Below are 71,107 nucleotides of genomic sequence, written 5' to 3'. Positions count from 1 at the left end.
GTGATGATGGCCTCTAAAGTCTCTTCAATTTACTGTGCAGCAAGAAACAAACTGAAAAACTCTGATCTAAGTTTTTAAACTCTGCTCATCACCTGAACCCTTGGAACTTGCTAAAATCAAGTGCTGACTAAAAGCAAGCATTGTTTATGGGTTAAAAATTCTACCAGGTTCCACCCTAAACTTCATTCAGTAATCCAAACCCAAAACTGTTATTAGCTAACATTTCAGCTGTGTTCACTGGGAATTGCAGTCTATTTTGCAAGAACTCCTAAACAAGTTTAATGTGTGATTGGTAAAGCAGCAGCCACATTATCTTACACTGTTTTAAGTGCCTAAAAACATCCAAAGCATTTTTTTAAATAATTACATTTATTTACTATGTGTGTATAAGCGTGTGTGTAGGTGCACAAACGCCGTGGCACACATGTGGAGGTCAGAAGACAACCTGCAAGAATCCGCTCTTCCCCTCTGCCACTCAGGTCCTGGGGACTGAACTCAGGCTCTCAGGCTTGGCAGCAAGCGCCCTCACTGACTGAGCCCCGCTACCATCCATCTTTCAATGCAGTTTTGAGAGAGAGGAAAACGTGTTACTTTAAAGCAAAGCATTATAATCACAATATCCTTGTACATTGAAGTTTGGTACCACACACGCAAAGAAATGTGTTTGAAAATATGCTATCTGCAAGTGGGTGGGCGGCCACCCCTGTAGTACCAGCACTTGAGAGTCCAAAGCAAGAGGACCAACTGTTCAAGGCCAGCCTAGGCTATTTAGTGAGACCCTATCTCAAAAATTAGCAACAGAATCGAGGAAAGAGGAAACCGGCATTTGGATGGCAGCGCGTGAGGAAAGGAGCAGTGCTGGCCCTGGGAGACTGCAGCTCTGTCTGGGGTCTTTCAAAGAGGAGGGCACTGCTGCCGAGGCACGATGAAGGGAAATAATAACACCTACACAAAAATATACAGTAACGTTTAACTCACAGTTCCCAGACCTGATTGCATCTAGCTCTAAAGAACAGATTAAAAAATTAGATACTCCTTATTTGTGACATTTAGTTCCCAAAGCACCAAGGCCAAAGAGAGTGCCCCCTCTTAGTTAAGTACCACTTGCCTGTGGCAGACAGAATTCTGCATGACATCATAGAAAAGTCAAGCAAATAAAATGACAGAAGAAGCAAACCCCAGTCACAGTGCTTTAGAAAATATAATCATTGGTGATCTTCAGGGAAGGCATGGCCTCATTCACATTCTGGTCCAGACGATGGTACTCCACTGTTTTGGAACATAGGCCATCACGCCACTTCCTGCTTTGAACTAGGAGGAAAATCTGAAATAAAACAAAGCAATTAGACACGCCGAAGAGAAAACGTATCTGGTAACATTTATGTAAAGTGCAGGATCTTGTTTAGGCCTGGGGACACAGAAGCTTATCACAGTAATAAAGGACAGTGGGTGGGGGTGGAGACCAGGAGTCTACTTGCCCCACAGTATTAGCACACTCAGCTCAGGTCAGTTAACAAGGGACTCCAGTGATCTGTCTGCTGCTTTCTGTCACTGGGTCACCAACACTCAGAGTTGGAAGACATTCTGAAATTAACTGGTCCATTTTGTCATTTCTCAGGTAAAAAAATTAGGAAGAGGAAGACAGACAGCTTGAGTCACAAGGCAAGTCACAAGAACCAAGATCTCAAGAGCACCACACATTGAGGAAGCTGGGCTTGAGTTCCTTTAGAATTCTGAAAGGCTCGACGACTTAGTAACATTAAGTGACACCCCACCCCAGCCCCGCTGCCCCGTTAGCTTATGCCTAGGTTATTAGGTTACTCCTTTAACCCAGGAAAGCAATTCTAACAGAAATAGTCATCATGGTGCTACCTCTGAACCAAAACTTGGAATCATCTAACTGTCCAATAGGAACAGAGCACAATCAATTATGCAAATATTAAACCATATTTTTAAATAATATGTTATGGTGCCAAAGTGGACGGCAGAAAGCTCATGAGACCTCAGCTCTACACAAAGAAATACAGGCAACTAAGATATGTTAAGAGCTGTAAAGAACATAGCAACTGGTTATCCAATAAACAGCTCTGAAAACATACACAAGCCAGGCAGTGGCACACCTTTAATCCCAGCACTGGGGAGGCAAAGGCAGGCGGATCTCTGTGAGTTCAAGTCCAGCCTGGTCTACAGAGTGAGTTCCAGGGCAGCCAGGACTACACAGAGAAACCCTGTCTCAAGAAAGAAAAAAGAAATTACATCATGTGTGTATATTTGTGGACCGGAAATACACTAAAATTTACTTTAATGCTCTGAGTAGCAGCTTAAATTTTTTCCCCCTAAAGTCTTCAGATTTCTGAATTCTCTACATTAAATGTATTGTTCTGGGAGTTTGTTTACAGCCAGATCCATTTATTTATTTATCTCACTTACTTACTTATTGCCAGATCCCTTGGAGCTGGAGTTATAGGTTATGAACTACCTTGTGGGTGCTGGGTTAGGCACTTGAAACCCAGTCCTCTGCAAAAGCAGCCAGTGCTCTTAATCACTGAGCCATCTCTCCAATCCCCAGATGTTTATTTTTGAGACACGGTTTCATACAGTCTAGTTTGGCCTTGAAGACTAGTGATCCACCTGTCTCTACCTCCCAAGTATCCAGATGCCAAGACTAAAAGCATGTATCACCACACTGGCTATACATCAAGACCTTCTGTCCCTCTCCCTTTTTCTTTTTCTTTTTTGAGGCAGGGTCTTAAATATATATCCCAAGCTATCCTGACCCTCAATATTCAATCAAAAATGACAATGAATAACCTTGAATCTCAGACCCCCTGAATTCCCCTGGAGTTACAGAAGTGTGTTACCATGTGCAAGTTTATGCGGTGCTGGGTATGAGCCCAGGACATCATATATGCTAGAAAGTACTCTACAAGTGGAGCCACAACCCCAGCCCAATCTTTATACACCCAGAAAATAATGGTACTGTAAAATCTCCAAGTCAATGCATAATAAATTAAAGGGAGTATTAAGTTAATATTCTTGCTCCACAAATGCAAGACAGGTGTAATGGCACATGCCTTTGACTCCAGCACTTAGTGGACAGAGACAGGTGGATCTCTACGAGTTCAAAGCCAGTCTGATCTACATAGTGAGTTCCTGACAGCCAGGGCTATATAGTAAGATCCTGTCTGAAAAATAACTTGCTAGACTTTGGTTTCATTCATTATGGGGGGAAAAAAAATCAAGCCATTTCCTAGAAGCACATGTAGCATTATTCCTAATTTGTCTAGTGTACCAGACTCCTAACTTTCTTAGGAACGGTAACAGTTTATCACCTGTTTATCACCGCTTCCAGCCTGACTGAAAGACTCTACACGGGTATGCCTGAGACCTGAAGCCTTACAACTCACCTTCCTTTTGTTGTGATACGCAACATACACAACAGCTGCACAGAAAGCGAAGATGAGGAGGTGAAAGAAGAAATGGCTGTCCTCTCGGTTTGGGGGCGGGAGCTTCACCACCTTCACCGAGTCCTCGAACAGCTGGAAGCGCCTGTCCGCTTTGCTCAGCTCGAGGTTTAGATTATCATCAGGCTCCTCGTCCCGGGGGTTGGTGGTCCAGTCATAGTCAGGCTCTCCGTAGTCACTATTGTCCAGAGTGTCTTTGACTGTGGATGGGGAACTGTTGAGGGCCAGAAGATCCTCCTCCTCCATGCTGGGATCTTCATTGTTATCAGCCTCGTCCTGGGACACAGAAGGGGAAGCAGAGGGGGTGGGTGCCACAGAGGTGCCTCCATTTTTCTCTGTACTGGCTGGGGGAGGAACAGTGGTGCTGATCTGGGAAATAGAAGGTTCGGTGTTGTTTCCAGCTGTCAGCACAGCTGGAGGAGAAACAGTGGGGTCGTGTGGAGTGTCCTCTGGAGTATCTGAAAAACAAAAGCACCCCGACATTGCCAACCTTTTCTTCACCAAGAGAAAACAGTATTTATCAAATTTTTCAGTAAGCATTTCTCTTGAGTATAATAAATTCCTGCAGCTTTCCCTTAAGATCTAGTAAGTCTCAATGACCAGCATTCAATTACATTTCTTCTTGGGCAATTAATCTCAGGTAACAATCGCTTTGCTCAGTAACACCTTGAACTAGTAAGGGACCCACTGCGGCGGCACAGCCTGCTACCCAAAGAGCAAGTAAGCATCTGATTTCAGGTCAGGCGAAGTCAGCAGGACCCCAGCCCACCCCTACTGTTTCCCTTTACCAAAGACTGGACTCCAGTCAGCCTTGTCCAGGCTCCACCTCATCCCCATAGCAGAAAGGGAGGAGGCTAATCCTGGGTCAAGTGGTCACAAAAATCAATTGCCACACACACAAAATCTGGAACTAAGTACACTATAGAACAAGTACTTAGAAACTGCCTTTGCTAAAAATCACTGACCCCTCGAGTAGAGCTCTGGTTAAAAGCCTTCCCTTTTCTGTGTCCTGCTTCCCTCTGCAGGTTGGTAGGGCAAGCACTCAAGGACGTGTCTGTGAGTCTGGCATCCCCCTTCAAGGCTGCAAGCAGAGAAATAAGCCGCTGCTCTAACCCTGCAGGCCCCCGATCTACGAAGAGCAGCCCCTCCAAGGACAAAGCAGGGACCCACCAGGGAAATGACGCATCCTGAAACAGAAGTGTATCATCCCCCAAGACCTACCACAATCCCTCAAGCAATAGGAACTTCCGACCACCCTGCAGAACCAAACCAGAGACGAGGATCCCAGACTATCCCCTGCCCAACATGCTCAGTTATTCACAATCTGCCCTCCCTGCGCCTCGCATAACCTTCAAAGTTCATGTCAGGATCCTAAAAACAGGACTTAGGGGTCACTGAACCCCTTTCCCAGTCTCTCTCTCTCCTCAGTGTGGCCACATTAATTCCCTGCTCTTCACCATTCCTTGACTCTAATTTGCACATTGGGGAGAGGTGGCAGAGCTAGTTCATTGGGGCTGCCAGAGCCCAGGCTTTTCCTCTAAAAATTCTTGTTTCAAGCGTATAACCAGTACAGAAAGCTACAAACAAGCTGCAGACTCTTCGAAAATAAAAAATTACAAAACACCAAAATTCTAAGGGACAGGAACCAGAAACTCGAACTTGCAAGCTAAGTGACAACGGCCTGTTTTAAAGACTGGGAAGGCAGTCTCCGAATGGAAATGAAGCCAAATGCTTGCACAACCTCCCAGCCTGGGCCTCTACTTCCTCAGGAAGGTCTGCTGAGGTGCAGCTAGGACTTTCACAGAAGTAACTCCACACAGTACAAAGGCCCACTGAAGGACAGTCTAGAGGAAAGCTGTTGAAGAAGCTGAACAGTGCTCCAATCTGTACCCGAATGTAGCCTCTCCTGAAGTACTTGGGGGCCACCTATCGCTCTTCAAACAGGCACACCCTGTTATGTGTGATCTAAACCTTCAGTCTATAAAAACAAGCCACAGGCCTTCACAAACACACCCATGGACAGAAAACAACTGTTCGTATAAATACTGTCTCATTTTAGCAGCACAGCTGACATCTACTTTGTACATAAAGAAGGGAGCAGCGTCTTAAGAGGACAGAAGACTCCTAGAAAAATACGTCCTAACCCCCCCCAAAAAAAAATCGTTTAAAAAGATAGTAGAATTAGGATGTAGCCTAGTATATGGGGCACTAAGTTTGATCCCTAGCACCAGAAAAATAAATAAATATTAAAAGATAGTAAATTAGAGCCCAGGAATAGCAACACACACACACACACACACACACACACACACACACACACACACACACGTACGATGCGGGCAAAGGGGCAGTGGAGGCGGGAGGCTCCAGAGTTCAAGGCCACCCTTAGTCTACCAGCTAGAGGGCACCCTGGCTATGAGACCCTGTCTCCAAACCAAACAAATCAGTCTTCCTCTGGGAAACTTTTTGGAGAGTCTCTAAAGACCTGAGCCAGAGGGGCAGGACAGAAACCCTCCAATGGGCCCTCCAGATCTCTCCTCATGCTTCTCTGTTGATGAACCGGAAACCTGATTCCCTTCTAAACATGCTGGCCCTGCAGCCCTTCCACTCCACAGCTGGTTTCTCTCCCACACCCCTGCACAGACTGGAGAGGGGTGCAGACCTCCACCACACACTATTTTCCCATTCTTCTCCAGAAGTGTCTGGCTTGGGGGCACACATCTCCCCTATCACCAACTCCTAGAAGGCTCCCACATTCTAAGACTTTCGCTCCTAACTGCAGGGTTCTCACTCAGAGAAGAGCTCCTATCTGAATTTCAAAATCCATGACCTCTCTTCTGCTGAGTCAGCCCAACCTCCACCATTACCAAACCCGCGGGCCCCCCCCCCCCCCCGCCCCAACTGCAGCATGCTGCTTCCTGGAATGCTCGCCTAGCTTTCGGACTCATTTGCTGGTCTTCTCAATCCATTAAGACTCACACCCATCCTCACTTTGTCAGCCCCAGGTGGCCTCTACCAAATCTTGCTGAAGAATTCTCTTCTCTTTATCAATGTTCAATGCTGCGGCCAAGAACTCTAATCCCTCTTGTACCCGTGTCCAGTTGCCTTCCCGCTCACACACTGTCTCACTCATCTGGCAAGGGCTACATCAAACCCTCTATTTCCACAGCTGGAAACAGACAAACTGTTTTCCTTTCATCCGAAATCCCGTGTGGCTATACTGTCCGTTTTCCTCCCTACTTCCTGAAGCATCCTCAGATTTCCAACACCTTCTCTGGTACCCACGCCCTTTCTTTTCAAAGCCCTGGTGACCTCACTGCCTGACTTCTCTCAGAAAAACGATCATCAGAAGAGAACTTCCACAAACCACCAGAACTCTGCCCACTCCACCCCCACAGGTAAGCCGCCTCCTTTGCCACACACTCCTCCTCTGTGATGCCCACCTCAGCGAAGGGAGGGCAACAACGATGCACCAGGCAGCCACAGACGGAACCCCTGAAATAACGGGCAGTAAGCCCTGCCTCCTTCCGAGTCTTCTCAGCTTCTCTATGCCAGCAACAGAAAGTAAGAATGGACTTGGCTGTGTGAGGCAAGGTCCTGCGTTCAAACCCCACCCAGACAGAACTGAGGAGGAGGATGTGGGGAAGTGGCTGTTTATTCCAAGCTGCAAGGCAGACATGATGTTTACAGTCCATCAGTGGAGTCCACACACTACCAAGCCAGATGAACCTAGTTTTCACATCTTACACAAAAATTAACTAAACATAAGTCATGTAAAATATAAAATATTAAAGGATAAAACTAGAAAAAGACAAAGGAGAAAAATCTTTGAAATATGGAGCTGGGAAAAAAGAGTTCTTAAATTTTACCCAAAAAGTAAACACATAAAAGGGAAAAAAACTGGTAACAGCTATTCTTCAAAAGACAAAATTTTTGCTCTGTCAAAGAGCCCCACAAGATAAAAAGACAACTATTTGCAAGTCCCATATCCAACAAAGTATGTGTTCCTAAAATAAAGAACTCTCAAAATTCAAAAGTGAAGGACATAAACAACCCAACTAGAACAAAAGTCATGGTGGAAACAGAAAGGGGAGCCTAAGTTCCCTCTGACTTCCATTTGCACTACAACATACCAACCTCACCACCACCACCACCACCACCACCACCACCACACCACCACACACACACAAATAAATCAACGCCCATACCTACAGCAAGCACAATGCCTAGTCCAAGCCACCATCCTCTAAGCTTTGCAAATGTTCTGCCTGCTTCCATCCCAACCCTACTGTCCACATTCCACACAGCAGCCTGTCATCCTGTAGAAACTTACATGAGGTCATTCCTCTACTTAAAACTACCTTTAGCAGCCGAGCGCATGCCTTTAATCCCAGCACTTGGGAGGCAGAGGCAGGCGGATCTCTGTGAGTTCGAGGCCAGCCTGGTCTACAGAGCGAGTTCCAGGACAGGCACCAAAACAACACAGAGAAACCCTGTTTGGGGAGGGGGGGGACAATGACGACTTCCTTTAGCAGGCTGGAGAGATGGCTCAGAGTTTAAGATGACACACTGCTTTCCAGAGGACCAGATTTCTGTTCCCAACACCCATACTGGGAGGCTCACAACCATCTGCAACTCAACAATGCTCTGGCCTCCATTGGCACTCACCACCACATACCCACAGACACAGACAGGCAGGCAGACAGGAAGGCAGAGAGACTGACACAGGCACACAATTTTTTAAAAAACCTTCAGGCTCCCTTTTCTTGAAAAAGCCTTAGTAACTGTCTACAAGATCCGATTTGAGGGGCAGAGAAGTGGCTCAGCATGCAGACAGTCTGTCCTTTGGAACCCACAGGGCGGAAAGCAAGAACTGACTCCCTGTCCTACACACACACACACACACACACACACACACACACACACAGCATGTCCTACACACACACACACACACACACACACACACCACACACACACACACACACGAACACACAACACACACACACACACACACACAAACACGCACAAAGTAAGTAAGTGTAAAGCAACAATCTTAAAAAAAAAAAAATGCGGTTGGGGATTTAGCTCAGTGGTAGAGTGCTTGCCTAGCAAGCGCAAGGCCCTGGGTTTGGTCCTCAGCTCTGGGGGGAAAAAAAGAGTTATAGGACTGGAGAGATGGCCAGAGGTTAAGAACACTGGCTGTTCTTCCAGAGGTCCTGAGTTCAATTCCCAGCACCCATATGGTGGCTCACAACCATCTGTAATGAGATCTGGCTCCCTCTTCTGGCCTGCAGGGATACATGCAAACAGAACACTGTATACATAATAAATAAATAGATCTTAAAAAAGAAAACTATTGGACCTCTCGAAACTGAGAAGCTTTTGCAGGGCAAAAGACACAGTCAATAAGACAAAAAGACAGCCAACAGAATGGGAAAAGATCTTCACCAACCCCACATCTGACAGAGGATTGATCTCCACAATATATAAAGAACTCAAGAAACTAGACATCAAAGTACTGAACAATCCAATTAAAAAATGGGCTAAAGAGCTAAACAGAGAATTCACAAAACAAGAACTACAAATGGCTGAAAGACATTTAAAGAAATGCTCAACATCCTTAATCATCAGAGAAATGCAAATCAAAACCACTCTGAGATACCACCTTACACCTGTTAGAATGGCTACGATCAAAAACACCAATGACAACCAATGTTGGAGAGGATGTGGAGCAAAGGGAACACTCCTCCACTGTTGGTGGGAATGTAAACTTGTACAACCACTGTGGAAATCAGTATGGCGGTTTCTCAGAAAATTAGGAATCGAACTACCTCAAGACCCAGCTATCCCACTCTTGGGCATATACCAAGGAATGCTGATTCACACCATAAAGATACATGCTCAGCTATGTTCATAGCAGCACTATTTGTAATAGCCAGAACCTGGAAACAACCTAGATGCCCATCAACGGAAGAATGGATGAAAAAAATGTGGTACATATACACAATGGAGTACTACTCAGCAGAGAAAAACAATGAAAGCATGAAATTTGCAGGCAAATGGATGGAACTAGAAAAAATCATCCTGAGTGAGGTAACCCAAACCCAGAAAGACAGTTATGGTATGTACTCACTCATAGGTGGATTCTAGATATAAAATAAAGAACAATCAGACCACAACCCATAGAACCATAGAGGCTATATACATAGCATGGAGGTCCCTAGGACGACTGTGGCTTATAATAAATTACAGTTTTACTCAATTATTGAAAAAAAATAGCCAAATGAATGGAAACACATGAACTATGAACCAAAGGCTGAGGGGCCCCCAGCTGGATCAGGCCCTCTGAATAGGTGAGACAGTTGATTGGCTTGATCAGTTTGGGAGGCTACTAGGCAGTGGGACCAAGTCCTGTGCTCATGGCATGAGTTAGCTGTTTGAAACCTGGAGCTTATGCAGGGACACTTGGCTCAGTCTGGGAGGAAGGGACTGGACCTCCCTGGACTGAGTCTACCAGGTTGATCGCAGTCCTCGGGGGAGGACTTGTCCTGGAGGAGGTGGGAATGGAGGGTAGGCTGGGGGTAAGGGGAGGGGTGGGAGGGGGGAGAATAGGGGAACCCATGGCTGATACGTAGAACTGAATGGTATTGTAAAATAATATATATATAAAGAAAAGAAAACTATCTTCCCTTTGACCACTTCCTAATCTCCCTAACTGCTCCCCATACTATCTACCTCAAAGGTCACAGCATTCAGTGAATGAACATTAATTGTACTCGCGTCCAACCTAATTTCATCACAATGCACAATGCACCCTAGAGAGCATCTCTACACCCACTGTGCCTCTTCAAAGGCCCTTCCCTCAATCCCAGCCAGGCAAAATCCCTCCTCATTGATGAATGCCTATACCTAGGCACCAAGTAAGTCATGAAATAAAAATGTGGAAGAAACATACAAGTATAGCACAGGAAAATAAGCTAAGACTTTATCTGAAACATCTGATGCAAAGATGAGTTGATCCAGACAAATGGAAAGAGAAATCAGAACAACTTAAGTCAGACAGCTCCCACGTAACAGCCTTCATGTCTGAGCTTTAGAAACACAGGTATCACTGAGACCGCTAAATGTTCCTTCCGGACCCTTTCCAAATCGGTACTGCCTCTAAGTTTAAAGGTAACAGGTAGAGGATGGGTGTGTGTGTGTGTGTGTGTGTGTGTGTGTGTGTGTGTATGTGTGTCACAAACTTAGGTGCAGTACCCACAGAGGCCAGAGGGGTCACGTTACTCCTAAAGCTGGAGACTGTTGCTTTAGATGATTAAATAATCAAGACAACTATGTCTGCATCCACCTGGGAAATCCTCTTTACATCCTACCAAAGATAAAAGAGTCCAGGAAACGCCAGTCTTTCCCCACAGACTCCAAAACCCTCCAGGGAGGACAGTCAGTTGCCTGTCTTCAGTGTTGCTGAGGAAACAGTGTATGCAATCTAGCACTGTAATAAAGTGATTGGCTGGGCAGTTGCCCTTGGCAAAGAAGAAAATTATCCGGCTATTTTTCATCCAAAAAATAAAAACAAAAAAATAAAGATTTGTGGAGAGAATGGTTGCACCTTGGAAGGATTGAAAAATATGATTACTCAACAAGATGATGTTTTAATCAAGTTCTTAACTAGGTTTTTCAAACTAAATCTCTGCCATAGTTTACAGATTTCATTTCCAATAAAGGCTTTACTATCCTGATTTATGTTGTAACATTTGCAAGAAAGGAAATTCTGTCTCAAATACTACCGATCCATTAGAATGAAGGTGTTCTCAGCGCAAGGAGGGGTACCACTAACTGACAAAGACTCTCCTTTGTTCCTAAACTCCGCTCCACCTCCCAAGACCCTCAGCAGTCCAGAGCCCCTGGACTCCGCCTCTGTACCAAAAGCACCAGAACTTCCCGGACCTCAGAGATGGAACTTCCAAACAGCTCCCCCTTCTTCCACTCTGAAATAATCAGTTTAGTCCGGACCCTGGGTCACTGTCCCTATCTTTATCTCTGACCTCACCTTTTCCAGGGCAAAACAAAAACTTGTCTAGCCTTGCTTGTCCCCCGCAACCTCAAGCCTCTCTCTAGACATCACTCTCCCCAACCCCGGCCATCACTCCAGCCTGTCTCCCATCCAATCAGCAAGAAAGACCTCCGAACTCCCCACTCTCAGGCATTCTAAGGACCCCCTACCCCCACCCCACCCCGAGCGCCCTTCCCCCGAGCGTCTTCTTCGAGACTCCGTCCACGCCACGGCCACCTCCCGTCCCCGCCCACCCACTCGGGCCCCGGAATCTCACGATCCCACTTCTCAGGCCTGGGAGATCGCACGGGAGCGCTTCCGACGCCGGGGCCCAGCTCCGGCCCCGGGAACCCGGCCGGTGGGGACCGCCGTGAGTCGGCGGCGCTCGGTCCCGGTCGAGTCCGGCCCCGTCCCTCGCCGCCACCCCGAGTCCATTACCAAAGCACAAGACCGGCGCGAGCAGCAACGCCAGCACCAGCGACCGCGCCAGCACGCCGAGGCCCCGGGCACCCGGCCCGGGAAGCAGCTTCTCTCGCGCAGCCCCGCTCATTCTGCCCAGGGCGGCGGCGGCCATAACGGACTCGGCCCCGAGCCTGCGCTGTTGCTAGGGTCTGCGTGGTGACGTCAGGTACGCGTCGGAAGGCGCGCGCCCCCGAAGCCGCTACGTCCCGACGTGATGACGCCGCATCCCAAAGCTGGAGGGAGCCGGGAAAGTTAACTCGGAATTGCAGAGGGGAGCTGAGAAAGGTGAATGGGAGCGGGGTTATTTTCATCTGTCGTCGTCTTCGTCGTCCTCAAGATTTATTTTAGGACCGGAGAGGTGGCTCATCTGTTAAGAGAACTAGCTGATCCTCCAGGGAACCTGGGTTCTATCCCCAGCACCCACGTGACGGCGTGCAACTGGTGCAGAGACACACAGACAAAACACCTAGACACTTAAATAAGTTTTTTAACGATTATATGTATGGGGTTGGAGAGATGGTTCAGCTGTTGAGAGCACTTGCTACTCTTGCAGAGAACTGGGTTCTCAGCACCCAGGTTAGGCAGCTCACAACTGCCTCTAACTCCAGCTCCAAGGGATCTGACCCCCTCTTTTGGCCTCGGCAGGTACTATGCTCTAGGGTGAACATAAATGTAGGCAACCATTCCTAAACTAAAAATAAATCTTATTTTGTTTGTTTGCTTTTTCAAGACAGGGTTTCTCTGTGTCACAGGTTTTCTCATTTTTTCATGCGCCATCTGTTATGAACCTTAGATGTCAACACAGTCTTGTACACATCGAATGAAGCGATCTCATTGGTGGAGACCATGCAGGTTATTGTATGAAAAACTATATAATTGCATGAACCCATAAAGCACTGCAGTTACATTGTATTTTGGTCATTTGAATAGTCTTCCATCTTCAAGTTCCTGGCGCTTTTAGAAATGCACTTTCTCAGAAAAAGGAGGAAAGCCAGCGAAACTGATGCATTTCCAGAAATGTTTAATGATAATTTATCAGATATTCCTAGTAAGATCGAAGATGTGGATGACTGTTTTGAGGATTATGGAGACAATGCTACTGACAGTGAAATTTTTTAGATCTTTAAGTATTGTATGTTGGGAGTGGGTGGAGGTTCACGCGGGTCCATGGAAAGAAGTGCAGAGGCACCTCCGGGATGATTTTTTTAGCCTCTCCCAGCTGCAGGAGGGATTCATCTCTATGGTCTGGTCGGCTGTCGCTGAGTAAAGGGCCCTTTAAGCTATACAGTTCACATCTTTAGCTAGTCAATTTCTATACCAAAACTTTTTATCTGAGCCTCCCCCCCCCCAGGGACAATGCCAAATGCAAATTCTCAGGAAAGAATACCACAGTGCTCTGGGTTGTTCTTAAACTCAGTTTGCATAGGCTTTGATCCCCTAGGAAAATTCTCAGATAAGATTTCAAACAGAAGGTGCATAGACAGGGGGAAGCAATCACAAAAGGCAGATCAAAGCTAGGTGCTAACACTCCAGAGTCAAATCCGCTGTAGCTGTGGGAATTCTCCCACCATGTAAAGAAGTGCTTTCTTTTTTTCTTTTTCTTTCTTGCCCAGGCTGGCCTCAAACTCGTGATCCTCCTGCTTCCACCTCCTTCAGCAAACCCTACCGGCATGCGCCACCAGTACGCCACCACGACCGGTGGTGGCAATGCTTTCGAGAGATTCCCACACCGACAAAGCTCCTGATAACTGTTGATCTGAAGTTGGCACACCTACAAATGTTTGAAGGTCATGCTGGGGTCACTACATTTCCGTCTCAGTGTGACTCTGTACCCTCGGTGACCAATCTCTTTTTTTGGTGATGAATTGTTTGAGATGTGCAAAGAGCTGCCCAACGATCACAGTCAAACCGAAATGAAATGCAAAACGCCATCTAGAACACTAAAGTGGTCTCTGGCTACACAGAAGGACATCAAATAATTCCTCAGCCTGATTATTCTGATGGGCCAAACAAGAAAAGATAGCTTGAGAGACTATTGATCAACAGATCCTTTGATATGTACCCCTATATTTCCACAGACATTGAGTTGCCACAGATTTGAGCAAATATGGACATTCTGGCATTTCAATGATAACGCCAAATGGCCAGTTGTTCAGGGAGACTTTTCAAGATCTACCCTGTGCTGGATTATTTCCTGCATAAATTTCAAACAATACACAAACCAAAGCAACAGTTGTCTTTGGATGAGTGAATGATTCCATGGAGGACATTTAAAATTTCACATGTACAACCCAGCAAAAACAAGAAAATACAGCTTATTTGTTCAGATGGTGTGTGAGATTAGCAGCAGCTCTATCTGCAATATAGAGATATGCACTGCTGAGCAAAGAACTCGCCGGAAACTGTTCTTTCAGTCTTTGGACCCTATCTTGGCATACAGCATGATATTAATTAAAGGATAATTAATTATAATGCTACATCTACTGCTGAATTGCTGCTACAGAACAAAACTAGAGTCTGGGCCTATTAGGGAGAGTAGGGGTTTACCTCCAAATCTGAAAATGAAAATATCAAGAATGAAGAAAGGTAACATAATATTTTCCAGAAAAGGTGATATTCTTTTCCTAGTAAATTTGTTTGGTCCCTCTTCATAGAGGAAAATGTCTTACGCAGTACCATAAGTTAAATAAAAATACTAGGCACTTAATTGTTTAATTGTTTTTATAAATAAAAATGTCATAATTATTGAAAATAACACCTAAAATGCATTATAATCTATAATTATGATGATTTAAATAATGTGCAGTCTGCCCAAAAGCATGCCGTCCTTGGTGTATCTTAGAAATTTCTATGCAATATGCAATGTGTTAAAGGCATGTGCCACCACGCCAAGCAAAAATGAATGTTAAAATTATGTGTAAGTGCAGGTGCCTTCAGACGCCAGAAGAGGGTGTCAGAACCCCTGGAGTTGGAGTTAGAGCTGGAGTGAGCGTGGTTGTGAGCCACCCCATGTGGATGCTAAACACCGCACTCTGGTCCTCTGCAAGAGCAACAAGTGCTCTTAACTGCTGAATAATTTCTCCAGCACCCTTTAGTTTTTGCTTTTTGAAACAAGATCTCATGTAGACCAGGCTGGCCTCGAAATCCCTTTATACCCAAGGATGACCTTGAACTCCTGCACCTCCACCTCCCAGATGCTGGAATTAAGGGCATGAGCCATTTACTCTGGTTTATCCTTTAGTGTTTCATCAGGTATTTAACACTTGCCCATACTCAAGGGTGCATCAAAAAATAAGCAAAGCAAATTTGAGCCAGCTTTTGCGGGACTTGCTTTCTTGTGAGGGGCACTGTAAGAATGGATATTATTTAACAGGGCGATTGTGTGAGGAAAGAAAAGCAAGAAAGCTGCCCAGAAGTCAGAATAAAACCGCCTCAATTGAGAACAGCCTCAGTGTTTCCAAAAGTAGACTCCTGTCATTTTTTACATTTTGGAAAACAAAACCCTCAGTATATGAAAATGTAAATTCAGAAAGTTTGCCTAGGGCCCTGGTACAGAGTCTGTGTCTGTGGATATATCATGGACTGTTTCCTAAGTAAGCAGCTATAGGTTCCAATTCCTATGCGTTCCATTTCACTAATTTCCGGGGAAATCAGTGTAGCTTAGAGCTGCCATTTATTGTACCCAGTTTCACTGCCGTCTCGTCGATTTCCTCCCCGGAGAGCTGAGCTGCCTCTCCAGGGTAGAGGAGGGCCTGTGTTCTCCCAAATCAGATGTATTTGGCCCCAGGACAGCTCAAAAACACAGACTCTGTGTTAAGAAAACTAAGAAGTCATTCATCTTGATTCAGACTGCTGCAAGCCCACGTACATGGAATGGTGCCCAAACCATCCAGGTTAGCACGCAAAGGTACTGTCCTTCCAAGTCTCCCAAGCTTTGCTTTCTGCTGGTCCAGAAAATACCAGTGTTCAAGAGAATAAGCTCAATCCTACCTTCTGCCTGTTTGCAAATAGTTTTCAATTGATCGATTTCTGTGATGCCCCGTCCTCCTCTCTAATCTGCCGTGTGCTTTTGTCCTCAGTGACAGATCAGCTGGATTCATTTTTTGTTGTTGGTTTGGTTTGGGTTTCTTCATGAATTTTACTGTGTAGCCCTGGCTGTCCTGCCTCTGACTCCTGAGTGCTGGGATAAAAGGCGTGTGCCGCCACCGCCCCGGCTTCAGATTTATTTTTAAGTATGTGTATGTGTCTTGTCTTATGGGATTTATGCATGTGAGTAGTGTCATCAGAGACTGAATGGGAAAAAAAAAAAGATAAAAAGGAAGGGACATGACTGCTCCTAGGCATGGTAGAGGAGAAAGTTTATTGTAGCTAAAAGGAAGAGCATAGCCAGAGGCAGAGACATCTGGGAGAGTCCTGAGTGTAAGCAAGCAGACTGAGCTGGCCATGTGAGGAGAGGGGGAGGGGAGAGGGAAGGGAGAGAGGGTGACCAGGTGCAGCAGCCAGGAGGGCAAAGGTAACCTAAGAGGTTAGGTAAGCTAAGAGGGAGAAGGTGGCCAAAATGGCTGGATTATATAGGGAGGGGCCTGTGGGGGAAGGCAGCCCAGCTCCTGTAACAGGTAAGAACTGAGGACTTCAGGATGCTGGGAGAACCTAGCCAGGTCCACTTTGATATGTCCCAGGAGTTGAGACTTAACAGACTAGAAGATGGCATCAGATCCCTTGTGACTGGAGTTACAGACAGTTGTGAGCCGCCATGTGGGTGCTGGGAACCAATCCCAGGTTCTCTGCAAGAACAGCCAGGGTTCTAACTGCTGAGCCATGTAACCCCATCTAAATTCTTTTAATTAATGAGATATTATGAACTCAAGGCATTTTGCAGTGATATTCCATCCAACACACTGCATACTGTAGGCAGACATTCAATAAGTAACTGGGAAATTAAATCACCATCATACTCAGGGGGCCTTCTCTACACTTCACAACATTTAATACTATGCTTGGCCCTTGACTAAATGGACCCAGAAACCACCTTGTTCAGAGCAAAGTCTCTGGACAGATTCTAAACGTTCACTTTTAAGAAATAGCTGCCACTGGGCAATGGTAGTGCATGCCTTTAATCCCAGCACTTGGAAGACAGATCATGAATTTGCCTTTTCTCCTCACAATCCTCAGATCTAACAGTCTCGCTATGTATCTTTTTGCCTCAGTCTCCAAGGTGCAGGGATACGTCACCACACCCAACCACAAGTACTTTTTTTTTTTAATATTTATTTACCTGTGTGTGTGTGTGTGTGTGTTACATATATGTGGGTACCTAAGGACACCAGAAGAGGGAGTCAGATACCCCAAACCCAGAGCTACAGATAATTGTGAGCAGCTTCAGGTCCACTACAGGAACAGGAAGCACTCTTAACCCCTGAGCCATCTCTCTAGGCTTCTGAGTGTTCTTGTAGGCCATCAGGTTATTGGTGATTTGTTAGACACCAAGAGCAAAAACCCTATCAATGCACAAAATGCAAAGGAACAAAGCACAAACCTAAACCGACGCCCGGGCCATTCATATTTTTCTCAACAAAAGCAACAAGAGACTGAGGTTTCAATATTTTATTCAAGTTTTATTTTAAGTGATGTTAATTACAGCATTTGAAGGGGAGGAGCTAATTCCACACAAAATGGAAGACTCTATAATGTACCCATTAAACTGCTAAATAGAGTGGTGAGACTCTAACGGAGGTCACTTTAGATCCCTAGTGTTGTCATGGTGTGACTGCAGTCACCTGCACAGCTTAAAGCTGGAGATCCCGGAAGCTGTTTCAGACTCTGGTGCAATGGCAAAAAAAGAGAGAGAGAGAGAGAAAGAGGAAGAAAGAGAAAACCACACCACAAGGAAGAATTAAGTCCTGAATGACTGGCTCCATCACGCCCACCCTCTCCACCCTAAAATGGCACAAAAGAAATAGCTAACCAGAAGGGTACTTTTGGTGTAAAACAGGTAACTGATGGGCTAGGATGGGAAGAGGGCACGGAGATCTGTCTAAAACAGTCCCTTTCACACAGGTGTGTGCATGCTTCTCAGCAGCTAGGATTGGGACACCAATGCTCAGGAAGTCACAATTTCATCTGTGGACTCTACAGACTGACAAAGGACCCGCACATCCCCAGCTTCCACCTGGGGCCTGACATCTTTAGAGGGGCTCCTCCCCAACCCACGTCTACAGCTAAAAGGACCCTTTCAGGATTGGGTTTTTGCTGTACCTCTGAAATGGTAAACACCTTAAAGCCGAGTCATCCTTAGCCTGGAGATCTAATGTGGTATTTATCAATTCTCGCATCCCCAACATACAACATTAAAAGGTACACTAAATTCTGAAGGTAGCTATACTGCAAAATAGTTTAAAATTAACGATTGTACAATATTCATTTATGCTTGAAATTCCAGTCCTAGACCAAGCTTGTGGCCACCCGCATTGACGTTCTTGCCATCCAGCAGAGCCGACAGGGTCAGTTTGATACCTGCAGGAGGGTGAGAGACATGGGTGTGGGGAGGGAGGGGGGATAGTTGGAGGAAGAAAAGGGAAAGAGAGAGACACAGGAAAGAGAAGAGAGGTTAATACCAAAGTCAGAATTTGTTCCAGAACAATCAGCAGTGGCCAAACGAGGCAACCCTTCAGGATGCATTGTGCAATACAAGCTGGCCTGCTGGTATCCTCAGATGAAGACAGGCAACGGCCATGACTGGTACACAGAGCAGAAACCCGGCTGGAACATCCACCTTCCTTCCCCCTCAGGTCTCCCCCGTCACAGTGAGCATTTGACCTCTGGTAGCACACAGTAAGCTGCTTGAGCAATACCACCTTGGAGGAAACCCTATCCTGTATCAGGCTCACATTCACCTCCATAATGTGTATGCACCCATGCTCACACACACACAAACAATACACTCCCCCCACACACCCCACCCCCACCCCGCCCTCCTGGGACTTACTTGTAATTTTAGATCGAATGGGCTCTTTTTCCTGGGAAGAACTTGATTCTCACATCACATAATCAGCCTCGGAGGGCTCAAAAGTGGGATTAGCCCCTGGAGCCCTCACACGACAGTGAGTGGCTGGGACAACTATGCAAAGTAGAGGCGCTAACCACCATTCCTATGCCCTTGTCTTTCCATAGTGAGGGTGACCGACAGGCTAAATTTGACAGCCTGGAAGTAACAAGTATCACACCCCAGGAAAAGGATGGAAGAAAATAACCAGAGACATACCATGATATTTACAGACACTTTCCTTCTGGCTTTCTATTTCTCACTCTTTTTCTCTTTTGACAATGACCCCACAACTCCTTTATAAACATTCAACTATAAAAGTTTATATACACTCATGTATACTGTCCCTCAGAAATCAGCAGAACATAACCATTTTTTTTTTTTAAGACAGAGAACCAGCTTCACACACGGGCAACACATACCTGGCTTTAGGGTCTGAGTGTACCCTAAGCCGATCAGGCTAGAGTTGTTCACTTTGGCCTGAAAGAAAAAAGATAAGCCCAAGTGAAAACAGTGCCCCACAACCCTGGGGAAAAAAATATCCCATGTGTCTACCTCCAAAATACTACCTTCTTCCTCAGATCCCAGCTATCAGAACCACATTGTAGCTGCCCATGGCCATCTCATAATACTCAGCATGAAATGTGTCCAATGCAGGTACATGTGCTTTCCTGCTCCTGTGAACTCCCAAGGACAGAGCAAGGAGAATACGGCTCTTGGCAGGCCATGTGCCTTTTAACCATTCCTTTATGCTCCCAACATCGCAACAAAGGAGGCCCCTGGTCCTTTAGTTTTACATGCATGGCTGATGTTGAGGGAGCCAAGTCCTGTTCCCAGGTCAGGAGGCTTAAAACAGTCTGTGAGTTACACCAACCAGCAGAAACATTCTGCACCATGACACCACCTCATTCCACCCTGCAAGGGCGGCCACCTGTAGTGTGACAAGAGAAGCCAGCTCAGCTGGGTTCACAACAAAACCTATGCAGCTCGGGGCCCCTGACCAGTGCCATGGGTAGGCAAGACACGATGCTCACTGACCAACTACCTGGTTTTGTCTTTTCAGAGAGATGCTCTCACTACGTAGCCCAAGGTTGCCTTTGAACTCTTGCTACACCATAGCCAAGAAAGACCTTGAACTTCTGATCCTTCTGCCTGCTGTTTCTGCTGTGCTGGGGATCAAGCACCAGGCTTTCCGTATGCCAAGCAAGCACTCGACCAACTGAGCTACAGCCCTGGCCTTGTTTTGGTTTGCTTTTTTCCCTGGTAATATGGCTTACGCCCAGGCCCTGGCATGTGTATACTCTACCACTAGTATACATCATCCTGACCATTGATAACCTGGATGTGGACCATAGGGACTGGGAACAAAATGAAAATGAATGAGAATAAAACATTTAAGGGAAGTTCCCCTTACAGTTTGCATGATGGGACAGGAACGGGTTAAAGAAAGTGGCTTAATAGCCTAGCAGTCTGCTCAAAACCAGGTCTGGGAACGTACTTCCTCTGTGCTGTGTGCCTTTAAGGAAGTTACCCAATTGACCTCCATAAGCATTCAGTTCCAAAATAAAAATACCGATGATTTAAGAACCATAGTGGTGGGCTGGAGAGATGGCTCAGAGGATAAGAGCACTGCCTGTTCTTCCAGAGGTTCTGAGTTCAGTTCCCAGCAACCACATGGTGGCTCACAACCATTTACAATGAGATCTGGCTCCCTCTTCTGGCCTGCAGACAGAACACTCACTGTATACATAATAAATAAATCTTTAAAAAAAAAAAAAAAGAACCATAGTGGTGCATGATGCCTTTAATTCCAGTACTCAGAAGGCAGAGGCAAGTGGATCTCTGAGTTCGAGGCCAGCCCAGTCTATAGAATGTTTCAGGACAGCCAGGGGTCAGGGCTACATACAAAAACCCTGTTGCAAAAAAACAAAAAACAAAAAACCTGAAGGTCAATTGTGGTGGCACATGACTTTAATCCCAGCACTGGAGAGGCAGAGGCACATGGAACTTTGTGAAGTCTATACAGAGAATTCCTAGCCAGCCAGGGACACATAGTGAGACTGTGCCCCTACCCACCCACTCCCCAAAAAAAAGAAACAAAGAAAAATTTTTAAGTATCTGTCTCAAGTGGGATTAAGCGCAAGAATGCCCAGTGAGAACCTCTAAGCGGAAGCACAGGAATTCTCTCATGCTCAGGGTGGTTCATGGGTACCCACCGAAAAGCAGGCATCAGGGTCGACCTGATACTTGGCCGCTATTCCAAAGCGAGTGTTACTGTTTCCTGCTGTCCAGGCGAGATTAACAGCGGTCTCCAACTTCTTGTTCACCTTCTGATAAATGGAGCCGCCAAACTCTGTCCCATCGTTCCTGCAAGTAAGCACAGCAGCAGATGTCCAGCTGTCCGAGGACCAGGGCTGGACCCAGGCAGAGTCACCAGTACCAAAGCCATATGGAGAACCAATTTCACAAACCGAGGACTGAGATACAGAAAGCCAGGACAGAGCGGGACTAACACCGGAGTCTCGAAGTTTCAGAAGATAAAACATCTCACTAATCTCTGGGAACTCTCAAGGGCACCCCAGACAACTACCAGAACGGCACAAAACCTCAAATTTGTTTCCAAACTTTAAAAATGGAGGCAGATAGGGCAGAGATGGCTCAGTGGTTGAGTACTTGCTGCTTTCCCAAAGGTCCTGAGTTCACAAACCTACATCAGGCAGCTCACAACTGCCCATAACTCCATCTCTAGAGACGCCGACACCCTCTTCTGGTCACCATGGACGCCCACGCACACATGTGACATACACTCACACAGATACACATACACACACACACACACACACACACACACACACACACACACACACACACACGTGAATAAAAACAAACTGGTTTCTTTAAAAACGGAAGCAGAAACTAGAAAAATGGGATTCTGCAGAGCTTTCTGCTTTCCACTGTTTGTGTCTTTACTTTTGTAAGTGATTCTGTCAGAGATGGTTGGAGGGAAGCCAAGGAGAAAAGGCATGGCCAAAAGGGTCAGGAAAGCTCAGGCCGCACATTCCTTGGAAGGCAAGGGCTATGGTTTGGATGTGGAGGAAGAGAACTCGCTGCAAGTTATTCTCTAACCTCTACATGTACACGGAGACATAGGTGTTGATACACACACACAGAGAAATAAATGCTTTAATTATTATCTATGGAATTAGTGTTTGTTTAGAGCAATACCATTACTGGTCTGAATAAGATGTTACTTCTGTAGCGTCCTCTAGTGGAAAGAACAAGTTAGTGCTTCATGGAACCAACCCATACAAAATTACTTTTTTTTTTCTTTTTATATGTATGGGGTGGGGGTGGGGTGAGGTGGGTGCAGAGGCCAAAAGAGAGAGTATTGGATCCCCTAGAGTTTCAGGTGGTTGTAACCCGTGCAAAACAAGAGTGCTGGGAACCAACCTTGTATCCTCTCCTAGAGCAGCAAGTGCTCTTTTCTGACCAGCTTCCCTCTAGCCCCAAAGAAGATTATTTTTATGGTTGAAATTTTGATTCCCTCACATCATCAATGTCCTTCAACCTCCAAGTCCAGTGACAGACGAGCTCCAACCTGCCCATCACCCCAACATCCAGCAGTCAGTAAACAGTTAACCCTATCAACAGAGAGAAAAATCCTATGCATTCCTGATTATCCACCATGGGATGGGACACAAAAATGCTAACAGGCCCTTTGGCTCACCTCACCCAAATGACTGAAAACTGATCTCAGGGGGAAAAAATGAAAAGCAACCACCCTAGCCAATCCATGACACCCCTGTGGCATTCTCAACGAGACTGGCCCCCAATTGAATACTTAGTCCTCAGTTGGTGGAACTGTTTGGGAAGGATTAGGAGGTGTGTCACTGAGGGTGGGCTTTGAGGCTCCAGGACCCCCACCATTCCCACCGCTCGCTCTTTCTCTCGGCCTCTTGGTTGTGGATCAAGATGTGAGCTCTCAGCTGGTTTGCCTCTGTGCTATACCATCATGGACTCTAAACACTTTCTTTGACAAGCTGCTTTGGTCATGGTGTTTTGTCACAGCACTAGAAACATAACGAAGACAACCCTCCCCCCCCCACCCCCCACCACCCACCCACACTTACACATTAGTATGAAGCTGGAATTCGTCCGTCTTGTAGCCAACGGCAAAGTTGCTCTGGGTCACTCGGGACTTCGCGGTCTCAAAATTCATCTGGTAGCCAGCCAGCCAACCCTCATAGCCAAGCACCAGAGCGCCACGGATCGAGGGTCCGGCGATGTCAAAGTCCACATCACAGCCCAGGTTGATATGCTCCCTCTTGTACCCTGTCTTGATTTTAGCATTTTTTTTCCTAAAAGAAAAAGAAATGTATTAAAGCCAAGCTAAGTCACATTGACCCAATCCTGCTAAGGACTGTGTAAAAACACTGTTGTTGTTTGGTCCCAGTTTGAGGAGGGAGGGAAAAGAGGCGAGGTCGGTGACCAGTTGACCCTGCTTGCTGAACCACAAGCAGGACACAACTTCTCCTGAGCTCAAATCTAGTCTGCAAAAGACTACATCAACACTGTGTTGCGCACGCCATGTGAAGAGACCAGAAAGTGAGCGCCAACCTTGCTCCTTTTCCGGCCTCTCCCTGTGCCTAACCCCACACCCTACACTGGCATCTATCAGGCATGTGTGTTGTTTTCTAAACCTACAGGAGAGGTGCATGTCACAAAGCTACCCAAGCAGCAATTTGAGGGAGATGGTCATCTTTGTGGCTCACCCAGTAAGTGGCAAAAAAAAAAAAAAAAAAAAGAAAGAAACAGCAGATCCCTGCAGCTGGAGAGGAGACCCGGGAGTTAGAAGCGCTCATACAGAAGACTGCGATTCGGTTTCTAACACCCACACTGGCAACTCACAACTGTCTGCAACTCCAGTTCCTGGTGATCTGACACCTGTTCTGGCCTCTGCAGGTACCTGCGTCTATGTGGTGCACACACACACACACACACACACACACACACACACACACACACACACAAACACACACACATAATAATAATCTTTTCCCTGCTTAGTGAATACAGTAGGAGAGCTTTTACTGCCATAGTCTTGAGACACCACTGAGTTCACAACAGAGAGTCCTGGCAGTCCTGATGTCAGGCCCAGTGATGCCAGATTCTTCGCATCTAAGAGCGGGTAGTTCAGTGTCTGTCAACTGTTTTTCAAGACCCCCAGTGTCCCTCAGTAAGGGTAGATGAGTCATAACTTTTATCCAAAGCAAACCCCAGAGAATAAAAGAGCATCTTTGTGGGCTGGGCAGATAGCTCAGTGGATAAAGTGCTTGCCAGACAAGCTTAAAGATCCAAGCTCAAGTCCCCAGAACCCAGTAAATGCTGTATGCATAGCAAAAGTATCTGTAATCCCAGTAAATCTCTCTGGGGAGATGGGACGGAGAGACAGGAAGCTCACCGAAGCCTGCTAGCCTGGCATATATAGCAGTGAACAGAAAAAAATCCCGGAGAGGTGGCTCAGTGGTTAAGAGCACTGGCTACTCTTCCAGAGGACCTGGGTTCAATTCCCAGCAACCACATGGTAGCCCATACCTGCCTATAACTACAGTTCCAGGGGATACAACACCCTCACACAGACATACATGCAGGCAAAACTCCAATGCACATAAAATAAAAGTAAATAAATCATTAAAAAAAGAAGACAGAATCCTGCCTCGAGAAGGTGGAAGAGGAGAGCAACCTGAAGCCATTCTCTGACCTCCACGGGTACTCTGTGGCAGCTGTGCACATACCATGTACACACAAATACAGTAAAAGTTTTGAAGATCAAATCTATCGGATAAAGTGAAACTATTATCACATGCTTGCAAAAGGGATCATTCCCTGGCCAATGGCTTTCTCAGCCTAGACCACAGAAACCAGGTCTGGTCAGAGTGCCGAGGACCACACAGACCTGCCTGCTCCTGCCCCTATGCACAGTGAGATTAAAGCATGCACACCATGGGCTCTGGACCTGTTCCCTCCCCAGAGGCCCTGCTGTTTCTTGGGAAATGGCCAGCTACAGATCCAGGGCAGGAAACATACCAAGGAAGCCTGAAGCAGCTTTCCAAGCTATCAGAGATGACCAGGAACTGGGCAAATGGATCTAATTGCTAAAATAAGAAGGTTCTCACCCAGGGGCTTCCAAGATGGGAAAATGCGAGCATTGGTAAGAGCAGTATTGGCAATAAACTAAAATATATCAAAAGATGTTTAGTTTAGGGCCAGTAGTACAGCTTAGGGTAGTGGCATTTGCTGCCAAGCCTAATGACCTCAGTTTGGTCCCCAGGACCCACATGATGGAAGGAGAGAACCAACTCCCAAGGCTGAGGCAAGAGGATCATACTTGGAAGCCAGCCTGGGCTACACAGTCAGACCCTGCCTCAATACAACATGAGTGGCACACACCTGGGCATGGAGGTAGGAGGATCAGGAGTTAGAAGCCAGCCAGCCTCAGTTACATAGAAACTCAACGCAAGATTGGGCTACATGAGACCCTCTCTCAAAAGACAAAACCAACGAAAAGCTGCTATTAACCACAAAGTACAGTACCTGTGGCAGAGCCTCTGACCAACCGTGTGCACCACCCACACCAGTTTGCACAGTGCCCCCACTCACTGTCTCACGGGATTCTAGCTAGGGGTCCAAGCATCCAAAGAAAAAGGACAGAGCTACAGCCAGAGTGACTCAGCCATCCCCAGGTCTCTGCTCCTCACACAGCTAGGGAGGTTTCCTTTCTCAAATGTCACTGGGATTTTTTTTTTTAAGCTACTTAAGTGGTGGTGCTAATTTGACAAGCACTCAAGAGAGACATGAGACACACTAATGGGTAGCAAGCAGGCTTCATCTGTGAAAAGCAACACTCGGGGGGTGGGGGGGTGGGGGGGTACTAATCCCTAAATGGGGTCTGCAGCCCCACCTAGCTGAGGCCCACATCTGGCTAAGGGTGGCCAGTGCTTTCCAGGCATCAGCAGAGCTTTGGAAAGCCAGTGTGCATTTCCAATCCGTCAAGAGCCATCAAAGCTCAACTACCCAGCATACCTAGCGCCTCCAGCAAACCCGAGAAACACCCTACCCAATAGGAGGAGCCCAGGCCCCCGAGGAGGAATGGCTGGCAGCGGAACTAGGGGAGAAAGAGCCTGAAGATGAACCTCGTCCAACTTCTAAAACAAGAAACACAGATGAGCTCAAAGCAAGAGGAGCTCCCCAAAGCCAACACATGTCAACCTGAAGGAGCTCCAAAGTGTCACAACTGAGACAACCTGAGCCACGACATAAACGATGCAGGTGACTATAACTGACAGAATAAATGTCCAAGAGTCTATCCTAACATAAACACTGATGAGGGGCTGGCAAGATGGCTCAGCAGGTAGAGGGATTGTAGCCAAACCTGATGACCTGAGCCGAATCCCTGGGACTAGCATGGAGAAAGGAGAAAACCAAACCCAGCAAGTTGTTCTCGAACGTCCACATGCACACTGTGGTGTACACACACACAAGAACAAATGTGTGTGTGTGTGTATATATGTGTAGGGTTTTTTGTTGTTGTTGTTGTTTTGTCTTGTTTTTAATACTAAAGTGCTGGAGAGATGGTTCAGCAGTCAAGAGCACTGGGTACTCTTGCAGAAGACATGTGTTTCATCCCCACATGGTGGCTCACAACCATCTGTAATCCCAGTTCCAGGGAATCCAATGCCTTCTTCTAACCCCGATAGGCACCAGGCACACACACAATGCACACACATACACGTAAGCAAAATACTCCTGCACATAAAGATAGATACAGCGAAATAAAATTTAAAACAAAGGTAAAACTGGTTAAGTGAGTGGGGGACTAGGACAGACCTTCCCTATGGTAAAACCCCGTGAGTGAGAAAGGAATGATGGGAATAACTACCAAAAATAATGGCGGAGGAAAGGATGTGAAGGATGTGACTCAAAGCATGATGAGAAAGAACATTTGCAGCCTTAGTGTCTCCCGCTGGATATCTACTGAGAACAAAGCTAGAGAGTAGCAGCTTTCCGGGGGAGAGACCCAGCAAATGCCACGTTAGCCACGCAATCAAGGTCTGTATCACCAGTCAAGATATGTGATAGAGGTCTTCCTGACGGCATGCCCATGGACACGATGAGGTGCCGCTTCTTCAGCTGCCAAAAACTATACAACCTGAATGTAATCAGGAGACATTAGCAGACCAACCCAAGTAAAAGGTCATTTTGCCAAGAACTCCCAGCCATTCTTCAAAACCGTCCAGGTCACAAGAGAAAAGGATGGAGAGCGTGTTCCAGGAAGAGACCACAGAGGAGACCTGACAGTTTGATGCCATGGAGGATCCGGAACTGGATCCCGAGCCAGGAAGAAGATGTCAGTCAGCAGGGCAACAGTTAACAGTGTGGTACCAACATTCACTCGCTGGCGCTGATCTGTGTTCCAGCCACAATTGCTTAATGACAGGGACACAGTCTGAAAATTGCATCACTGGGTCATTTGGTCATTAAGCAAACATCATGGGGTGCACTTACAGAAACCCAGATGGCCATGGTTAATCACTCAACCATGGCCTCCTGATGCACCCAAGGGACAGAGCACATACGAGATGCCCAAGGCGGGCAATGTACCCCAGCACATGCATTCACAGTAAATATTTTATAAGGAACACACTCTAATGGGAAAATGCACGGTGAGTGCACAGGAACCAGTCACACACTCAGGCCATATCATCATCAAATACTGGGACATGCACATAATTATACATGGGGGAGTAACAGAGTGGGTGCCGTCTATGACAACTGTCACACACTCAAGACATGCACTGTGCCTCGATGGCAGTAAGGAATGTCCGAGCTGTTATAATCTCAAGTTCCTACATGTGCTCCACTGAAATAGTATGTAGTAAATGGCTGCATATTATATATACATTACGGGTATATATTATGTACTGGGTTTTAATGTGATATAAGATTTCAACATTAGAGGGAGCTAGGAGAAAAACAGAAGGGAACTCTACACGTTACTTTTATCACAATTTTCTATATAAAAACTGCAAATTATTTCAAAATGAAAGGTTAAACTGAGGGGGCTGGAGAGCTGACTCAACATGAGAGCACTGGCTGCTCCTGTGGAGGACCCAGGTTCAGTTCCCAGCCCCCACACGGCAGCTCACACCTCTAATCCCAGCACTGGGGAGGCACAGGCAGGCAATCAGAAAAGGAAGGGGAAAAAAAGCACAGGATCACAAACCATGAAAACACACGCCACTGAACTGTGGACGTAAAAGATGATTCAGAGCCGGGCGGTGGTGGCGCACGCCTTTAATCCCAGCACTCGGGAGGCAGAGCCAGGCGGATCTCTGTGAGTTCGAGGCCAGCCTGGGCTACCAAGTGAGTTCCAGGAAAGGCGCAAAGCTACACAAGAGAAACCCTGTCTCGAAAAACCAAAAAAAAAAAAAAAAAAAAAAAAAAAAAGATGATTCAGATGGTAAATTTTATACATGTTTTGCCAAAGCAAAAAGCGAAGACTTGAAATTTAGTAAAAGCCTAGACTCAAATCATCAGTGGGCAAAACAACCTTCCCCTGATTTAGGAGACTCAACCATTCTGAGTATGAAATGACAAGAGTATAGACGATTCTAGAAGGGACGAGTTCTTTCCAGTCCTGTAGAGCCTCAGGAGCCGAGGGAGACCAACTTGCTCTCTTTGCCCTCTGATTTGTTAACAACCAACAGGCCTCATCTGTTTCTGGCCAGAGGAGCTGGCAGCCACAGGAGCCACCTTGTGGTGAAGCTCCTGAGATCTCAGTGTCTCAGAACACTGGGAGAAGGGCCCTCCACACCTACAAAACAGACCGGCAACAGTGACCAGTTAGCCCCTGCTCCCAAATGCCACCTCTGCTCTTCAGCCTTGGCCATTCTTGTTACTGGCATCTTTGAACAAAATAGATCAACTGGGGGGCCGGGTGGTGGTGGCGCACGCCTTTAATCCCAGCACTTGGGCGGCAGAGGCAGAGGCAGGCGGATCTCTGTGAGTTCGAGGCCAGCCTGGTCTACAGAGCGAGATCCAGGAAAGGCACAAAGCTACACAGAGAAACCCTGTCTTGAACCCCCCCCCCCCAAAAAAAAAAAAAAAAGGAAAAGGGAAGCTCCTTGGGGCAAATAGCATCCTGGCCCAGGCACCCTCAATCCCCAAATGAGCATAGGAACACACAAAACCATTTGTTACATACTTGCATTTCCTAATGGTTGCTACAGCCCAGCTCATTAACAAATAGACATATGTGTCCTGGCCAAAACACCACCACAGAACTCAAAGAATGTATAGAGCTCGGACCAAGGCCATCTTACCATTGTTGTCTGGTTGGTTTTTTGTTCTTTGACATGGAATCTCACTATACAGCCCTGGCTGGCCGTGACCCCATGATCCCTCCTCAACCTCCAGCCTCCCAGTTTAGAGACCACCTTTAACATGATGTTATCCTTAACACCAAAATCCTTTGGCGTGAGGGACTTCCAAGGGCCACAGCATCCTAAAATGTCCTCGTGGGACAAAGGTGGGATCCTTACCCAGTGTTAGGCGAGAAGGATGAATCAAAGGTCAGCTTCAGTCCACGCGCGAGCTGTACGGGAGAGAAGGTACAGGTTAGCTGAGGGCGGGGCCGTGGGTGCGGTGATCGGAAGGAGCAGAGCCAGGAATTCCGGCGGGCCAGCCTTACCTGGTCTTCCACGGTGATCTCGGTGCCCAGAGTGTTGTCTGTGTTCCACTTCTCTGTAAACGTCAGCCCGTACTCAGTCCATCTGTACTTGGTTTCCAGGCTGCCGTTCACTTTGGTGGTCTCTGTGTTGGCGGAGCCTGAGCTGGTAAATTCCTTAAAGGAGAGAAAGAGTCTCAGCCCACCGTCCAGCCTGCCCTCAGGACCTCTCAGCCACAGTCCAGCCTGCCCTCAGGACCCTCAGCCACAGTCCAGCCTGCCCTCAGGACCTCTCAGCCACAGTCCAGCCTGCCCTGAGCTCACAGTCCAGCCTGCCCTCAAGACCCTCAGCCACAGTCCAGTCTGCCCTCAGGACCTCTCAGCCACAGTCCAGCCTGCCCTCAGCCACAGTCCAGCCTGCCCTCAGCATCTCTCAGTCACAGTCCAGCCTGCCCTCAGGACCCTCAGCCACAGTCCAGCCTGCTCTCAGCACCTCAGCCACAGTCCAGCCTGCCCTCAGCATCTCTCAGTCACAGTCCAGCCTGCCCTCAGGACCCTCAGTCACAGTCCAGCCTGCCCTCAGGACCCTCAGCCACAGTCCAGCCCGCCCTCAGCACCTCTCCAGGCCCTTAAGCAAGAGTCCCTGGCATGTCCAGGCAGAACTTTTTCTACAGTTCAGTTAGATACTGAAAATACAAAGCAGTGAAAGAGCCTGCTACCAAAAGGAACCTTCTGCAGAGTTCTTTGGAAGGTAGCTTCCTTCCTCCCCTAAGGCCCTGAAGTCTAGACAGGAAATCACCCAGCTTCCATGCTGTCTCTAGCCTCAGACAGAGAGAGCCATTGAGCAAAAGCTGACACAGCAGAATTCTAAACCTCACACTCTTCCTTCCAACAACTGCTGCAAATACAACCTAAAAACAAGGATGTTTCTAAATAATAATGAAACATTAAAAACCTAGGTAAGTAGAGCACACCTTTAACACCAGCACCCAGAGGCAGAGGCAAGTGGATCTCTGTGATTTTCAAGCCAGCCTGCTCTACATAATGAGTTCTAGGGCATCCATAGCCATGTAGAGACCCTGTCTCAAAAAAACTAAAATAAAATAAATAAAAATATAGGTCAATAGGGCTGAAGAGATGGCTCAGTGGTTTAGAGCACTTACTGCTCTTGTAGAGGACGTGGGTTCAAGTCCCAGTACCCACAATGCAATTCACAACAACCCGTAAAAGTAACCCCAGTTCCAGGAGATATGATACCCTCTTTTGTCCTCCCCAGGTGCTGCAAACATGTGGTGCATACAAACCCTCTCTGTCTCTCTCTCTCTCTCTCTCTCTCTCTCTCACACACACACACACACACACACACACACACACACACACACACACAAATATGTCTTAAAAAAGAAAAAAGAGGCTGAGCAATGGTAGTGCACGCCTTTAATCCCAGCACTTGTGAGGCAGAGGCAGGTGGATCTCTGTAAGTTTGAGGCCAGCCTGTGCTACAGAGAGAGCTCCAGGACAGCCAGAGTGACACAGACCCTGTCTCAGAGACAGAGAGAGAGAGAGAGAGAGAGAGAGAGAGAGAGAGAGAGAGAGAGAGAGAGAGAGAGAGAAGCTGAGTAGTGGTGGTGCACATACCTTTAATCCCAGTGCTTGGGAAACAGAGACAGGTGGATCTTTGTGAGTTCCAGGCCAGCCTGGTCTACAAAGTGAGTTCCAGGACAGTCAGGACTACACAAAGAAACCCTGTCTCAAAAATCAGAGAGAGAGAGAGAGAGAGAAAGGAGGAGGGAGGAAGGGAGGGAGGGAGGGAGGGAGGGAGGGAGGGAGGGAGGAGGGAGGGAAGGAAGGAAGGAAGGAAGGAAGGAAGGAAGGAAGGAAGGAAGGAAGGAAGGAAGGAAGGGAAAAGATGAAAGGAAAAAAAAGGAAGAGGGCTGGAAAGATGGCTCAGTGGTTAAGAGCACTGACTGCTCTTCCAGAGGACCTGGGTTCAAGTCCCACACCCACATGGCAGCTCACAACTGTCTGTAACTGCAGTTCCAGGGGATCTGACACCTTCACACCAATGCACATAAAATAAAGTTAAATAAATATTAAAAAGAAAAAGAAAGAAAGAAAGAAAGAAAGAAAGAAAGAAAGAAAGAAAGAAAGAGAAAGGAGGGAGGGAGGGGGGGAGGGAGGGAAGGAAGGAAGGAAGGAAGGAAGGAAGGAAGGAAGGAAGGAAGGAAGGAAGGAAGGAAGGAAGGAAGGAAGGGAAAAAGGAAAGGAAAAAAAGGAAGAGGTCTGGAGAGATGGCTCAGTGGTTAAGAGCACTGACTGCCCTTCCAGAGGACCTGGGTTCAATTCCCACACCCACATGGCAGCTCACAACTGTCTGTAACTGCAGTTCCAGGGCATCTGACACCTTCACACCAATGCACATAAAATAAAGTTAAATAATTATTAAAAAGAAAAAGAAAGAAAGAAAGAAAGAAAGAAAGAAAGAAAGAAAGAAAGAAAGAAAGAAAGAAAGAAAGAAAGAAAGATTCAATTTTAAAGTAAGAAAGAAACATCAAGGATGGATCAGGTTAGAGGTTTTGGTCAGTGGCCGAGCACTTGCCCACAGTGATTGGGCCTAGAGTTTGAGTTCCTTCCAACACCACAAAACAACTTGTAAGAAAGCAACAAACCTAAGGACCATTTGCCAGAGGCCACTCTACCTATGAGAGTCCCAGAGTACCTGCCCCACAGAGAAGACAATGGAGCAAGCACAAACAGCCACAGGCCAGACAGGCAGCTGCTCTTGGCCCTGCCAGCCCGGCCACAGCAGCCCCTACTGGTCAGGAACAAATACACTGTCCCATGCAAGTTGAGCAACTTACCAATCCATTCTCAGACTTCGTTTTCAAATCAAGTTTTATTAAGCCAAAGCCTAAAAAAAAATAAAAAAACAACCACAAACAGGTTAACTAACTAAGCCAGACAGGTAGGAAGGGTAGCTCAGCGGTAACAGAACAATCACTAACAAGCTCAAGGCCTGAGATTGGATCTGCAGCACTAGAAAAATAATAAAAACTTAAAGCTAGGCCACCTCTGCCTTCCTCCTGGCCATCCGGAAGGGCTTAAAGAAACTCACCGCAGCCCTAGGAGATGAGGGTACCTGGCCTCCACTGCTGCTTACGGGAAGTCAGTGGAACAGTGGCAGACAGAGAGAATGCAGGCCGCACCGGTGCCCATGCAGGGCCTGGGGGTGGGGGGAGGTTCCCAGCAGCTGGCAGAGGCACAGTCACCAGGCCTGGTGGGCCCGTCAGGCTAAATTTAGAATGGCATTCTACCGGGGCGGGCGCTGGAGCTTGCAAGAGACTCCATCAGCTACTTGTCCTGCAATGCCTGGGCCTCACCACCAGGTGGCGCAGAGCCGCAGGAAGCGCATCCTTTGGACTGGATATATAAGTTGCCAGCTGGGAACTGACCACCAAGTGTCCCAAACATGCCAACCCTGTTTGCAGGTGAAAGGTCTTCCATTCCGCCATTGCTCCCGACTCCTTCCTCCAACACTCACCGTAGCCCTTGGTGAAGACATCCCTGGCAGACTTGCCAAGATCAGCATATGTGGGAGGCACAGCCATCTTCTGCCACAACAAAAGAAGCACCAATATGAATGAATGCATTTGGTAATTATGGAAATTAGTTTACCACCAGTAAAAGTTATTTGATATAATTAAACCACCAATAAAAATCACCCAGCTCCAGAGTCCCAGGCATCTTTCCCTGCCAGGTGTGTGAGTGTGACGTGAGCTGTCTCGCCCTTCCTTTGAGGCCAGAGCTGGAGGAGCTTGGTGATCGACCTGTCTTTAGCAGCCCCAGGCCTAAGCACACACCCAGAGCACAGGGAGAGTCAGTCAATATTTGATGAATGAATGAACTGTCCAAGACACACTCCCAGGAGCCAGCCACTTAACTGAACCGCAGACCTCTAGCCAATACGACATATCTTCTTACAAACGCCGGCTGTTCAGCCGGTAACTGAGGGGAAATCAGTTTCCCATGGCAATCGATGTATTTTGCCCATGGCTCTGATTTCAGGCTCTCAACAAGTATCAATAGAGTACTTTTACGTGCCACCACCAGCCCGACTTTTCACAGAATTTTCACATTTCGGGGACCACCCTTCCTGTAGGACAAGCCAGGTAAGTAACTCCTCACCATGAAGAGAAATCCAGGAATGTGCTACAAAAGGGAATCTGAGGCCAGGGAGATGACTAAGGGGCTCTTTAGCCTTTTGCTACCAAGCCTGGCTACCTGAGTTCAATCCTTAAGACCCACATGGAAGGCCCCGCCCCCAGCAAGTTGCCCTCTGACCTCTGCGCGCGCACACACACCAATAACAACCACAACTAAATATATATGTATATATTACTTTTTTTAATGTAATTTTAAAAATTGTAAAAAATTGATTTGTTTGTTTGTTTGTTTGTTTGTTTGTTTGTTTTGAGACAGGGTTTCTCTTTGCGGTTCTGGCTGTCCTGGAACTAACTCTATAGACCAGGCTGGCCTCAAACTCAGAGACCTGCCTGCCTCTGCCTCCTGGAGAACTGGGATTAAAGGTGTGCTCCACCAACACCCGGCAATTTTGTTTTAAAGACAAGATCGCATCTAGCCCAGGTTACCCTGGAACTCACGATCTCACTGTGATGGTTGATACTGCCAGGCTTGACAGAATCTAGCATCACCTAGGAAATGGACCTCACCGCTGGTGGCACCGCTCTCTAGACTGAGGTCCCTGACTGTCCCGGAGAAAGGGAGCAAGCAGGGCAGCAGGAGCACTCAGCACTCTCCGCTTCCTGACTGTGGGTCGGCTGTGCCTCACTGCTTCAAGACGCTGCTGCCTGGGCCTCCTGCCGTGCGTACGTACGCACTGCAGCGCCCTGAACACTGAGCCTCCATAAACTCCTCCTCATGTTGCTTTTGTCAGAGTATTTTATCACTGTAACAGGAAAGGAAACCAAGTAACCAAGGATGACCTTGAACTCCTCCTCTTCCTGCCTCTGGGAGTACAGGAGTATACTGTCACACCTAGCAAGGCTGCAAACATTTATTGCACCCCAGTGTGACTTTAGTTTTTAAAGATTTATTCTTTGTGTGTGTTTGCCTGCATGTATGTATGTGCAACACACTCATGCCCGGTGCCTGAGGAGGCCCAGGGAGGAACGTCAGACCCCTTAGAACTGGGATTACATATAGTTGCGTCCATGTGGATGCTGAGACTCCGTAAGAGCAGCAAGTACTTGTTGAGCAGCTTCTAGCCCCACTGGGCCTTTATTTTTAAAAGAACAACTATCAGCCAAGCAGTGGTGGCGCACACCTTTAATCCCAGCACTTGAGAAGCAGAGGCAGAAGGATCTCTGTGAGTTTGAGGCCAGCCTAGTCTACAGAGGAAGTTCCAGGACACCCAGGGCTACATACTGAGAAACCCTGTCTCGAAGAACACCCCCCCAAAAGCAACTTTCAAAGTACTCTCTGGGGAGTTTAGCCTAGAGCCCAGGGGTAGCTCACCTGCTTTGCAAACATGAGGCCCTGGGTTCCCAGCAATCATACCTCAAGTTAAAAACTCTTTTTTTTTAATGTGTCTGTGGATGAGTATGCACACATGGGTGCAGGTACCCTGGGAGGCCAGAAGAGGACACTGGTTGTTATACATGACTAAGTCAGTCAAATATTTACTAAGCATCTCAGTGGTGAGAGAAAGAGAATAACTCTGATTGTCTCTGCTGTAAGGATGACATTATATTCCTAGAAGGTTTTATGTTGACAAGATGTATAGAAAAAAATTAAAATCCTACTCTGGGACAGCACACACTGTGCCTTCTGTCTTAGAAGAAAAGGAATCATAAATGAGAAAATTCTGTCCCAGCATCATTAACTTCACTAACCAAAAGAGTGGTTCCATTTTTTTCCCTCCTCTTCCTGAGATGGGGTTTCATGTAGTCCAGGTTGGCCTGGAACTTTCTATATAGCCAAGGATGACCTTGAACTTCTAATCTACCCCAAAACTGCTATGATTACAGGCATGTATCACCACACCTCATTTGTACATTGCTGGGGTCAAACTTAGGGATTTGGGGCGGTGGTGGCACACGCCTTTAATCCCAGCACTTGGGAGGCAGAGGCAGGTGGATCTCTGAGTTCGAGGCCAGCCTAGTCTACAGAGTAAGATCCAGGACAGACACCAAAACTACACAGAGAAACCCTGTCTCAAAAAACAAAACAAACAAAAAAAGATTTTACTATAACATAGGTTTATTATTCCACTGAAGAAATAATCTGGATTTGCCATGATCCTGAAATTTTAGCTGCTTTATGGTTTAAAAAAAAAAAATTTTTTTTTTAGTGCTTTGTGTACAGTGGCAGGCACTATGCCAACTGAGCTAAATTCCCAGCCTGATTCCTTTCACTTTTAAACACTGTACACCTAAATTATCAAACTGAATCTGCATACATGCCACCTAACATGACACACATAGGCATTCACAAACATGAATATATGTGTATGCTTCTGGCAAGTGAGAGCCCCCTGGGAAAGAATTCAGGTGATCCCAGAGAACAACCAATATCACCTGACCAAAGTCCTCACTTCAAAGACCACAGAGAGCCCACAGCTGGGCCAAAGATAATTCCACAGGAAGAGGCACCTGCTGCCACAGCCGACAATCTCAGTTGGATCCTTGGAACCTGCATGGTGGAAGGGAGAACCAACTCCCAAAAGTTATCTTGTGCCCTCCACACAATAAATCAACCTATCAATACACAAATAATTAAACGCCATTTAAAAAACCGAAAGACAGTCCACAACCAAACAAGGTACGCGCTCTAAAGAAGGAACCACAGGCCTCAGTGCTAACCGGTCCGCAGTCCAGGCTGCAGAGCACTGGCTTCAGAGACTCTGCCCACCCTGCCCTACTTTTGCTGTTCTTCTTTCTCGCACACGAACAGGCTGGAACCCTGGGTCACAGTAGGGTGAGGGCAGAGATTTGCCTGACACTGCCCTGCCAGCTCTTCTAGAACTTGGGGACTCTCCTTTCCCACTGGCCTCTTCCTTCAAACTAACCCCGCAGGCACATGTACCCCCAGGGGCAGGCAGGAGACTTCACACTCAGGCCAGGAAAAGTGGCACACACCTCAGGCCAGATGGGCCTGACCCTTCCTAAGGAAAGTCAACAGCACTCACGCCTGGGCTGGAAGATAACACAGCCCAGCAGACCTGCAGAACATCTTGGCAGAGAGCACAGAACATTCCCCGGCTCTGCCTGGATTAAGAGCTGTCTGTGAAAATACAAAACAGGGATATGGAGAGATGGTTCCTTGGTTAAGAGCACTTGCTGCTCTTACAGGGGACCCGGGTTCAATCCCCAGTACCACATGGTGACTCACAACTGTCCATAACTTCAGTTCTGGGGGGGGGGGGTCCAATGCACATGGCACACAGACACACACACACAGACAAAACATATATACATATAAAATAAATAAATAAACATTGAACAAAGCAAAGCAAACAAAAAAAAAAAGCCATCTGGAGACAGAGCTGTCCCTTTCCACTGGCAGGAGCAGAGAGGGAGCAGACCCGTCCACAGCATCCAAGGTCGCTAAAGCCCACCCCAATTCTGACCAGTTTTTAAGATTTCATTTTATCTTTGTGTCTACATCTGTGTGTGTGTGTGTGTGTGTGTGTGTGTGTGTGTGTGTGCCTGCAGAGACCAGAAGACACCAATCTCTTGGAGCTGGAGTTACAGGTGGTTGTGAACCACCCAATGTTGGAGTCAGGAACCATACTCAGGTCTAATGTTAAAACTCGCCCTTGCCCTTCATCCCAGGGCCGGCCTGGCCTACAGAGTGAGTTCCAGGACAACCAAGGCTACACAGAGAAATCATATTTCGAAAAACCAAAATATAAATAAATAAAGTAAAACAGCAGTGTTCTTGAGCCATCTAAATAGTGCATCCAAAAGTACCTGTTTTTCTGGTTTTTTTTTTTTCTTTGAGATTAGATTTTATATAGCCCAGGCTGGCCTCAAACTCACTATGTAGACAGGAATGTCCTTGAACTTCTGATCTTCCTGTCTCCATCTGACAGTGCAGGAGGCCAAGCATTTCGGGTGTATGCAGTGTTGGGGCTCTGCAGGCTAGGCCAGCACTCTACCACTGGGCTGTGTCTCCAGTCTGTCGGAGGTCAGGTCTTTCCTGCTACTCTTCCCTGGCCTCACAGAAAAGTCAGCCCCCAGGACTCACCCTGCAGACAGACACCTTTGCATCTAGACCAGATCCCACCTTCAGGAAAAGGTAGGACACTAATTATTTAGTGTTCTCCAAATGCATCTTTGGACACTAATCCTAAACCCAGCATGGAGAGCCACCTGCCAAAAAAGAAAAGGCCCACACCAAATATCAGCTAAATCATCAGCACTAAGGAGATTAGTGTCCAGGACAAGAGTCAGGATGCCAGAGCTCAGAGCAGGGGGCCAGGCTCTGTGGAGCTCCCTTCTGATTCTTCTACCACGCTGCCTTTATTTGGCACCTGCTGCATGTAAGTGAACCCACAGCACACAAAAACAAGTCTTAACTGCCAACGCTTTACGTCAGCCACGGTGGATACCAGCTTCCTCACATGCACGTTACACCCTTTCCTAAGTCCCATGAACAGAGAGGGGAACAGAACGTCCCCAAGTCTGGGCCGTTATGACAAGGTGACAGGCTTGTCCACACCCAGACAAGAAGGTGTGCTCTCCACCTTTATGGGGTGGGGTATGTACAGTAGGAGAGTCAAATCCTCTCTTGGGCCTGAGGCAACACCCCTCTAAGCATAAGGATGGCTCAGCTCTCATCAAATGCCCCCTGTTGCTAGGTTGCAGTGGCTTCCCCTTCTGCCCTTCGGGCACCCACACCCCATCCTGTGGTGCATTTATCCAGCAGGATTAAGGGCAGCCTGAGACAAAATGAGGGTTCTGTCTCTCTCTCCCGAGCAGCTCAGACAAAAATAAACAGCGCCCAGAAGACACCCGTTTCCACACAGTTCTCAGAACTCACTTCAGAAATGCCTTCGTGATGGGAATGGAGCTCAGGTTCCTCAGGCCAGGAGTGAGAGTTAGAGAGGGGTGCGTGCCCCACCCCGCCCCCACTCACTTAACCCAGCCTGGAGGGAGCAGCCTGGCCCAAGCCCCTCCTAGGTCTTCCTCCCACCAGAATATCAGTCACCATGCCCTGTGGATACACAGCTGTCTCCACAGAACCACCCTCTGCAGCATCACCCACATCCCTTCAGAAGCCCAGCCCTGAGCATGAAGGAGAGCAGCCCGACACAGGCCAGGCAGTCAGCCCTGCACACAGTCAGGCAGTCAGCCCCGCACACAGTCAGGCAGCCAGCCCCGTACACAGTCAGGCACTCAGCCCTGCACACAGTCAGGCAGTCAGCCCCGCACACAGTCAGGCAGTCAGCCCCGCACACAGTCAGGCAGTCAGCCCTGCACAGTCAGGCAGTCAGCCCCGCACACAGTCAGGCAGTCAGCCCTGCACAGTCAGGCAGTCAGCCCTGCACAGTCAGGCAGTCAGCCCTGCACACAGTCAGGCAGTCAGCCCTGCACACAGTCAGGCAGCCAGCCCCGCACACAGTCAGGCAGTCAGCCCCGCACACAGTCAGGCAGTCAGCCCCGCACACAGTCAGGCAGTCAGCCCTGCACAGTCAGGCAGTCAGCCCCGCACACAGTCAGGCAGTCAGCCCCGCACACAGTCAGGCAGCCAGCCCCGCACACAGTCAGAAGGTGGCCTGAAAAGACGTGACTATCTGCCTCCGTGTTGGAACTGAGGCTCAGCCCGGGGGCTTCATGCCAGTTAAGAGGCAAGAACACAGCAAGGTGAGCAGGACGAGGCAAGGCAGACCAGCTACGATCCATGACAGCTTTGAAGAGGACCAGCAAGTCACAAGAGAGGGTGCTCCCTGCTTCCCCTCCAGTCTATCAGCCTACCAACCCAAGTCTTCCCTGGCCGACCTTGAACAGATTATGCCAACACCACTCCAGCCTAAGGAATGGATACCCAGCCATCCTGGAAGCTCTGGGGGAAGGATTGTATATCACCTAGCAGTCTACACAACACACTTACATAACCTCCATCTTGGGGAGGGGGGGTAACGACATCTTCCTGACTCATCAACGACATGCCGGTGACAGCTGCTCATTCACCATGCTCCCACCCTCCACTCCTCCTCCCACACCACGCCCTGAACTCAGAGCTCCTCAGAGCCTGTTGAGCATATGTTTGTCCAAATGTGTATAATGAGGTCAAGGCCTAGCACATAATGGGCATTCATGAGTAGAGCATATTATATTCTTAATTACGTGTATTTAGTGAGCCTGTGCCATGGTGCACCTGTGGAGGTCAGAGGACAACTTGCAGGAGTTAGTTCTCTCCTCCCACCATGTGGGTTCTGGGAACTGAACCCGGGTCTTCAGACCTGGCAGCAAGCTCCTTGCCTACTGAGCCATCTCATCAGCCCGAAGTATCATTGCAAGCTGGGTTTGCTGCATGCTCTTTGCTGCAGCAGCCTCAGAGGCTAAGGCCAGAGAATAGCTTAAGGGGTGGGATGAGACTCAATTGATGAGTGACTGCCTAGCATTAGCATGCACAGAGCCCGGGCACTACCCCAGCACTGCAGAAACCAGGCTTGGTAGCACATGACTATAATCTCAGCCCTCAAGAGGTAGAGGCAGAAAAAATTACAAGAAATTCAAGGTCAGTGTGAGTTCAAAGCCTGCCTAAGCTATAAAAGACCCCGTTTCAAAACTGGCGGGGAGCAGAGGCCGGAGAGATGGCTCAGAGGTTAAGGGTACTTGCTGTTCTTGCAGAGGACCCAGATTTGAGCCCCAGCTCCCACAGCCACCTCTAATTCTAGACTTCCTCTTCTGGCTTCTGTGGACACATGATACACACACATGTGCAAAGGCAAAACACTCACACACATAAAATTTAAGTAAAGGAAGAAGAAGCGCAAAGAATAAAGGGGGAGGGGAGGGACCAAGCGGGGAGTACTAGATGATCTAGGGCTATTATTCCAGCTCCCGCTCAGTAAAAAGAGTATCATTGTAACAAAAGGAGGAAGGTAGAAAGTTGCGGTCAGACAATAGGAACAAGAAAATTACAATGTAACCAGGAAACAGGCGCTTCCGTGCAAGGCAGCTGGAAAGCCTGAGCAGAGTAGACTAGGAGACCCCAGAGCAGCGACCCCACTAGGAAACAGCTGAGCCCAGGCTGAGGGACCCAGTGCCCTCAGGGGTAAACACTGGCTGCTTTAGGCCTCAAAACCAGGCACAGATTTCATTCCAAGAGCTGCTGCAGCAGGACAGCCCTAAGGCTGGCAAAATGTCAATGCAGATATCCAGGAAACAGTGTGAACACAGTCCATTTTTTGGAGGGCAATTGATGGACAATTAACTGAGCATTAATTCAACTCCTAGGAACACCCCCACTGCAGTGTTCCAGGCACCCAAAACCTATGCCCACTGCCTGTCACACCAAATCTAGAAGAGACCAACATGCTCATCATTAGGAAAATGAGCCAAAAGTGGGATCCTAACAGACTGAGGAAGATCATTAGCCATCAAAAACAATGAGGTGAGGTGGATATGGTGGCAGAGCCTGTAATTCCAGCCCTTGGGACAGAGAGTCAGAGGATCAAAAGTTCAAGGTCATCCTTGACTACATAGGGAATTTGAGTGGCCTGAGTTATGAGACTGTCTCAAAACAACAATAACAATAGTGGCAGATTTATATGTGAGAACACAGAACACGAAGTACAGCTGAATGAAAAGAAAAAGCCACACTGCAGCCCTTAGGAAGCAGAAGCAGGCAGATGTCTATGAGTTCAAGGCTAGCCTGGTCTACATAGTAAGTAGTTCAGGACAGCTAGGGCTGCATAGTGAGACACTGTCTCAAAAAAAAAGAAAAGAAAAGAAAAAAGAAAAAGAAAGAAAACAGCATGCCACATCATTAATGTAAGGTCTTTTTATGTGTCCCTCTTTACACATTCGTGAATTTGTAAATGAGTGGGACAGAACAGGAAAGATGGGTCCCATCTGGACAGGATGGCTGCCCTGGGGGAGAACATAGTTTCAGGAAGGTACATGTGGAGTTCAGATATGGTTTCCATTTTTTATTCTACCTCATAATTTAAATGTTGTTGTGAAGAACAGAAAATAGTGGAATTCACCCATGTTCCAACATGTCACTGCAATCAAGACATTACCAGAGGGCTAGAGAGCCAGCACAGAGGTTAAGGGCACTGTCCATTCTACACAGGACCCAGGTTGGGTTTCTAGCACCCACATGGTGGCTTACAACCATCTATAAAACCAGCTCCAGGGCTCCTGTGTCCTCTTCTGGTTTTTCAGGTACTGCACACATGTGGTGCGCATACAAACACAGACGTATAAAATAAAAAAATAAATCTTTTTTTTTTCCTTAACAGAAGGGACTGGAGAGGTGGTGGCTCAGAGGTTTAAAGCAATGGCTACTTTTCCAGAGGACCTGGATTCAATTTCCAGCACCCACATGGTGGCTTACAACCATCTGTAACTCCAGTTCCAGAAGATCCAGTGCCCTTTGAGGACACCAGGCATACAAATGGTGTACATATATACATGCACTTAAACATCCATTGACATAAAAGAAATTTTTAAGATGCCAGAAGGAAAAACTGTCTGGACAGTGTCCATACTGGTTCTAAGAACCGATTCAAACTGAGACAGTAGCCCTATCACTAGGTAAGGCCATAGGGGCCCAGTCCGCTCCTGAGGGACCACCAACATCTGAGCCACTCTGCCCAGAAAGCAGGAGCAGGGCCGAGCTCCTTGACTCGGTGTATGCGAGTCGCCTGGGAGCAGGCAGCAATGGTCTACGGAAAAGACTAGGCTCACTCTTCACCATAGACCCACCAGGACCCCAAAGGTGACAGAGGCTCTGCCTACGGGGGACACAGAGAGCAGGGTGGCTTCTCACACCTAGCCAGGAAGTAGAGTCTTCTGAACATTGCCAACACCCCCAGTGAGCTCAGATCCCCGCCCCCAAAAGCAAGGGGGGAACAGGACAACTCCTCAAAGAGCAGGAGCCACCCTGCCATGGCATCTCCCAGACCATCCCGGTGACTAGAGGTGATTATGAAAGGTCATCAGCCGGGCAGAAGAGCCTCTGGGTATGAAAAGACCCACAGGCACACCCTTTCTCAGGTACCCCATACCCTGGGCCATCTTTGCAAAGGACTTCCTCATTATACTGAAGGGATAACCAGATGAGAGTGTGCACAGATACTGTCAGGAGCCAAAGCAACACAGCCATCAAATGCTTCCGTCCCATGCCAGGATTCCCCTCAGAATGAGAGAATCATGGGACAACTCTGGTTCCGCTGCTTCTCCAACAGTTTTGGGTGGATTTCCAGAGCAAAAATGGATAAGCTTACAGAGGTAGCAGGGGATGGGGAGATGATTCAGCAGTTAAGAACACTGGCTGCTTTTGCAGAGGACCACGGTTCGGTTCCCAGCACCCACACAGGGGTTCATAACCACCTGTAACTCCTCTAGTCCAGGGGGTTTTATGCTCTCCTCTGGACCCAAATGAGTGTGATGTGCTAACATATGTTCAGGGAAATCACTCATACACATAAAATAAAAAATAAAAGAGGCCAGGTTCGATCACAGCAAAATCAACTACCTATCCCCCAACCCTGGGGACGGGAAGGGGGGAGGGGGAGGTGGTGTGTGTGTGTGTGTGTGTGTGTGTGTGTGTGTGTGTGTGTACGTGAATGATCAACCTCCCAGCAGAAGGTAAGCCCAGCTCAGGAGTTACACAAACACACACACACACTACAGACAGACATAAACACACACACACAACAGCACAGTACTGTCTTTCCAAGCAAAGGCAGCCCAGGGAAGGGTCACTGGTCACTGGATCCAGATGCTGGCGAGGCACTGGCCCTCTGCTCTGGAAGCAGGCTGTGTCCCCGAAGCAGCTGCCCTCCCCTCCCCCCTCCACAGAGTCTCACAGGGGGCAGCCTGGCTTTCCAGGCGCTGCTTCTATTTTAAAACACTCTGGAAGCTGGGCCACCACCAACAGCAGTCTTCTTCCCAAGGCTTGGGAGAATATTAGCTGACTCAGGGCAGCCCGCCTACCCACCCACCCACCCATGAAGACGAGAAGGCTGTGCTGGCAGCCAGCACGCCAGGGTCTAAGGTCTAGCCCTGCACACCAGGGCTCCAGCACAGCCATAGGCATCTCAAGAGCCCTCCCAAAGCAGTTCTTTAAGCGCTCAGCCTCGGGAATCAAGAGCATCTGGGCCCACTTCCTACTCCCCTTTCTAGGTGGAAGACCCTGAGTTAGTCTCTCTGACCCCATTTTTCATAAATGTAAAGCACTTGATACTGTGGCTAATACGGAAGGCATGGAACAAACACAACTAGAATTCCATCAATGTGATAGACGAGAGGTAACTTGTTGACTGATGAGCAGATGGATAAATGTTTTTGTTTGGTTGGTTGGTTGGGGTTTTTCTATGTAGCCCTGGCAGTGCGGGAACTCACTCTGTAGACCAGGCTAACCTGAATTCACAGAGACCTGCCTGCCTCTGCCTCCCAAGTGACGGGATTAAAAGTGTGAACTACCACCGCCCAGTTTGTTTTTGTTTTGAGACAAGGTATAAAGTAGCCCATAAGTGAGTCTCAAATTCATTATGCCACCTTGAACTTGATCCTCCTGCCTCCACCTCCACCAGAGTGTGTGTGTCCCACCACACCGACTTTCCCCAGTGTTGGAGACAGGACCCAGGGCTTCCCGCCTGCTGGACAAGCATTCTGCTGAGCTCCATGCCTGTCCAAAGCTAGTTTCTGTTGCTATATTTGTGGCTAGGTATCTAACCAAGTCCTTGTTTTGCATACTTACTATTATAATAATGGTTTCTGAGCATCTTGTCAGACTCACCCTGAACCACAGGGTCTAGAGTCCTCTTTATCCATAAAGAGGTACTGTTTAACTGGATACTGTCTGGCCAGGTCCTGGAAGAACACCTCCCATCTCATGCCAGGGAAAACTAGCCCTTCTAATACTCAGCTCCAAGGTCCTTGCTGGAAACAGGACTGATTCCTCTGGGCACTGTCCACTGAGGATGGCCAGCACCAGCCACATATCTCTTTCTGTTCCCAACCAGACAGTGATTTCTACTTTACAGACTCACACCTATGGGCTCCTCAAAGCACAGCAGCAGTGCAGTGTGGGATACTAGCAGAGAACTACCCTGTGCCCAGGCACCAAGTATACACGGCAGAGTCACAGACTACACACACTCCGAGCTCCAGGATGGCCAACAGTGACAATCACACTTCTACAGTGGACCCCCCCTGGGGGGGGGGAGTGCACACCCACAACCCCAACTCTCAGGTGGAGACTGTAAGGTCGCAAGTTGTCCTCTGACCCCACTATGTGCTCCCTCACCTCCAAACAAATCATTAAAAACACACAAACAAACAAACAAAGCACTTTATGACAGAGAAACTAAGACATAAGAAAGCTACTTAACCTGAGCTAGACCCTGTGGCTTTTGTCAGTCCGATCAGGGTTGAGAGCCCAGGCTGCCCTCTGGAGCTTTTTCTTGCTCAGCTCTAGGTAAAGTGCTTCGATCCTCTGACCAACAGTGAAATGGCAGTCCCTGCCCAGGCGCAGCTGAGCATGCCCCATCCATCATCCTTTCTTGATGACTACCACGGGAACCCGAGGAAAGTACAAAGTTACAGACCACAACCTTTCTGGAATCCTGTGGAGGCTAACCTCTGACTTGGGCAGTTCTCAGCCACAGTTTCCCTCCATCAGTACTACTGGAGGGGTCCATCATTCTGTGGGAAATTTCAGCAAGAGCAAAGGGCCCCAGAGCACCTTGACAATGCTCAAGGTGCTCAAGGGTTGCCCTTACCACCACCACCTCAAGAGTCCAGAGTCTACGCCTGCCTCAGGTCCTGCATGAGTACTGTATGGTCCCACACCTCCAGTCTAAAGCCTCGTTCTGGGTATCAGAAATAAAACAAAGCAATCACCCAGGAGCACCCACTGCTACAGATGGGACCAGGCACCTTACTCAAAGCCACACGACAGTAGAAGCCACCAGACGTACACACCTGTCAGAAAGGGGAGGCGTAACAGGTCTAAGGCCTTGGCCAGAATCCCATTTACCCACAATCACTGTACTTCGAGCCCAGATACACCCGTCTAACAAGTTGTTAAAAGAGTTCCTTCTCATCTCTCACGGCTACTGCTGTAGGTCAGCATGTGCCATTATAGCTCTTTAAAAATCTGTAACTCTGCTAGACCAGGGTAGCCTCTAGGAGTGAGTGAGAGGCCCGTGCCTTCTAACGGGTATTCAAGATTCCACGATTTAATGTGCACCAACCACGTGTCACTTGCTGGGGTAGTGAAGAATGGCATGAAAAAGATGGGTTTATTGGGACTGGAAAGATGGCTCAGGGGTTAAAAGTGCTTGCTACTCTTGCAGAGGACCCAGGTTTGATTCCCAGACCCGCATTGGGCAGCTCATAACTGCCTATAATTCCAGTTCAGGGGATCCAATACCCTCTTCTGGCCTCTGAGGGCACCTGCATGTATGCACATAAATTCACATAGGCACAGACACATTTAAATAGACATTTTAAAAAATGAATTTACCCCCCCACACACACACAGACCTTTCTAACCCACCTAATGTGTGCCCAGTGGTTCCACCCAAGACCCTGAAGACAAAACTGCCTGGGTAAAGAAGCCCTTGGCCCCTCTTTCTTGTCAAGGGGAGGGAACTTTAGATAGCACAAGGCAGGGCTAGGCCCAGACCCTTCCGGCAATTCAGCTGGGTCTACCGTCAGACTTAGTGGTTCAGCCTGATGCCTGTCAGTCTCTAAACTGGCAGTGTTTCATGAATTATCCTCCAATTACTGAGTAGCTGGTGGTACACAAATGCTTGCTACTAACATAGTCACAATGGCATTAAAATAATAGGACTGTAGATTTGAGTCCCTTCCAGGACACCATAGGAAACAAAAGGACTGCGGGGAGGGGGCGGTGAATTCAATCCTCCCCAAAAGCTCCTAGTTAAGTGTCAAAGTTTTCTTGTGCATGCCCCAAGGCTTTGTGTTAATCGGATCATTTTATTCTTCCCCCCAAACTCAGTGAAGTATATATAATTGCTCCTATTTCGCAGATAAAAAAAAAAATTGAAGTTTGAAATCTTCCTACCAGTGTGACCTTGGACAAACCATGAAGAGTTGTGGGCCTCCAATCAGACGTCAGGCCCCGAAAACAGTTTCCCTAACGCACAGTCGCATATGGCGACACGGAACACGGAATCCATCCCTAAGGCCAAGGAGGCCAGGCATATCGCTCCCTATGGGGTCTCGCCTCCAGTCCAGGCCCAGGTGCTTGTCCCTGAGGCCTAAGTCCACTCAGGACAGCCCGTTCCGTCCGGGAAGGCACTGGCATGCGCGGGAGGGACCCAGCGCCACCTACTCCGGGCGTGGGCCGACTAGGGCGTGTAGGGGCCGGGGGTTCCAGGGCATGGCCATGCTTGGAGCTCGTCCTCTCGGTAGAGAAAGATGGGTCTGCACAGGCCCCCGTGGCTGGCGGGGAAGGGTTTGGGCTGAGGGAGGGTCTCTTCCAGAGCCATGCCGACGGGATCTAGAGCCAGAGGGCGCCGCCGGGGAAGGTCACCTACACCGCGGCCCGCCAGGCCTCCACGCGGCTGCCCTTGCCCTTCCGCTCGCATATTCGGACCGCCCCTCGCTCCCAACTGCAAGTGTTCTGGATGCTCTGGCTGGGATCTCTCCCTCCTGAGATCCGCTCGGCGCCCGCCCTCCAGGCCTCCTCTACCCGCCCGCTGACTCTCCAGGCCGGAGATGATCCTCCCTGGTTCACCCTTCCCGGGACCGGGCTCCTAGGCCCTGCGCCCTAGCCCGATCCTCCCTCTATAGCCTCCCTCGAGACTCCCCAGGATTGCTGCCCGAGGCCCCCAGGGACTCGGGCATAGCCGGGGCCCTCTCTGCTGCGCCTACCTCGGAGGCGGTGACGGCGGGAGCAGCGGCGGCTACGGCGGGGGCTGCAACGAGCAGGCTGGGAGAGCAGGGAGCGGGCCGAGGGCGGGGCGGCGCGGAGCACGGCGGCGCGGACACGCCCCAGCTCTGCGCGCCCGGCCCCGGAGCTCCGCCCCCGGCTCCACCCCAGCCAGCGCCCAGACCTGTCCCGGGGTCCTCTTCCCACCCCGCGAGCAGTTATCTGGCCCTCAGTAGCTCTGTGACCATGTGCGACCGAGCGTAAAGGCCTGCGTGCACCCGGGCACGAGGCGATAGGGAGGCGTGGGGCTGACGTGCGTGAGGTGTGTGCGTGCGCGGGGACACGCGGGTCACTGCTGGAGCCTCCAGGCTGCTGGAAGCTATTGGGAAGAGGGGGAGGGGAGCTTCCGGCACACTGAGCGGTGGCCTGGGGATCTCAATGGATCAGGGCGCTGGAGTCTTGTGGCTCCTGCGCAGCCTCGAGGCCGCGAGTCACCCTGATGCCCAGTGGGGACACTGGGCTCCGGAGGTGGCGCTGCATAGGGCAGAGCGGCTACTGTCGTCCTCTCCTCTGCGCTCCGACCTCGCTACACCAGGTTTCCGGAGCCTGCGACACGCCCGCGTGCGTCAGCGAATGAATTCCGAATTAAACTCCCCTGACACCCGGCTTTGCACTGCAAATTTGCGTGCAATTTTCCCTCGTGGCAAAGCCGCTAGCCGCCATTTCCCAAGCAATTGCGAAACTAGAAAAGGCAAAGTGAGTTTTGTGAGAGTCGCTGCAGAGTCTCACTGCATGTAGAGGTCACGCGGGTTCTAGATGTCTGCTCTGCTGCAGTGTGGAGCGGACGGTCACTTTCTCCCTGCCTGGTCTCAGCACAGGTTCTCCTTCCCTGCTGAGCGACTCCCAGCTGCCCACGCCAAACCAAATCCAAACAGGCTTGGAGAATCTGTGAAGTCGCAGGTGAATGAAGATCTCACACCTTTTGCCTTCAACTAACCGACGTCCTAAGAGAATCTGGGGTCCAGTGGAGGAAGCGCCAGTTGGTTGCCCACAACCGGCTGTGGCTGAATAAGGCAGCTGGGATATTGGTGACCACTCTGGGTTTAAAATGCTGATCCAGTGGGCTGAAGAAGGGAACTGATAAAGGTGTGTGTGTGTGTGTGTGTGTGTGTGCGCGCGCGCGCGCGCGCGCGCGCGCATGAATGGGGGGGCGTGCTGAGCATAGGTCTGACTTAGACTGTGAGGGAAAGCCCTTCAGGATGGGACGGGGGCAGTGGTGTAGAGCTTGCTTAGCATTCGAAAGAACTCGAGTTCAAGCTTTTATATATGCAGTTTTTATATAGCTTCCCAAGTCTGCAGATCCACCTGACAACAAAGACCCAACCCACTCCAAGAGTAAAGCAGGTCGGGAAAGCTGCTGAGTCACGGGGAGTGCAGCGAGAGAGTTGGAAGGACAAGAGCTGGGGACACTGAGAGACAGGGAAGCCTTGTCTCCAAGAGTCTTACACTTGGCCCTGGGCCCTGGTGCCCAGTTGTGGGGCAGAGAGCCAATGTTCAAGGCCCTCCTAGCCCTCCAAGTACCAGCATCCCTTTCAGGACCCTCAGTCTGGAGAGTTCCAGTGGTCTCTGTCTCCCCCAGCTGCCCTAGGTAGAATTTGACATCACTATGACAACTTCTGGGCCACTTTTGGCTGTGTGGCCCTGGGCAGAAAGTCGGGCTTCTCAGAACCTCAACTTGGGAGTGTTGGTGTGTGTTTAAAATAAAGCACGTGGGTCTGGGGATGGAGCAGAGTGGTGGAGCACTTGCTAAGACTCGGTGAGCAGTTTGTGTCACCTTCCTGGGGACATAAACAACTATTCATTGTAGAGGGCACTTATGACCCACTAAAGAGTTCCACCCAAAGTCTCCCTTGGCAAACCGATGAATGTGTTTAAGTTATTTGCAAGGTGACTCAAGGTAGCTGAAAAGGCCAGCCCAACATGGCTCAGGACACACAGAAGCCGCATGCAACCCCAGAGCAGTGTACAACTTACAGGCCGTTCATCCAGCATCTCCTCTCCGGCGCCTATCTAGATAACCTTGGGAGGGACCTCATGAGTCTGAAAACTGAACTTCCCAAGCCTCATATCTTCAACAGCTTCCCGGGTTTTTTTTTTTTATTATACTTTCTGATGCTGGGGAGTGAACCTAGGACCTGGAGCACTCTAGGTAGCTTCCTGATTTTTTATGTATCTCTTTCCTTCCAGAAGAGAAAGTTTCCATTCCAAGGAATTAGCTACACAAGAAAGGCAAAGAAAATCAGCTAGACTAGGAAGTGAACCCTTGGGGTTGGGCTCTAAGCACACTAGAAGGATGACTCATTGATCTTCTCAGTCTTTAGGGAGAGGGAGCAGCAGGTCACCTTTTCTAATAGGACGCTGCTCAGCCTCCCCTCCCAGCCTACCAAAGCTGATTGGGCTGCGACAGAAAACCTGATTCAACCCTGTCCAGTCAGGCTCTTCCTTGCAAATTTGAACTAAGAAATCCAGAGTCTGAGGGAAGCAGGGGGACGGTCCTGCAGTCGGCAAGCTCCTCAAGGCAGGCTTGGCATCTCTGTCAGCCCCGAAAAGCAAGCAGAGAACTCAGTGTAGGGTTGCCAGAGGCTTTGGACCCATTTCCTCACAGAACCCCACCTGAGTGTGAGTTCCCCAGACCTAGTTCGATTCCATGAGAGTCCAGAGAGGTCTTGCTGACTTGTGAGACAGGTCAGTCCTCGCCATAATTTCTCTCGGGGTAAGTGACCCTGTATCACTTTCTTTCAGAGCACAAGCTTCCTTGGAGTTGACTCCAGGGGCAGGGGGCAGCATCATGTGACAGAGCCCTGCTCTCCCCTGGTTCTGGAGAGGAACCGGTGAGGCCCTGGAGGAGTTCTCTAGCTGTGGAAGTAGACTTTCCCTAAAATCAAAGCTGAGGCAGAGATCAGCTGTGTGGCTAGAGTGAGCCTGCTTCTAGCCTCGCTTGCTGCTTCCCAGTTATCTGAGACAGTAGGTTCCCACCCCACCCCCCGTTTTTTGTTTGTTTGTTTGTTTTTTAGGTGCTAAACCCAGTTGTTGTCCTCCTTCACAAAGAACAAAGTAAACCATCTAGGGAGGTACTGAAATGGATTATGAGTGTAAGACTATTTTACTCCATTATTTTAGAGGCTAGATCAGAAGTTCAATGTACCCTTGGCTACATAGTGAGCTCAGAGCCAGCCTAGGTTATATGAAACCATGACTCAAAAAAAAAAAAAAAAAAAAATTCACCTTAGGGAAGTTCTTCCGTATACTAGGTCTTCTTTTTTACATTATTATTATATTCTACATTTTATTTACGTGTGTCCCTGTGGGTGTGCAGGTTAAAGGATGGCTTGCAGGGTCCATTCTTTCTCCATGTGGGTCCTGGGGATTGATGGGCCCTCAGCCTGTCCTCCCCATCGTCTGCAGCCCGCTGAAGTGTTTCAGAGACTTCCTGTGGGGAAACCCTCATTCATAATGTTAATTGAAGCAATCATGATGCTATCCACATTATTGTGACCACATCACAGACTACAGGCAAGTTATGACAAGCCAGACGATGTCCAGAGACGCCTATCCCATCCTATTTATGGGGCCCTGTGAGTATATTCCTTAAAGCAGGGGCTTGCTGTGTAGCTAAAGCTGACTTTTAACTCATGGCGATCCTCCTGCCTCAGCCTCCTAACTGTTGGGATCATGGGTATGTACCACCATACCCAGCCAAGATGCTTTTTTTTTTTTTTTAAAGGATTCATTTATTTTACTTTATGTATTTTGCCTGTATATAGGTCTAGGTGCCACAAGCATGCCTGGTGTCCCCAGAAGTCAGAAGATTGTGTTAGGTCCCCTGGAGTTCTGGATGGTTGTGAACCATCATGTGAATGCTAAGAAATAGGAACCACCAAGTGGGTGCTAAGGATTGAACCCAGGCCCTTTGCACGAGCAATCAGTGCTCTTGACCACTAAGGGAAATCTCCACTCACCAGCCAGGATGTTTTGTTTTGTTTATTTGTTTGGTTTTGGTTTTTTTGAGACAGCGTCTCTCTATGTACTCCTGGCTACCTGGAGCTCAATATGTAAAACAAGTGGCCTCAACTCACAGAAATCCTCCTGCCTCTGCCTCCTGAGTCCTGGGATTAAAGGCATGCCCCACCATGCCTGGCTAAGGATCTTTTTTTAAAAAAACAAAACTATTTTCCTGGGGCTGGAGATGACTCTGTGGTTAAAAGCACTTCCTGCTCTTGCAGAAGACTTGAATTCAATTCCCAGTACACACATCAGGAAGCTCACAACCCTTTGTGACTGTAGCTAAAGAGGATCTGATGCCCTCTTCTGGCCTCTGCGGGTACCTGCACACATGTGACACATTCACAAACACATCTACATACATAAATAATACAAAAAAAATTTTTTTTAACTTTTCTGAAGTGTGGTTAGCATATAAAAAGTTATACATGCTTAATACATAGATTTCCCACCTTTCAGCTCGGTGTGGTAGTGCACACCTTTAATCTCAGGACTTGGAAGGCAGAGGCAGGGGGATCTCTGTGAGTTGGAAGCCAGCCTGGGCTACAGAGTGAGTTCCAGAACCACCAGAGCTATTCAGAGAAACCCTGTCTTGGGAGAAAAAACAACAACAACAGGAAAACAACAACAAGAAAGCATTTCCATGACTAGACACAAATATCCAGGAATCCATCACCATCAACAACCTGTACAGATGCCAATCACATGCCTACATTTTCTTGTGATGACTTTTTAAAGACTAGAGAGATGGCTCAGCCATGAAGAGCATTGGCTGCTCTTGCAGAGGACCAGGTTCCATTCCCAGCACCCACATGGTGGCTGACAAATGCCTGTAATTTCAGTTCCTTGCAATCTGACACTCTCTTCTGGCCTCCGTGTATACCAGGGAAGTTGTGGTGCATCTACATACGTGCATGCGAGCTCTAACACACATAACATAAAACTAAAGAAATCTGGGCTGGAGAGATGGCTCAGGGTTTAACAGCACTGACTGCTCTCCCAAAGGACCTGGGTTCAATTCCCAGCACCCACATGGTAGTTCCTGGCCATCTGTAACTCCGGTCTAGAGGATCCAACACCCTCCTCTGTGTGTACTGCATAAACATGGTGCACAGGCATGCCTAAAGCATCCACACACATAGAAATAAATAAATAAAAAAGAAAACTAAAGAAATAGTTTGAAAAGGAAGGATTTGCTTATTTATCATTAGGAGGTGCAGGGGGACATGAAGAGCGTTGTATGGTCAGTTCTCTTCCTTACACAGGTTAAACGCAGACCCTCAGGCTTGCACAGCACATATTTCTACCCACTCCTCCACCTCTCCTGCCTTTTGTTTTGTTTTTGTTTGTTTGTTTGGTGTTTGGTTTTTCAAGACTAGGTTTCTCTGTGTAACAACTCTGGCTGTCCTGGAACTCACTTTGTAGACCAGGCTGGCCTTGAACTCACAGAGATCTGCCAGCCTCTGCCTCCCAAATGCTGGGATTAAAGGCATGTACCACCACTTCCCAGGCCTTCTGCCTTTTTAAAAAGAGATTTTGCTGTGGGGTGGTATTTCTGTATGCTGTTGAATATATGTTGCTACCATTGGGTAATAAAGAAGCCGCTCTGGCCTATTGTAAGACAGGTTATGGCCAGGTGGGAAATTCAAAGGGAGAAAGAGAAAGAAGGGCAGAGTTGGGGCAAATACCAGCCTGCTGCCCAAGAAGTAATGTGCCAACAGACCCGGTAATGCCATGACCACATGGCAATACATAGATTAATAGAAATAGATTAATTTAAGATGAAAGAAGCCTGAGCCATAGACCAAACAGTTTGTTATTAATATTAAGCCTCTGTGTGTTTATTTGGGACCAAGCAGCTATGGGACAGAGGAAAAGTTCCAGCTACAAGATTTATTTATTTATTTATTTATTTAATATTATTTATTTATTATGTATACATCATGTATGAGTGCAGGCCAGAAGAGGGCACCAGATCTCATTACAGATGGTTGTGAGCCACCATGTGGTTGCTGGGAATTGAACTCAGGACCTCTGGAAAAGCAGTCAGTGCTCTTAACCTCTGAGCCATCTCTCCAGCCCACAAGATTTATTTTTTGTTTTATGTGTATGAGTGTTTTACTTGCATGTATGACTGTGCACCGTGTGCATGCATTGCCCAAGGAGGCCAGAAGAGGGTGCCAGATCCCCTCCCCCAAGCTAGAGTTAAAGATGGTAGTGCACCTCCTTGTGGGTGCTGGGAACTGAACCAGGGTCATCTGCAAGACCGCAAGTGCTCTTAACTGCTGTTCCTCTTCATCTGCAACCTGCTTTAAGAACTTTTTCAGGCTGGAGAGATGACTCAGAGGTTAGGAGCACTGACTGCTCTTCCAGAGGTCCTGAGTTCAATTCCTAGCAACCACGTGGTGGCTCACAACCATCTGTAATGAAATCTGGTGCCCTCTTCTGGCCTGTAGACATGTATACAGACAGAACATTACATACATAATAAATAAAGTTTGGGAAAAAAAAGAAAGAAAGGAAGGAAGGAAGAAGGAGTGTGGTACCTGCTGAGGCCAGAAGACTGGAACTGAAGTCATGGGGACATGCGCACATGCACACACATTTGTATTTTAAAATCTTTTCTTAGCCAAGTGTGGTGCTCACACCTTTAATCCCAGCACCTGGGAGGCAGTGACAGATAAATATCTGTGAGTTCAAAGCCAACCTAATCTACAAAGTGTTCCAGGACAGCTAGAGCTACAAAGTAAGACATTGTCTCAAAAAAAAAAAAAAAAAAAAAAAAAAAAAAAAAAAAAAAAAAAAAAAAAAAGCAATCTTGTATAACATTAGCAGGGCCAGCCTTAATATTATACATCCCAGGGGCTAAGGAGAGAGAACTACTAACAGCGAGGACTATTTTTGGGAAGTAGAATCTCAGCACACCTAGCTCCACTTGCTTTAATTCCTCTGGCATAACATTCTATATACACAGCTTCAGTTCTGTTCTCGTGCCTAGCTCCTTTCTTGCCTGATTTCTCTCTATATTCATCAACAGCTCCCTCTAAGTTCTATCTTAATTCTTTTGTCTTAATTCTGCCTCATCTAAGTCCTTTTCATCTCACTCTTACCCAGCTAGTACTTCCCCATCTGACTCTTCTTCATCTTCCATCTCGTCCACACGTACTCTCTGGTCAAAATCCTCCTTATTCCTCCCCGTTCTCCGTTTCTCTGTTCTCAAGTTCTTACCATCTAGTTCTTCCATTCTCTTTTCTCTTCTCCATCCCCCTGTGCCCTGGGAGTCCTGGTATATATACACTTACAAGCAGTAATCCCTTCACAGTGCAAAGCCAGGCTTCCAGGGTCAAACAGAGGGAGGGGTGATAAGAATCACATAGAGGGACAATAACTGTTATCATTTGCAACCCCAAAGGGAAGTGACCAATGGGGAATGAATTAACTAAAGGCTAAATTCGGGTAATATCTTTTTTTTTTGTTTGTTTTTTGTTTTTTCAAGACAGGGTTTCTCTGTGTAGCTTTGGAGCCTGTCCTGGAACTCACTCTGTAGCCCAGGCTGGCCTCAAACTCACAGAGATCCGCCTGGCTCTGCCTCCCGAGTGCTGGGATTAAAGGCATGCGCCACCACTGCCCAGCAAAGATTTATTTAATTATTATGTATACAGTGTTCTGTTTTATGTATGTCTGCACACCACAAGAAGGCACCAGATCTCATTATAGATCGTTGTGAGCCACCATGTGGTTGCTGGGAATTGAACTCGGGACCTCTGGAAGAGCAGTCAGTGCTCTTAATCTCTGAGCCATCTCTCCAGCCCAAATTCGGGTAATCTAAGAAGAGGGATCTTATGTGCTCAACTATAGTCTTAAACATGATTGATAGAAAATGTTAAGAATTTATAAGTTGCTAGGTCAATGGGAGAAAATAAAACTGTCTTCTTTTTTCCTGTGGCTCCTATCTGTCCAAGCTATCTGCTGTTTTTCTGTGGGATGGGGGAAAGTGTGCTCAGTCGCTAGGCAACCTGTGTACAGCTAGATGCCTCTGGTGATAGTTAAAAGGAGATCTGGAACTAGAGGTAAGGTTTGGAAAAGGAGGAAGTAAAGTTTAATTGGCACATCCGCCAGGCCTTCTCAAACAGGTAGCCTGGATGCTTGAGTCTGTTCTTAGAGAGTACAGAGGTATCTCTGATAAGGTACTTTCCTCCATCTGGGGATGGACCTGGCCGGATGCTGCTAATGATAATTACAGGGAGGCTTGAACTGGGGTTCTGGCTGAGCATAGCTGTCAGCACAGAAAACTATCTAAATATTCCTAGAAGTGGTTAGGTGTTAAAGGCTGTAAAAAAGGAAGGTCTGAGCTAAATTGTGTAAAGCTATTACTTAACGTCCACCTGACCTAGGCGGTGTCTTTGTGGAATTTACCTTAAATCAGGAGACTAGCATGTGGACTGTTGTTACTGTTAGTCCTTGAAAGTGGCAAAGGGAGATAACTGATTCCAGAGGAAGCCTTTCCTGAGGCTGTTCTCCAAATACCTGGAATGTGTATGTCCAGAGAGTGATCAGTCCACACTGTTAGCCCTTCTAAGGGAAAAATCAATTGGGAAAACTATGAAGGCACACATGATTTTCATAACAGAAGACAGCTGATATATAACAAGCCAAAAGCTCCTTGGAATTTGGCTTCCTCTGGAGGAAATCCTTAATCCGTCTAGGTAGTGACTTTGCCATAACCAGCTGAGTTCTTACGATGTATTCCTGTGGCCCGCAACAAAGTAATAAGTGAAAATATAGATATATTTTCTTAATAAAGGCAGAGGTGCTTGCTACATTTGCTGCATTAAAATGATTGTGATTTGGAGTGAGTGAGGTCATTTCTGCTCTTGGCTAGCAAACCCAGCCCTCCATCTGCCTGCCCTGGTAGCTGTGAGGTTCTTGGATTTGGGTTTGAGTGTGGAGAGTAGACTTGATGGAGGCTGCATTCCTAACCAGAGACCTTTGAGCTGATAACATCTCCCAGCCGGAAAGAAGGCCAGTTTCTCCTTTGCTCAGCACGTTCTGGCCAGCGTGCGTGCGTGTGTGTGTGTGTGTGTGTGTGTGTGTGTGTGTGTGTGTGTGTTGGCTAAGATTCCAGTTACCGCAAGGACAGGCATTGTCTTCTCAGGCTACACAATGAATAGATACACGGGGTTTTCCCTAGAGACGAAACTGGACCTGCCTCTGTTGCTTGACTTAGCTACCCAAGTCCTTGGGGACCTGAACAAGTCCCCTATTAGCGTGGCCTCTGCTAACAGACACGACTTCATGTCTGCATTTTTGTTGTCTTGTCCTTGTCCTTGTTGTTATTATTGTTTTTAGACAGAGTCTCACTATGTATCTCTGGCTGTCCTGGAACTCACTAAGTAGAGACCAGACTGGCTTTGCTTTCCAAGTGCTGGGATCAAAGGTGTAAGCCACCACACAGCTGGTTTTTGTTTGTTTGTTTGTGTGTTTGTTTGTTTGTTTGAGACATGGTCTCCTATAGCCCAGGCTGGCCTCAAACTCACTGTTAAATAGCCAAGGATGACCTTGAACTCATGATCCTCCTGCCTCCACCTCCCAGTGCTGGGATTACAGGCATGAGCTACTACCCACGGTTTGTGCAGTGCTGTGGCCTGAACCCGGGGCTTCCTGCTTGCTAGAAGCAAAGCCCTCGACCTGCTGAGCTGTATCCTCAGCCCAGTGGTTACCACCTGCACTCCTCATCAAAGGCAGATCCTCTCTTTCATATTTTTCTTCTTAGCTCAGCTCTTTGCTTCCTCCAGGGAACTAAAGACCTAATCACAGCTTTGCTAACTTCCTTACTAGAGTGAATGCTGCCCAGGGGTCAGGGTTAGCTTTAACTTGTCCACCTTGTCCCTTTTTCAGAGCACTGTCATGTGACTGGTGTTCAACACGCCACCAGTGGGTGCTAGGTGACCGTCAGCATGAAGGCAGGCGGCCAGTCCACTGGGCTCCTTCTCCTGCATTCTACTGCACATGTGGACCGCTGGAGACCAAGCCCTTGGGGGTTTCAGTCCCCCTGGAAGAATGGACTCTGCAGCGTAATGCCGGCTGGGGCTTGAATGTATCTACATACAAGTGAATAGCTCTACCCTGTCCAAAGGGAGGCCTGGCCTTTGCCCCCAGCTTCCAGAAAGTGCTGCCCAAGGGGAAGATTTTCATTTAGGGAGAGAGTTGGCCACACAGGATGAATCAACAATGTGGTTATGGGCTTTGACCCAAGCATAAGCAGCTGGACCTTGGAAGGTCTGGAGAACTGGTGTTGGCTTCCCAGGCAGCGAGTAGGAAACCCCAAGCCACACTCTAGGTAGCAAGGCAGGGGACGATGCTCTGTGTGAGTTGGCACATGGTAGAGTGGTGGGTGCCAGCTGGGACTCCATCTGCAGAGGACAGTAGACAGCTCCGTGGAGATCATCCTGGCTGTGCCCACCCTACTCTTCCCTGGGTGGGTTTTTCCTGTGACTGTGAGGGTGGCAGAGGTCCCAATGAGTTCTTAAATATGAGGGTGGCGTTGGGGATCCCTAGCTTTGCAATTGGTGGCAGCACAGAGGGGGCGTGGGTGTGGCCTGATAGACTATTTCCTATTTTAACACCACTGTATTACCTCCATTATGGCAGCTCCCTGGTGCCATACCTCCATGCATATCACACGCACACATGCAAGAACACATGAGTGCACACACACACACACACACACACACACACACACACACACACTGACCGAGATGTCAGACCAGGCACTGTGTTGCCTGCAAGGTCTGGACCCCTCAGGCATCTCCAATAGAGGAGTTCATTGTTGCCCAGCAGCCTCTCCCTCTGTCCCTCCGGGGACAGGACTTTCTTCCTGATCTTAGCAATGACAAGTAGGCAGATAATAAATCAGCAGCCAAGGGGGTTGGCTTCTGGGCACTCTGGAGGAAGGAGGCAGGAGACTGACCTTCAGGGCTTGCTGTGGCATGCTCTAACTTCTTCCCCCAAGTCCACAGGTCTATCCTCTGTCTAAAGCCACCATTTCCCAGATGCAGGGCACATGTTATGGAGCCCTGGGCACAGCCCTTCTTGCCAGAGCCACCAGCCTCAGATGCCTTTCCAGGATCAAAAGTTTCAGGTTCAAGTCTAAACTTAGCAGCTCTGCCGCCTGGGGTCAGAAAACAAGTTGGTCTGTGACTCTTACATAAGCAGGTCAGACCTCTGCGGCTCCCTCAGGCCCCCCAGCTCCTCCCTGAAGTTTCCTGGTCATTGTGCCAAAGCTGCCTCAGTCAAGGACACTTACCCTTCTCTCCACACTCAAAGACCCAAACACAAACTTTATAATTCTATCTGCCAGTGCAGAGAGAGAGAGAGACAGAGAGACAGACAGACAGAGAGAAACAGAGACACAGAGAGAGAGACAGAGAGAGAGAGACAGAGACAGAGAGAGAGAGACAGAGAGAGAGCACGCGCACTGAGTCTTGGGATGACTGCCAGATGATCCTGCCCAGCTTGAGGAAACTGGACCCCCTGCCCAGCCTGTAGGCTGCTTGTTTCTAAAGCCTTCTATGAAAATAAAAACCACAAAGGCCCTAAGAGATACTAAGTCCCTGTGGTGGTTTTAATGAGAATGGCCCCCATAGGCTCAAATGTTTAAATACTTGGTCCCCAGTTAGTGGAACTGTTTGGGAAGGATTAGGAGGTATGTCACTGGGGGTGGGCTTTAAGGTTTCAAAAGCTCATGCCTGGTCCAATGTCTCTCTCTGCCTGCTGCCTGTGGATCAGGATGTAAAGCTCTCAGCTACTGCTCCAGCACCATGCCTGTCTGCTTCCCACCATGATCAAGGACTAACCCTCTGGAACTGTAAACAACCCACAAATTAAATGCATTCTTTTGTAAGAGTTTATAAGAAAAGGAACTAAGGCAGTATTCTAGAGGAAAAATTAGTTGAAGAAAAAATGCCAATTTGAAGCCGAGCATGGTGGCTCATGCCTGTAATCCCAGTTCTCAGGGGCTTAGGCAGGAAGATTGCAGAGAATTTTAAACCAGCCTAGGTTACATAGTGAGTTCCAGGCTATCCTGGGCAGCAGAATAAGATGTTGTATTAAAAACAAACAAACAAACTGAGCACATGCCTATAATCCCAGCACTTGGAAGGTACGGGCAGGAGAATCAGGGGCCCAAGGTTAACCTCAGCCACCACATGAGTCTCAGGCCAGCCTGGGCACCCTGTCTCCAAATAAAATAAAATAAAAAGTCCCAACTTCAATTTTGTGTTTTATTGCTGATGATATTTTATTTTGGTTTGGTTTGGTTTTTTGAGATAGGATCTCACTATGTAGCCCTGGTTGGCTTAGAACTCACAGGATGGCTTTGAACTCACAAAGCTCCATCTGCTTCTGCCTCCAGGCTGTTGGCGTTAAAGGAGATTGCCACTGTACTGGGAAGAAGTCCCAACTTGGTGGAGAGAAATGGAGAGAAGTAGATTCTCAACAGGTTGCACCCCGGGAGTCCTGGAAGGAAGGCTGGGGGAGCTGCTCATGGACCTCGGCCCACCTCAGGGGTCTCCACTCTGCTTGTAGAGTATCACCGTCACTCACATTCTCCCCAGGCACCGTAAGGCACCCGAGAACAGCAGGCCCAGAGAAAAGGGTGCCTTTAGCAAGACAAAAGGAAAGAAACCCAGAGTGTGGCTGCTGTTCGGACACGGTGGTTTAGCCTTTTAAGGCCTATATCCTGTAGCTCAGGTTGGCCTTTAATTTGCGACAATCTTTCTGCCTCAAACTCTGAAGTACTAGGACTTCAAGCATGTGCTACCACGCTCAACCTGTTTTTAAAATATGCCAGAACTTTTTTCTCCTTTATTTTCTTTGGAAACAAGGCCCCTTCTGTATTCTAGGGTGGCTTTGAACTAGAGACTGTCCTGCCTCAGCCTCTCAAATATTGTGATTGCAGGCATGTATGACCATTCTGAGAACTTCAAGACATTCAAAAAAAATTTGGCTGGAAATGGTGGGGCACATTTTAATTCCATCACTTGGGAGACAGAGGCAGGGGCAGGTGGATCCCTGTGAGTTCAAGGCCAGCCTAGTCTACATAATAGAGAGATTGTCTCAAACAACAAAAATCACTTTAAAAAATGCGGCTACAGATATGGCTCAGCAGTTGAAAGTATTTGTTGTTCTTGCAGAAGACCCAGGTTCTGTTTCCCAGCACCCACATGGTGGCTCACAACCGTCTACACCAGGGGATGTGGTCCAGCTCTGGCCACTTTGGGCACTAGGTATGCACATTTATGTGTATGCAGGCAAAATAGTCACACATATAAAATAAAAATAAATAAATATTTAAAAATATTTGTGTGTGTGTGCACGGGTGTATGTGTGTGTGTGTGTGTGTGTGTGTGTGTGCAGGTATGTGTGTGTGTGTGTGTGTGTGTGTGTGTGTGTGTGTGTGTGTGCACATGCACACGCAGGTGTGTGTGAGCCACAGGATGGAGATCAGAGATAACTTGCTGAAGTTGGCTGTGTTCTCTCCTTCCATCATGTGGGTCCCAGGGATTGAACTCGGGGTGTCAAGCTTGGAAGCAGGTGGCTTTACCCTCTGAGCCATCTCACTAGCCAAGAATGTGTTTCTGGGTTTTTGTTGTTGTTTTGAATTTTAAAGCCCATGTGTATTTGTGCATCTATGTGTGTGTGCACATGAGTACAGGTACCTTCCATGACCAGAAGAGGGCTTCGGCTTCCTTGGAGCTGCCCAGAGTGGGTGCTAGGAACTGAACTTGGGGTCTCTGCAAGAGCAGTGCTCAATCTTAACTGTGGAGCCATCTTTCCTGCCCCAAGATGGTTTTATCTGCACTCATCTTTCAGTTCATTAGAACTGCTATAAATGACTGGGTAAGTTAAAATAAAGAGAAACAGATGGTTTACAGCCATAGAAGCTGGCAGGTGTCATACCAGCACCTACAGGAGCTTCTGCATGCATCTTCCCATAGTGGGGGACATCACATGATGGAGGGGTAAAGGTTGGGTGAGCAAGAGAATGCAGCTCCTGCTACACTGGCATTAATCGTCATTAATCATCACAGTTCTCGTGACTTAATGGCCTCTGTAGCCACCTTAGCAGTTAAGTTTCAACCTGACTTTTGGAAAGGACAAACAATGAACTATAACCTTTGTCTTAGTTACTTTTCTAGTGCTGTGAAGAGACACCATCACCAAGGCATCTTATGAAAGGAGCTTGCTTACTGTTTCAGTCCATGACCATCACGGCAGGGAGCATGGCAGCAGGCAGCCATATCACTGGGGGAGTAGCTGAGGGCTTACGTCCTGATCATAAACACATGACAGAGAGAGACTGGGTCTGGCCATGGACTTTTGAAACCTCAAATCCCACCCCCAGTGACACACCTCCTCTACCTAGGCCTACTTGTCCCCAAAAAAGTTCACCAACTAGCAACCAAGCATTCAAATATATGAGCCAAAGCCAGGCAGTGGTGGCACATGACTTTAATCCCAGCACTCAGGAAGCAGAGGCAGGCAGATCTGAGTTTGAGGCCAGCTTTATTGTGGAATATTTAACTATGCAAAAATGTGTTGCATTTTGTTTAACTATGCAAAGATGTGTTGCTGTTTTACCTTGCCTGCCTAAGGCACCTGATTGGTCTAATAAAAAACTGAACAGCCAATAGGGAGGGAGGAGGCATAGGTGGGACTTATGGTCAGGGAGAGTAAATAGGAAGAGGAATTTAGGGTCAGAGAAGGAAGAGGGGAAGAAAGAAAAGGAGACACCAGGGAGATGCCAGGGAGATGCCAGGGGCCAGACATGGAGGAATCAGGAAAGCAGGACATATAGAATGAAAGAAAGGTAAAAAGCCCTGAGGCAAAATGTAGATGAAAAGAAACAGGTTAAATTAAGTTAAAAGAGATAGTGGGACAAGCCTAAGCTAAGACTGAGAATTCATCATTAATAATAAACCTCTATGTCTTTATTTGGGAGCTGGTTGGCAGCCCAAAGAAAATTCCAACTACAAGCCTGGTCTACAGTGTGAGTTCCAAGACAACCAGGGCTACATGGATAAAGTGTGTCACACACACACACACACACACACACACACACACACACACACACACACACGAGATATTCAAACCATTGCAGCCCCGTTTCTTCTTCAGGGTCTGGGCCCGCATATTAGGGGGAAGCACATCTGTGCCTGGATGCCTTTTTGCCCCTCAGCTTCTGTCTGTCTGTCCATCCCTTGGAGATCCTTCACTCACCCAGTTTCAATGTAAGCCTTGCTCTCCCAGAACTAAGAACTGAGTCAGAATAGGATGTGGGAGAAGCAGGCACCGCCGCCTCCCTTACAGACCTCATAATCAAAGGATGAGATGGACTTCGCTCAAAATGCCATACAAATAACATGCAAAGACTGGTCATGGGGGCCTGGAGAGATGGCTCAATGGTTAAGAGCACTGACAGCTCTTCCAGAGGTCCTGAGTTCAATTCCCAGCATGGTGATGCACAACCATCTATAGTGGGATCTGGTGCCCTCTTCTGGAATAAAGGCATACATGCTGATAGAGCACTCTTACATTAAATAAATAAATATATTTAAAAAAAAAAAAAGACTGGTCACGGTGTCATGTGCCTGTAATCCAATCATTCTGGAGTACAGAAAAGATGATCTGTAATTCAAGGTCATCTTTGACTACACAGAAAGGCTGAGACCTTAACTGTATGAAACCTTTTCTTTAAAAAAAAAAAAATGGGGGCTAGCTGGGCATAGTGGCACCCACCTGAATCCCAGAACTTGAGAAGCAGAAAGAGGTGAATCTCTGTGAGCTTGAGGCTAGCCTGGTCTACATAGCAAGTTCTAGCCCAGTCAGCATTATATAATTAGACCCTGTTTCAAGAAGAAAAAAAAAAATTAAAAAGAAGCTGCGGAAAGGATCCCAGCCGCCTCCCCACCCCATTTCCCCCCAAAACAGGGATGCTACAAGGTACGTAATCTATAGCGGTCCCATAGAAGATTCTAGACCTAGCCAAGCTCCCAGCTGAATGCAGCCCCTTAACACTGCGGCCAGCATCACGGGAGACAAAAGTGCCGTCCCGGGGAAGCCTGGCTTAGATGAGAGCGGCCCAAAGACGAAGGTGGCAGTGGGTCGGATGGATTAGACGAAGCAGGGTCGTGGCTTCAAGGACCGAAGCTGTAGTTAGTGTACAGACAGCTCCACTGAGCCGGAAGGGCTGGAGGACGGGTGGGTCCCAGGGAAGGTGGTGGGGATGGCTATTGTCTGTGCCGTCCTCCCGATCTCCTTCCCTGGTGCGAACACACAGAGCCAAGCTTATAGTCAGAGATTCTAAGGAAGCAGGGTCCTAGTGAGTGACCGCAGGAATAAGCGTTGAACCGAGACCAGGTTTCTTTTCAACATCGCTATTTGAGCAAGCATGATGTTAAAATGCCCCGGTTCCGCTGGCTCCTCTGCTTTCTACACATTCTGCCCTGCCTTCCTTGGGGCTCCCTGGCTGAGTCTTAGACAAAGGTCCTTACCAGGCAGCCCACCCCACCTGGCGACAACTTGCTTTCCCTCCTGGACTGGTCTTCCAACCTCCTGGAATGCACTTCCAACCACTCACCAACAGGTGGCAGCACCCCCACAGATTGCTGGCTTGGAAGCCTACGCAATCTCTTGAAAAGTAAATTCCCTGGTTTCCCTTCAGGGAATCGGCACCAGTCAATATTTACTGATGAGGAAAGTGGGGATGGGGAGAAAATGATTCACAGCTGCAGCTCATCTTCAGGCAAAGATCTCAGCCCCAATGGAGTGTCTGATGGTTCCCTGACCCGGTCCTGGAGGAAATTCAATCCTTGCTTCTGGGGAGCACCCTGCAACCTCTTGGGGTATTTTTGATCCTCACAGGTTGGGAGTAGGAGGATGTCATAGTTAATCTTCATTGTCAGCTTTCCTGGGTTCGGAATCACCTTGGAAACAGCCAAGTGCGTCTGTGAGGGCGGTTGCACGGAAGATTAGCAGAGGAGGGAAGGCCCTGCATGTGGGTGGTACCATCCCGTGGCTGGGGTCTAAGACTGGCTAAAAGCGGGGGAAGGGAGAGAGCCAGCTGATCGCCAGCATCCTTCCCATGTCCTGCCTGCAGATGCAATATGACCAGCCTCCTCTCACTCCTGCCGCCAAGGCTTCCCCAGCACCATGGACCCTCACTCAAGTCACTAGCCAGAATAAACCTTGTCTTCAGTCATCTGTTAGGGATTTCATCACAGCACTGGGAAAAATAGCTAAGATATTGGAGTCACTGGGGCCATGGCCAGCGGCACTGCCAAAGGGCTGCACAGAACGGACTTCCATGACAAAGAAGCATCTGTCCCATAATGGCAACAGTGATAAGACTGAGAGACATCCATTAAGCAGACTCTCAAGAGCAGTGAACTGTGAAGTGCAGGAAAGGTCTTCCACAGTCTCTCTTACCGCCAGCATCCCCACGGCCTTTCCTCAGAGCCACCTCCATGAGGAATCAGGGACACAGTGCTGAGCAAGAGGCACAGGCAGGCCTCTGGCTGGACCCTGGAGGCTCCGGGCATGTCATAGTCCCTGCCGTCCTTCCAGGAGATCAGGCGACAGGGAGAGACAGTGTCTTTGTACGGTGGAAAGTGTGATAGTGGGGTCCATGGCAGGACTAAGACGGAAGACATCGAAGGGGCAGACTTTAACAAAGGTAATGGGGTGTGGGCAGGAGATGTGGGTGCTGGGAACCAAACTCCGCTCTCTACAAGAGCAGCAAGCACTCCTAACTGTTACGCCAGCTCTCCAGCCCCTCTATGTTCTATTTTTACATTGCTAGCGGTGCAGTGGGTGTGTTTGCATTAGCATCACCATGGATACAGGATCGATGGGTTACATGTGATATACTACCTGTAGGCAACAGGATTTTTTTTTTCTTGAGCTAGGATTTCTCTATGTAACCCTGGCTGTCCTGAAACTTGCTCTGTAGACCATACTGGCTTCGAACTCAGAGATCCTCCTACCTCTGCCTCCTGAGTGCTGGGATTAAAGGCATGTGCCACCACTGCCCGGCAGCAATAGGAATTCTTTATCTTGTTACCTTATGGGACCGATGCCGTGTATACGCAACTGTGTCCTCACATTGGAAAACGGGAGAGCCTATTCAGAAGCTCCTGGGACAAGAGAAGCTGTCACCTGCTGCCGGCTTTGGAGAGGGACGAGGAGGACACACACCCGGAACTGCGGCTCCCAGGTTGGAGACGACAACACATGGATATCCCCAAGAACCAGGGAGGAAGCTTGCCTGACGATGTCTTAGTTCTCGCCCAGGGAAGCCATTTCAGGCCTAGCTGCTAGCATCGTAAGTATTGTCTGGTTTGGGTGAGACAGGGTCTCGTTCTGTAGCTGCAGCCGGCCTCGTACTCAGTACGAAGACCAGAGGGTCTTGGTGATCCTCCTGCTTCCGTCTCACAAGTGTTGGGGTTGTATGTTTGCACCAACACTCCCGTCTCAAACCAGTGTTTCTCTGACTCACTAAATTTGTGGTGATTCAGAGCAGCATAAAGAAACAAGTGTGGAGCCGGGTGGCGGCGGCGGCGGCGGCGGCGGCGGCGGCGGCGCACGCCTTTAATCCCAGCACTCAGGATGCAGAGGCAGGCAGATCTCTGTGAGTTCGAGGCCAGCCTGGGCTACAGTGCAAGTCCAGGACAGGCACCAAAACTACACAGAGAAACCCTGTCTTGGGGGAGGGGGGGCGGGGGGGGGGGGAGGGGGGAAGATTGCTGATTATCTCAGCCTTCAAAAGGCTAAGAAGGCCACCCGTTACAGGCTAACCCGGGCTACAAAATAAATCTCTCTCTCTCTCTCTCTCTCTCTCTCTCTCTCTCTCTCACACACACACACACACACACACACACACACACACATTAACTCAAAGGACATTAGGCTAAAAATAAAGACACACAAAACACGGACAATTGGGACTCAGCGAAACACTACAGACATTGAGGGTCAATCATGGGCTCAGTGGGTCATCTGCACCATACTCGATTCTGGTGGTCAGTGCCCGCTCGTCTGCAGACCTCTGAGTCCTTAGGCAGTGAAGGGCGATTCCACACCAGGGAAGTAAAGCTCTTTGGAAGGCCCCTGGGGTGTCTCCCCTCCAGCCCGCTCACCCTTCATTGCTGGTCTGCAGAGAAACAGAAAGTCAACAGATGGGTGTCTTAGTGACTCTGCAACCATGGCTTATGTTGATATCGTCTGGGGAATGCTGCTGACGTCGGCCTTTACCCCAAAGACCATTTTGCATTGGCTGAGATTCTCGGCATCTGTTGAAGCTCCCTCTAGCCAAGTCTATTGGAAGCTCGGTTGCTATGTGAAGACTTAGCCACCAGATGGAGCTAGAAGATGACCAAAGAGAAGGGATCCCTTCTTCCTGGTGCCCAAATGAGTGCCCAAAGAGTGAGGTGGGAACCCTCAGATTAAGGAAGGAAGCCCTGGCCTCTGGCCACTTGAGGTGGTTTGTTTGTTTGCTTGCTTGCCTGCTTGGTTGTTTAGCTTTTTAAAAATTTTACTGGGGGCTGGAGAGATGGCTCAGAGGTTAAGAGCCTTGTTCTTCCAGAGGGCCTGGATTCAATTCCCAGCGCCCAAAGCACCTTCCCACATACCTCTGGTAGCCAGTGGAAAAGCAAATGGTACCAGCACAGCCCTCCCAGGGGCAGGGGAACCCCAAAACAGGGCCCAGGGGAAGGGTCCCCACAAAGTCCACCTCATCTTTTGATCTTCTCTGACAGCAGCTCTGCATTGACTGTGTTAACTCTAAAGTGAGAAACAGGCATGCATTTCCTTAACTGGCCCGAGGTCTAAGCCGGGAGGCCTGTGAGCCTCTCTACACAATGTGCAAAATTAGGCACGTGCATCTTGCCCCAACAAGAGGGACTGCGGCTTTCACAAGAAGGATTAAGGACACAGAAAAGGCCCAAACACACAGACTTGAGCTGAGCATGCACCACTGAGGTAGCCTTAAGCCTAACACTGCAGAAGCTGAGGCAGGAGGACCAGGATGAGTTCAAGGCCACCCTGGGCTACATGGAAAGACCTATGTCAAATGACTGGGGAGGCAGCTCACATGGTAGAGTGTTTGCCTAGCATGCACGAAGCTCTGGGTTCGGACCCCGGCACTGCTTAAAGTGGGCGTGACGGGGCAAGCCTTTGCTGCCAGCACTTGGATGGTGGAAGCCACAGGATCCGATGTTCAAGTTCATCTCTGGCTACATAGTGAATTTCAGGTCAGTCCTGGTTCCTTGAGACTTCGTCTCAAAAACCAATCCCTCAAGGGCTGACTGGCATTCAGGTTGCTGCATGGGCGAGAAGAAAAGAGGTCACCGCCATAAACTTTTCTTCTTTACTGCTACCAGGACCTGCACACCTCTGAGGAACAGTCACGGGTCCCCTAGGGGCAATGCATAGTCATGGAACACGGGTCTCAAGTACTGTGGCAGCCTCTTCTGACCAGTGGGGAGATGCAGGAGGAGGTCTGGGATGGGGGAGCCAGCTCTCTTGGCCTCAGGCCTGACAGTGCTTACCCAAGGACCCAGGCCCTGCAGCTCAGGATCAGGGCTGAGCCTGGGAGCCTGGAAACTGGATCACACAGAAAAACAGGCTTTGCTTAATGTCACACAGCAAAGGGCCTCTTAGCCTTGCCTAGGATCCCAGCCTATTATAGCCTTCCCCATGTGGCCCTGCCCTTGACCCCACAAGGACACTCCCCACCCCCCACCCCTCACCACCACCCTCACCACCACCACCCCACTCCCCCACCACCCCACTCCCCCACCCCCCACCCCCCCAACCACCCCCACCACCCACCACCACCCCCATACCCCCTGAGCGTGAGTGAGCGTGCAGGTCAGAACCCAGGTCAGAGCAATCCTGTAGGTGGGTGAGTCATTCCCTAAGGATTAGGGCCCACCCAGGGTGACCTTGCCAAACAGTCCTCTGGGGCTAGGCACCACCACCCTAGCCACCACACACCCCTTAGCCACCAACCCTGGAGCTCTGAGGTGACCCCATTTCCCTCACTCTCTACGGCAGCTTCAAAACAAACCAAAACACAGACCAACATCCTTTGTTTGTTTGGGGGATCAGAGCGAGGGAAAGCACTCTGTGGGTTTTTATTTGAAAACAAGGCTGCTTAAGTGGGGAGCAGAAACCAGAGGCAAAGGGACAGGCTCTTTGCGGCCACATGCTTTCTGGATGAGTCAGGGCAGGGCTGGGGACCCAACAACGAAGCTGTCTGCTCACTACTTTTGGGGACTGGGGCCACGGCCACCCCCACTCGCCCTAGGTAATGTGACTTGGGGGTGGCTAGGCCCAGAGAGGGCAGGCTTCCCATTTAATGGCCCCAGACTTCCTAAGCATAGGGGGGGTGGATTGGGTTGGTTCAGGCCCCTAGTGCAAATTCATGTCCACCCTTAGCTCCCAGGCCCAGGCTAGGTGTCCAGGGCCGGGTGCTCTGCCCCAAGGGAGAGACGAGAGGCCATCTAGTACAGGCTGCCTCTGGGGTGTGCAGCCGGGCCCCGCCCAACCAGCCTGTTGGATCTGGGCTCCCTGGTGAAATTGGAATCCCTGAGGTACCTGCTGCCTCCAGGAGGGTGCACCCAGTAGGTCAGAGACCAGAGCACTCCTCTGGGGGCTCCCATGGTCTACACACACAGTGCGTGGGTGTGGGAGACAGGCTGGTGGAGACTGCCTATCAGCAGAGTTCATCGGCATCTGTGAACAGCAGAGTCTGAAGGGTAGTGACAGGGAGATGGCTGTGGGGGGTACCCCAACACCGCCTGAATGAGTGGCGGCTCCCAGCCGATTCCGGGCCTCGCTGACAGTTTTTGACGCACCATCTCCTTTGAGTTGCACACCTAGCTGAGCTAGAGAAGGGGAGGCCACTGCGGTTCAGAAAGGCAAAGTGAGTTATTGAAGGACACACAGCCAGTCAGCATCAGCCACAAGGCTAAGGCCAGCTCAGCCCTGGACCACATCCAGGGCCGGGAAGTAGCTCCTGCCTGGTGGACTACAGAGGACTCTCACCAACACCCCTTACTCTGTTGGCCCAGGATGGGGGTGGGTAGGCTTTTGTTACAGGCTGAAGCCACCATGGTTCAGTTCCGTTCTCCTCTAATCTCATCCAATCGTCCCTGCATCCCTGAAGGGAGATACCTTCATCAGCCCGTTTCAGAGCTGACGAAGCCAGAGCGGCAGGTGGGTGAGACAGCTGAGGAGACAGGCGTTTGCTGCCCAAGCCTGGTGTCTTGAGTTTGATTCCCGAGACCCACATAAAGGTAGAAGGAGACAAACAACAAAACTGTCTTCTCAGCTGTGAGGTGGTGGCACACGCCTTTTAATCCCAGCACTCAGGAGGCAGAAGCAGGCGGATCCCTGTGAATTCGAGGCCAGCCTGGTCTACAAAGCCCATTCCAGGACAGCCAGGAGAAACCCTGTCTCGAAAAACAAAAACAAACAACAAAAAAAAATTGTCTTCTCACCTCCACCCATGTACCATGGCATGTGTGCTTCCTGACACACAATAACATGTAAAAGAAAAAAAAATCTAAAAAAGCTAAAGCAGCAGATGGTGCCTTTCCAACCTCAAAGCAGGGGCTCTCTGCCTCCCACCCTGTCTCTTCATTATATTGACATGCCAGATTCCCGGCCCTTCCCTTCTGTGAGCCTGCTCTAGGATTGATATGAGTTGTACTTTGGGACCTAAGCTACCAGGCTCACCCCCTCTTGCTGGGGTGACTTTTGCAGGGGGCTCTGCTTCCTTCCTACCCTCACACAGCTTCCATCACACAGGTGTGTGTTAACGGCCCCACCAACGGCAGCCCGGCCGACATCCGGGGGCCTGCTCTCCACCAGCGGGAGACCTGAGCCACTCACTCTTTTTGCCTGTGCCCTCAGCTGCTGGGCACACAGAGAAGCCCCAGGTGTCGGCATCCACAAAGCCTTCCAAGGCCGCATTCAGCTGGTTGACCTCTTAGCTCCTACAATGCACACAGAGTCACCTCTCTTCCTCAGCTCACAGCTCTGTGACACAGGAGTGTGCATGGCTGTGTGCATCTCTATTACACAACTATCTGTATAGTTATGTGTGCATGGTTTTGTGTGTATACATG

At 48.6% G+C, this 71,107-nt stretch overlaps 2 protein-coding genes across 3 annotated transcripts in view; both read right to left on the bottom strand.

The window, feature by feature from the left end:
• Positions 1–12,131, bottom strand: part of C8BH5orf15 (chromosome 8b C5orf15 homolog) — a 12,590-nt gene extending 459 nt beyond the window's left edge. The window contains exons 1-3 of the mRNA XM_028855684.2: positions 11,956–12,131; positions 3,408–3,922; positions 1–1,324 (exon numbers count right to left, since the gene is read on the bottom strand). The exon at positions 1–1,324 is cut by the window's left edge and continues 459 nt beyond it. Of these exons, the coding sequence (XP_028711517.1) occupies positions 1,193–1,324; positions 3,408–3,922; positions 11,956–12,091 (783 nt within the window). The 5' untranslated portion in view covers positions 12,092–12,131 and the 3' untranslated portion in view covers positions 1–1,192. The remainder of the gene's footprint in view (positions 1,325–3,407; positions 3,923–11,955) is intronic.
• A 5,437-nt stretch (positions 12,132–17,568) lies between these two features.
• On the bottom strand, positions 17,569–48,152 carry Vdac1 (voltage dependent anion channel 1). 2 transcript variants are annotated; one of them, XM_028855682.1, is made up of 9 exons: positions 47,855–48,152; positions 33,289–33,358; positions 32,609–32,658; positions 29,772–29,924; positions 29,623–29,675; positions 23,152–23,379; positions 21,238–21,388; positions 19,444–19,501; positions 17,569–18,492 (listed from the first exon to the last, which is right to left on the bottom strand). In XM_028855682.1, the coding sequence occupies exons 2-9, from the start codon at positions 33,353–33,355 to the stop codon at positions 18,401–18,403; spliced, it is 852 nt and encodes a 283-aa protein (XP_028711515.1). In that variant the 5' UTR covers positions 33,356–33,358; positions 47,855–48,152; the 3' UTR covers positions 17,569–18,400. The 2 variants fall into 2 exon arrangements, with proteins under 2 accessions (XP_028711515.1, XP_028711516.1); XM_028855683.2 differs by having other exon boundaries at positions 33,289–33,355; positions 47,855–47,956.
• Positions 48,153–71,107: the final 22,955 nt, after the last annotated feature.

This window comes from Peromyscus leucopus, chromosome 8b (genome assembly GCF_004664715.2).
Source record: "Peromyscus leucopus breed LL Stock chromosome 8b, UCI_PerLeu_2.1, whole genome shotgun sequence".
NCBI lineage: Eukaryota > Metazoa > Chordata > Mammalia > Rodentia > Cricetidae > Peromyscus > Peromyscus leucopus.
Note: the sequence above shows the minus strand (reverse complement) of the source record. Positions and strands in the feature narration are given on the sequence as shown.

What these genes read in the sequence shown, in the direction of transcription:
- Vdac1 (XM_028855682.1), bottom strand. Translation starts at nt 33,355, where the DNA reads ATGGCTGTGCCTCCCACATATGCTGATCTTGGCAAGTCTGCCAGGGAT. An exon ending in TTCCAGCTTCATACTAATGT is followed by an intron (nt 21,389 to 23,151) that starts GTAAGTGTGGGT and finishes GCTTACTTGCAG; the next exon opens with GAACGATGGGACAGAGTTTG. An exon ending in CACTCAGACCCTAAAGCCAG is followed by an intron (nt 18,493 to 19,443) that starts GTATGTGTTGCC and finishes ACCCTCCTGCAG; the next exon opens with GTATCAAACTGACCCTGTCG.